The sequence below is a fragment of the Cucumis melo genome, chromosome 4, assembly GCF_025177605.1.
Source record: "Cucumis melo cultivar AY chromosome 4, USDA_Cmelo_AY_1.0, whole genome shotgun sequence".
NCBI lineage: Eukaryota > Viridiplantae > Streptophyta > Magnoliopsida > Cucurbitales > Cucurbitaceae > Cucumis > Cucumis melo.
The window spans coordinates 3,733,814-3,805,902 of NC_066860.1; the positions used below are offsets into that span (position 1 = coordinate 3,733,814).

The following is a 72,089-nucleotide window of genomic DNA, read 5'->3' on the forward strand; positions in this document are numbered from 1 at the left end:
GCAAATAAAATTCTTAACACAGCTAACAGTGAACTAAACTTGATAGGATTGATGAAGAAGAATAAGAGAAATTAATTAAACCCACCCATCACCCATGAAAATGTCATGTGGGTTGTTACCAAATAAAAACAACCATATCAATCAGCTAGCTAGGTATGGGGTTGATTGAATCTTATATGCATATCTATATATAAAAAGGGACAATCTTACCAGTTATGTGATGATCTCCAAAATCTCCACCATGGCCACTGTTGTTCAGTAAGCCACCATTTGAATTACCATGGCGCACTACATGTGGATAAGGGAAAAGCTTGACATTTTGGCAGTGCGCGTGCTCTGATCATGAAACCCACCAACTGATAATCTCTCATTGAATTTTTCCACATTCTTTCTTCACCACCAGTTTTCATCTGTAAAAACATATAAATTAGCGCTTGAAGTCGAAGGGAACTTGCTCAATTAGATCAATACAGAAGCCAATTACGCCAAGCCAATAAGCCATGCAAAGCATTTCTTTTTGTGTTTTTTTAGCTTTGGTTTGTGTCACCTTTTGTCTTGTTTCTGAAAATGTTGAAGTAGCTGATGCTGCAGAAGATGCAAAAAATGGTGTTTATATCGTTTACATGGGATCCGCTTCTGGCTCCAGGATTGACTTCCTTCGCCTTCTTAACTCTGTCAACAGACGGTAGCATTATAATATATCTCAATTTCTTACGCTAATGGGCATATTTCCTCTCAATTTAATTCATTAATTTTCATCTTTTTTTCTAAAGTAAAAGATTGAATTCTAAGTTCAATTTTCTTTAAAAAAAACTTTATTTACTTTTTTTTAGAGGTTTGCACAGAGTAGATAACAAAATAAGGAGTTTAAAGGTGAAAATGATGTTTACAGGCTTAATTTTATAAAACTAATACAATTATATTTTGTAACTATTTCGGTGTTTTTGGCTATTGAAAATTACAATTATTTTCTCATTCTTTCTTACCATAATTTGCATATTTAAAAGAGTTGTTAGTTGAATTTAAAAACAAAATAATGATAAATACTAATTTTTTAATTAAAATTTGACTTAATCTTAAAATGTAGCCTACAAAACTTAGAAACCAATAATGAATGGAGGTGAAATTTGTAGGGTTAATTTTAAAAAACATAATCATTAAAGAAAGCCCAAATAGTTACTAAACAAAATCTTAATTACAATTGCATAACAAGTGTTGAAAGAGAAGAAACTTGTTTTCTTACAAAACTTAAGAACACACGAGAGAGAATATGAATATTGTTCTCTTGAAATTCACTTTCTTAATAAACTTCAATTTGCTTTCATTGATTTGATTTTTTTCTTACTTGCTTACATATAAAAGAAATGAACTCTTTATATAGATAATGTATCTAACTTGTTAATTTCTAACAATAAGTTGTTAAATTCTCGATCGTGAGCCTACATGGTTATCAAACCTTGCCTTACTAATTCTTAAGATTTCACTTATGAGCCTATATAGTTATAAAACAGAGCCTTAAAATTATAATTAACTACATAATAAGTTATTAGATTATCAATTATCTAAGAATTTCTTAATAAAAAATTATAAATTTACTAGACACACAATAAAATCTATATAAATATTAAATAATAATAATTTCATTTCAAAATCAATTTACAATAAAAGAATATATGATCTAACCCGCATCTCTCCAGCTTAGATACTTGTAAAATTATCTGGACGTGTGAAAATGAAAACCTATGTAAGACTATAGAGATTGAAAAGGCCGAGAGAAATTAAAAACTCACATATTATTTTGTTGAACGTAGGAACGTACTGGTGCACACATATAAACATGGGTTCACAGGATTTGCAGCTCGTCTATCAGAACATGAAGCCCAAGCCATGAGACAAAGCCCTGGAGTTGTTTCGGTTTTTCCTGATCCAATATTGAAGTTACACACAACTCATTCATGGGATTTCTTGGTCAGTCAGACAAGCGTCAAAGTCGACGCCAATCCCAAATCAGATTCCCCAACCTCTTCCTCTCAACCGTACGATACCATTATAGGAATCTTGGATACTGGTAATTATATATATTAAACATTAATTATTCTTTGCTCTGCAGTCTGCACTAATAACAATATATAAGAAGTTAGTTCTAACAGTCACCGGTAAAATCAGGTATCTGGCCGGAATCGGAGAGTTTTAATGACAAGGGTATGGGTCCAATACCTTCGAGGTGGAAAGGTACCTGCATGGTAGGCGATGACTTCACTTCCTCCAACTGTAATAGGTGAGTGTGTGTGTCCACCACAACTGACACTCTCGTTTACTACAAAGCTTAAAGTTCAGTGTTTTTAAATTGTGATATTTAGTTTGGTGTTTTTAAACTATGATTATTGTTTAAATTACGAACATACTCTCTATGAAAGTGAGTTTTGTTTTATTTACTATGTCTTGTGTGTGTGTGTGTGTGTTTTTTTTTTTAATTTATGAACTTAATTTTGTGTAATTATAAACCTATGAACTTTATTTTGTTACGGTAGTTCTGAAAATTATTTGATTTATTGAATATAAATCTAAACCAATACATTTATGAATTTTTAAAAAATATATATCATAGTTTAAAGACTAATCTTGTAATTATAAAAGTTTAAGAATTAATCTCAGGCTCAAGAATGGTTTATTTTTTCAATTAATTTTTTAGTTTTTAATGCTCAAAATCTACTCTCTTCAGTTAAAAAATTGTTTTTAAACCCTTTAAAATTAACAATTGGCCCTAAATTCATAGTTTAACTCAGTTTTAACTTTTCTTTTTGAAGTGTCTTAATTATTTCATGAAATTTTTGTCAATAAGATAGCAATTGACTATTATGTAATTCAGTGACTATAGGATATAATTTAAATATAAAAAATTAAAAAATTGAATTAATATATGCTTTATTAAAAAAATTGAAGAAGTGTGCCGTAAAAAACACATGCATGGAGATTAAAATTAAAGCATCGAACCATATTGTGTGTGAGTTTGACATGTTTGTCGTGCCAGAAAAATCATTGGAGCAAGATTTTACGAAAGTTCTGAGAGTGACGGCATACGGTACCACTCACCTCGAGACGGAGCTGGACATGGCACCCACGTGGCATCAACGGCGGCCGGAAGCGCCGTGGCTAATGCATCCTACTATGGCCTCGCAGCCGGGACGGCCAAGGGCGGCTCCCCCCGCTCAAGGATCGCCATGTACAGAGTCTGCATGGCCGACGGCTGTCGTGGGTCGTCGATCCTGAAGGCGTTTGATGATTCCATCGCCGATGGGGTCGATGTATTGTCCTTATCTCTCGGTTCACCCTCCTTCTTGCGACCAGATCTGACGGCAGACCCTATTGCCATCGGAGCCTTTCATGCGGTTGAGAAGGGCATTACAGTTGTCTGCTCCGCCGGAAACGACGGTCCCAGTTCGGGAACGGTGGTGAACGACGCGCCGTGGATTCTAACAGTGGCTGCCTCCACCATTGATAGGGATTTTGAGTCTGATGTTGTGTTGGGCAACAAAAAAGTGATCAAGGTAATTCGGAATCCTTTGGCAACTGCAATGAAAACAGCTAAAACCACAATAAATTATTTCAAATAAAAAAAATTATAATGCAGGGCGAAGGTATAAATTTCTCTGATCTTCAAAAGTCCCCTGTATACCCTCTAATACAAGGCAAGTCAGCCAAGAAAGCGAGTGCCAGTGAAGACAGTGCAAGGTATATAAGAAATGACATGCTGAGTAATTTATTAAGATTTCTTGCAAAGCTTTCTGATGAGTTCTCCAGTTGTTATTGTCAGATGTATTTAATAAATACATATTAAAGTGTGCTATCTATGTGAATTAATAATTTATCGCCTTCAGAGTCTTGGTGAGGAAGACTTAGATTTAAAGTATTTACGCTAACTGTTACTTCTCAATTTAATTAAATTAGGATTTGTTCTGAAGATTCCATGGATGAAGCTCAAGTGAAGGGAAAGATAGTTATTTGCGAAAGCAGTGTCGAAGGAGGTGGTTCGGATTGGCAAAGTCAGGCGGAAACAGTGAAGAGTCTTGGAGGGGTTGGGGTAGTTTTAATTGATGACGACTCAAAATTAGTTGCAGAGAAGTTTACTACTCCCATGACAGTTATTAGCAAAAAGGACGGTCCTGAGATCCTCTCCTATGTTAACTCAAGCAGGTAAAAGTTAAAATTATCCTCTGTTTAATCAATCTAGATAGAAAGCTCGGATGTGAAGTGAGCTTCAATTCCATATCTTCTTTACTAGCTTGAACTTCACGATCTCAAATGGCTAATTGAGTTTGAAATTTTCTGAAGGAAACCAGTTGCTACAATTCTCCCCACTGAGACCATAATAAACTATAAGCCAGCACCTGCTATAACATATTTTTCATCCAGAGGGCCTAATCCCGCAGTATTAAACATAATTAAGGTAAAAGGCAGCTTCTACAGGAAGGACGAGGGGAAAGATTATTATATTTTAACTTGAAAATTTTAACCTTCATGAAGAAAAATTATTGTTCCACGCCTGAATTTGAGAGTTATTGTGATGCAGCCGGACATATCAGCACCAGGAGTGAACATTCTTGCAGCCTGGCTTGGAAATGATTCAAGTTCAACTCCACAAGCAACAAAGTCACCACTCTTCAATGTGATCTCAGGAACTTCAATGTCCTGCCCCCATGTCTCTGGCGTAGTGGCCTCTGTAAAATCTCAAAACCCCACATGGAGTCCCTCAGCAATCAAATCAGCCATCATGACAACAGGCAAGGAATATTAACCTTAGAATGGAAGAAAAAAAATTCTTCTTTCCTTTTCTTGTTGACCTGAACATGTTTACTAATGACCAATTCTTTCTCAAAAAAATTTACAGCAATCCAAACGAATAACTTGGGATCGCCTATGACTTTGGATACGGGATCAGTAGCCACACCTTATGATTATGGGGCAGGAGAAATATCAACCAATGGAGCATTACAACCAGGACTAGTCTATGAAACTAGTACAACAGACTACTTACTATACCTTTGCGGCCGAGGTTATAATCTAACCACCATTAAAAGCATCACAACTACTGTTCCTGATGGATTTGATTGCCCCAAGAATTCAACTACAGACTACATATCCAACATGAACTACCCAACAATAGCAGTATCAGAATTGAAAGGCAAGGAAAGTAAGAAAGTAATCAGAACAGTTACAAATGTTGGTGGCAATGGTGAAACAGTTTACACAGTCAGTGTAGACGCACCTGAGGAAGTAGAGGTCAAAGTGATTCCAGAGAAATTGAAATTTGCAAAGAACAATGAGAAGCAGAGTTATCAAGTGGTTTTCACCCCAACTGCATCCACACTGAAGGAAAGAGTCTTTGGTTCAATCACTTGGACCAATGGAAAACATCGAGTCCGAAGTCCATTTGTCGTCACTAGTGAGAGTAGTGAGCCATAAGATTACTTATAAAACAGTGAACACATTGCAAGGTCAAAAGTTGTAATTCTCTAGTCATCTGTTTCAGTTTGGACTATGGTACTTTCTGAATAAACGTAGTTGGTGTTTTAGATGTCTAACCTGATTGAACACCCTTCATCTTTAAAAGAAATCATCAAAACTAAATTGAGGGCTAAAGACACTGAATAGAAACATTAGGATTCAGGAGAAACGAAGAAAGTATGGTGGAAGAGCAGATGGGGCTGAGTGATAAATTGATCTTAAACAAGACTGTATCTAAGACTCCCATTTTTGGCTAATAGTGATTGTGAGTCGAAGAGATATACAAGCAAATGGACATAGTAACAACTAACAAATGAATTTCAACTTCACTGATAATGTGGCACTTACCCGGGGTATAATAACATGATAGGGATACGGGACTTGAATCTTCCATTTTAGTGAATTTTTCTCCTTGCCCAGGTTTAGTTTTCATATCAATTGACAATTATGTAGTTTAAGAGTTAAAGCATCTCTATATTAGCAGCTAAAGCATCTCAATTGTGATCAAGGAGGTTTTTCAAAGCTTATCTCCTTGCTCTGAACTAAAACCATTCTTAATATCAAAATAGTGACGGCATCCTCCGAACGTTTTCTCCATTGGCAATGAAAATTCCTCTAATAGCATAAAAATCAGCCCCTAATACTCTAATTCCGTTCATAAATAATCCTCTATATACACGAATAGATTTAAGATGATCGAGTAATCTAATGATTTTCAAGAATCTATTCCCGAGTTCTCTTATTCTATCCCCTTCCATTAAATCACTAACTTCTAGATTCATTGTCCCATTATTTGTACCGTTCTGCCCCAGCAAACGAGTGAAGAAATACTAAAGCAGTCGAAACCAGTTAGGAAAAACTGAAAGTACATTTTCTTGCAATTCCTGCCTCGAAATTCAGAGAGGCAAAATGAACAACTAACCAGAAGTTGAGAACGACCAAATTTGCGAACACGATGTGACTCTTGCGGTATTAAATGACATTACATAAGATTTACCTTTCACGTTTGGGATGAGAATCTTGACGTTCCCATTGATGATAATCCATAAGCATGATGGCGTGAAACTGCTGAGCTACCTCCTCATCCTTCCCTACCATCCTTTGAGATCCACAAAGAGAAAAACTCATCTCTTAGAAAAGGGCGGGAAAGAGAGGAAGGGAGTTTAAGTAATGAGAAAGTGGCAATAAATTAAAAGGGGTTGATTGAGAAGCACAAAATACTTGATTTGACTAGAATAATCCGAATTAAATTTATCTATATCCTAAACTTGTATTATAGTTTTTTAGAAATTAACATATTGTCGTATATTATATATTTGTATTTGGCATGTAATGTAAATGACATTTCTATCGATGAATTAAAGAATTTCAATCGCAAAGTCAATTGGATTACTTTTGACCACATCTTTCTAAATATTTTGCGAACTTAATTTGCTTCTTATCTTTACCATGATTGTTATTGTTATTGTAATAGTAATGGTAACATTTTCATAATCCTTCTATCATAATAGTAATAATTATGGAAGCAATACACTTGCATAATTTTCAATCACAATTGGATTGAGTACTGTCCACTATTCTATCATATTGCTGGTTTTGATTACAATAACAAACTTGAGAATAGGCCATGTATCTCATTATGGTTATATAGACAACATCAATCATGCTTAGGCCTAAATTATTAAAGATATCCCTAGATTTCGAAACCCTCGTTTCATTTTTAATATTTGAAATTGATTCCATATAATACTTGGGGTAGATTTTTCATGTAACAAAGTGATGACAACTATTGTTCACAAATATACACAACATTATTGACAACAATCATTCATATAAATTAGCGTTTGTATATAAAAAAATGAAGCTAGTATGTAAAAACTAATTATGCAATTATTATAAAAATTTAAGATAGAATAAAGGAAAACATCTAAATCACACCAATTACTATGTCAATTTTTATCATTAATATCATTTATATTAATAAAAAATATTTTTGGGACAAGTGCCAATCCAAAACTTTACATGAGAATGCACAAATTTATTTAGGATCAAAGTTTAATCCATAAATTTTCATTATTTGATCGACTACAAAGTCAAATGTTTCATGTTTCATTTCTACTTAAACCTGAAAGATTATATAGGTAGGTAGTCGACAATTTAATCTCTTAAAAGGAAAAGTAATTGTCATAGGATAGAGTAATTTGAGGCTTTTTACCCACGTAACCAAATCCAAGTTGAATGGGAAACAACCCCAAAAGAATAGGCTTAATAAGAGAGTGGGTAAATAGGGAAGTAGAGAATACAACTTTCTTTGTACATCAAAATAGCCGTGTGCTTTAACGAAAGACAAACTCCATTTACAAAACAATAGTATGGAACCACAACTGATACGAAGTTATTGAAGTTCAAGGCCCTTGAGAGAGAACCATGAACAAATAAAATAAGAAAAGAAAAAAGCCCAATTATTTGGAAACTTTAAAACACATAAAATATATCATCACAATGAGCAAGCCATTCTGTGAGAGCACTTTCTACTAGAAGAACTCTGGATGAGTCGGTGAGCGCTAACAAGAAATGGATGCTGGCAAACCCCACACTCGATCGTCTCAGAACCTGAGTTTGGAACCTGGACCTGCAAGTGTTTTATATATTAAATTTAATACGTCCATCAATCTATCTTCTTACAAACACATTTGTATTCATAAGCAGCCTAAAAAAGGAACGTGTATTCAACACTAAGGTCATGTTTGACTAAAAAAAATCAAATTTTTGCACTACTACGACTGAACAACTCATCGATTTCACAACTTTTCAAACTAAACAATTCATATTCGTTGCGTTAGATGTCATTTAAGATATCATGCCACTCTGTCAACCACAGTTAGATAAGGGTATTTGTGCAACAACTTTCTAGGAGCTCAAAACAATGATTTAGAGTAGAGAAGAAAAAAAATTGTAATAGGTCACATTTTAGGACTAAAAGTTAAAAGATATAGTAATATTTTAAAAGAATCGTAAACATAGCAAAATTTATGAATGATAAATTTCTATTGGTAATAGACTTCTTCGCTCATAGACTCTTATTAGCGATATAATCTATGATCAAATCACTGACAGATTATAAGTGTTGGATTTGAATTTTATCATATTTGCAAATGCTTTCGTATTGTGTTATAAATCTTAATTGCTATATCTGTAACTATCCTAATAAATTTGTATATATAACACATTTATTTTTATTTTAAGAAGTTTTTATGAGAAATGTTTAAATAAAAATAAAATTTTGAAAAAAAAATTCTTTAAATAAGGACTAAGTATATTTATTGAAATCTCTAATTTCGTTTAATAACATCTTTATTTTTCTTTTCATTGGCTCAAAAACTTGAAATTATCTTTTAAACTTCAAAATTACATTGTTGGAAAACCTTTGCAGTCAAATAACACTCAAATTTTATATTTTATCCTTTTTATTTCTCAAATATAAATTTGATGAAAAAAAGTACTTTTTTCGATCATTCGATTTACGATAAAAATACTGGTTTATTTCAATTTGAAATTAGTATATTAAAATAAAAGCCACGATATTTTTTAAATTAGTTAAATAGAAAAATTTTATGAAATTTTATTTTATAACCTGGTAAAATAAAAATATCAAATTATATCGTTATAATTATAAACCATAATAAAATAATCAGCATCAAAAACACAAATGGTCCAAATATTTTGTTAGTGGAAATAAAGAATTACGATGTTACAAACTCCACTCTTTGTTTAACCGAAAAAGTTAGTAAATTTCAGTATTAAAAAAATATAAATTTTATATCTTATCATCAAGTGTAATAACGTATTATGCACTCCAATTGTGCTCTAAATACTTCAGTTAAACGCCCCTAAGAGAATTTTTTAAAACAATAATTTAGCCTTTAAAATAAAATACATATGATTTCTCTTAAATTAAGAAAAATAACACAATTTCCCTCGAAATCTCAAGGGATTTAAAAATATATCCTCTTTCCTTCGGTCGACACCGTCGATTCATCTCTTCCCTTCCCGTCTGCCGCCACCCTAATCGTCGCCAGCGGAGTTTTCACAGGCTACGTTTACAGGTATTTCGAAGCTTTCTTTCATTAATTTCGTGTTATTTTTCTGTGGTTATATCGATTTTACCATCCATGTCGTTCTTATAATCATGGGTAGTTAGTCTCTCTTCTGCTGTTTCATTTGAATTTTCTAATTTTCTCGAGTTTGGGTCTTCAAATTTTTCTTTCTCTTGGTTCTTTTTCAAATGAAAATTTCGTTTCTTGAATTGTTGTTCTTATTACTGATATGAAATGGTTGTTGGAATATTTGGTATTTGTCTGCTGCAGCGATATGTTGTTGAGGGATGATTTAATGATGTCAAACAAATATGTTTTATCTCGATCGCTTTCGTGATTTAACTTTTGGTTTTATCACGTTGAGATCGATTCTCACACTGGCTACCCTCTTTCCAACTTCCTTTCTTTTTCCTTGAAAGCATTTGGTTCCATTTAGCAGCGCTGCATTTGCAGTAACTTCCTCTGACTCCTACCCTATACTACATGAATTGGTCCTCTGAAAGTTGACTGGCCAGTAGTCATCTTTTAAGCGTTCTGTTTACATTTATTCATCCTTTTTATTTACTGATGTGATTTCCCTTAAAATCTAGCTTGTTAATGTAAATGTTCTTGGTCACTGAAGGAGGTTGTGGGGTTATCTTTTCTTATTCATCAAGTTTTGGGGCATCACTGCTCAAATATATGAAAATACTTACTCCAAATATGTACTATGAATGGTGATCTTCAAAGAACTTTTAGGTGATCTTTTTGGGTGTTTACGGTTTAGTATTAAACTTTTGAGTCTTTTGACTGTTTATATAGATGACTATATTTATAAAAATTTATGCACTCTATAAACATATTTTACATATATCTATCTATTCATTGCGCCTTGCTTTAGTTAGGTGAAACATTTTTGTCGCCACCTGCCGAATACGTGCTTGTGCTTTGAAAACACTACGTGATGATGGTTTCCAGCAAACATCATCTCTAGAATTGTTTATCTTCATCAAGTAGGAAGAGAAGAGGCTGAAAAATAAGAATATTAGTGGCAACAAAATTTCATTCGCATGTAAAGGTTGCGGGGTTATCTTTTCTTAGTGCGCCTTGAGCCTTTAGAAACACTGATTGTAGAAAATCTTATGTAGAGAGAGTATAAATATTTAAATCTTTTTATGATCACCTTTATTTTTATCACCAACGGTAGGAGATGACCTGTGTGTTTCTTAGTTAAAAAGATCCCAAATTGATATATTTGGAAATGGTTACTCGGATTAAGTTTGACTGTTGTGTATTATGTTCATCAATTCTCGTAGTCTACATTCTCTCCCCCTTACAATTTCTGTGAAAGCTATCATCTTGGCTTGTAGTTCCTTTTCCATTTACTCTATAAGGGGTCATGTTTGCCTTGGTACGTCTAGTTTTTATTTGTATTTTAATAATTGGGCTGATTAGGTTAACTATCTTATAAATTTTAGAATACAATTTTGTTGCTTCTATTGACAAAATTTGCACCACATTGAAAGATTGAGGGTCTTACCAATTTAAATCTGCATCTTTTTTGGCATATACATGTAGTGCTCAATATTTATGGTACTCGTGAAAAACCCTAATTTGAAGTATTTTTCTTGTTGCAGAAACAATGGGTCTACGATTATTTGATGGAAGTGATTCTGACAATGACAACTCAAAGATAGAAATTAATCAGGATTATGCTAAAAGGTTTGAGTATAACAAGAAGCGAGAGGATATTCAGCGCTTAGAGGAGCTTAAGAAGAAGGGTCTAATTGAAGACTCTGAATCAGAAAGCTCGGACTCTGAATCATCTTCTTCAGAGGAAGAAGATAGCCAAAATTTTAGGAAGGACTTGAAGTTCTTCGATGCATTAATCAAGGTAAAGAAGAAGGATCCGACACTCAAACAAAAAGAAGCCAAGCTTTTTGATTCTGATGATGACAGCCATGGCAAGGAAAGTGATGATGTCAAAGGTAGTTTAACAGAAAAGAAGAAAAGTGGTATGTATTTGAAAGATGTGGTAGCGAAGCATTTGATTGAAGAGGGTCCTGAATTCAATGATGAGGATACTAAAAATGTGAAGGTTTATGATAAGGAGCAAGAAGAAATACGCAAGGCATTCTTGGAGGCTGCTGAACAAAATGAAAATGATGAGGAGGAATTGTTAAAAGTGAAGGAGAGAGGTGCAGTGGAAGAGGAAAAAAATGAAGAATTTGAGAGGAAGTTGGATGAGTATTTTGGAGATGGGGATGACCAGTTGGATGAAAATTCAAAGTTCTTGAAACATTATTTTAAGAATAAACTGTGGATTGGTGAAGATGCAAAGGTTGAGGAAGAGGAGTTGAACATGCTATCGGAGGACGAGGAAGAGATCGAAAAACAAGAGGAATATGAATACCGGTTCCAAGAAAATGCAGATGATACCATTTGGGGGCATAGTAGGACCATTGAGGGGTCAGTTAGGAAAAAGAAGAATTCGAGGAAGGAGCAGAGAAAGAATAAGGAAGAGAGGATGGAGATTGCAAGATTAGAGAGAGAGGAGGAGTTGAAGCATTTAAAAAATTTGAAGAAGGAGGAGGTAAAGCAGAAGCTTAGGAAGATTAGAGAGACAGCAGGACTTGGGGAGGACGAGAATTGCTTATTAGATATTAAAGATTTAGATGATGATTTTGATCCTGAAGAGTATGACAGCATGATGAAAGTGGCTTTTAGTGAAGAATATTATGAGAAAGAAGACATTGATCCTGGGTTTGGAAGTGATATGGATGACGAAGGCAATGGTGAGCATGAGAAGCCTGATTTTGACAAAGAGGATGAGTTGCTTGGATTGCCAAAAGGGTGGACTTCCTCTGAGTCAGTTGATGGCTTCTTTGCAGCTAGGCAAAGGAGTTTAAGCCATAAAGTTGATAATGATATGAGCAATGAAGATAATGAAGAAGATGAAGAACAAGGCAATGAGGATGAAAAAAGCACAAGAAAGAGGAAGCGTAAATTATCTATGTACCAAAAAGCTAAGGAAGCCATGATGGAGGAGTATTATAAATTAGATTACGAGGATACAGTCGGAGACTTGAAGACGAGGTTTAAGTACGCCAAAATACAACCTAATCGTTATGGATTGAGTACTGCTGAAATCCTGGCAATGGATGACAAGGAGTTGAATCAATTTGTTTCTATGAAAAAGTTGGCCCCTTATAAGGAAGAATGGAAGATGCCAAATAGTACTAGACAGCGCCTGAAAATGAGGTCTAGGGAGCTCCTTAGAGGCAAACAATCTGGTGAACAGAAAGATATTGGGAAGAGAAAGGCGAAAAATTGCTCCAACAAGAACATTTTGGAAGACAATGAGAATGACAAAGTAAATAATGTTGACAAGGGCAATTTATCTCGGAAAGCCAGGAGAAAACAACGTCAAGCTGAGCTTAAATTGTCTCACTTTAGGAATCTGGCATACGGCAAGACAGCCTTGAAATCTAAGAAGAAATCAAAACATTGATCATCAGCCAGGTAATTCTTGTCAATCATTGATGAGCTAACTTCTGTGCCCGTCGGAGCAAAGACGGTTTATGTAAATATTTAAATGCAGATTCATTTTATTACCATTTCTGAACATTAATTTGATGTTAATAAAAATTTCGAACATATTAGGGTTTCGCACATTTAGAGCTCACTTATTTTGGAAGCACCGTAAATTTCTAGTGCATCTTGGATTGATTTTCTATTGAGTTTTCCAGTAGTGGCTAGTCATCATTGGGTTTTTTTTTTTTTTTGAATTCTATTGTCAATTGCATATCATGCTCTCTAGTTTTCTCATTTTAATAATTTGCACTTCTGATTTCTTTTCCCCAATTTCTTGATGAGGTCTGGGTTCTTACTTGGCGTAATTTGTTTGAAGTTTATTTATAAATCCTTGCGCTTTGGTCTCATTTGTTATGAACAAAGTATAACTAAAGTTAAAATTTATGGCAATGGATCATTATAACATGATGACTGATTCTTAGTTTGGACTTTCTGATGTTGATCCTCAGAAAATCTATTGGTAGAGGTAGAGGCTCATTTTTTCCAAGAGGCTGGCAATGACTAACGAGCTTGTATCGAAACATATTAAGAAGTTTAGTTGCCTCCCTTTTATCTTTTTGAGTATGCAGGATCAAGAATCAAGTTCTTGTTTTTAATTTAATTTTTAATCAAGAATCACACTTTTAACTTATAATTCTACTAGGGGAAAGCATCACACCTCAATAGGATAAGTGAAATTATCTGACAATGTGCTGTAATAGTTCTTGCTAAATGCTTATCTTTTTTTTTTTTTTTTTTTTTTGCTTTGGTATTTTCATAATGATTACCGATGTTGACTGCAGGGGTCTATACTTTACTTCAGAGATTGATGGTACCATTCAAATGAAGGGCTATCTAACGTGTAACCCAGAAATTCGCCTTGCACTTGATGAGGACTTGAGCATTGGAAGAGGGGAAGGTCAATCTATGGTAACATCTTGTATTCTGTTAGGTCATTCATGTATATCCAAGAAGTGATTTAAGACTCATGAAAATGAAAACTTATGTAGAAAAAAAAGAAAAATGAAAACCAATTACAAAGGGTCTTTTGAATTTCTTCTGTCTGACTGCTAGATTTAGAATAGGAACTGTATTTTTTGAGATAGAGCAAAAATGAAGCATATTCACTTTCTTTAATGATGAGATTTATTTCATTTCTTTTGATCAACGTACTTTGGTTACTTTCCTTAGAAATTTGGATTGTTACTTTCCATACAAATTTGGATTTCTTTAGGAGAATATTTAGACGCATCTCTCTATTTATTCTCACTTCGTACATCTTTAACTAAGATTATTTTTACAACTTGGAAGATTGTAGATAGCATGAAAATCCTTTATCGCAGGTGCTATTTAATAAACGTTTGTAGTATTTATCTCATGGTGGATATATATATCTTCTATTCAATAATGGAGTTTTGGATTGTAAATATGTGATGTAGTTTAGAAAATCAGTAAATTTGAGAAATATGTCATAATCTACTGAATTTCTTTCTTTAAGAATTAATGTCCAGTACACATGGACGGAATTTGAGTCAAGGAAATTGCATATTAAATAAAGACTCAAAACTTTTTTGATATAAAAATTTAAAATATAACAAAATAAAGTAAAATATTTATAAGATATCACACAATATCATAATCGATCTACGATGTCGCAATCTGGATATATTATGTTATTGTTTCTGTCTTTTCTAAACACATAAATAAATCTATTTAATTATAATATTTTGTTGTATTTATAAATATTTTTAGAAATTGTCATTTAAAACAATTTTTTTAAAATTTAAATGTGTTTTAAAATATTCCCCCAAATTTTAGATGTTTAAACATAAGTGAAATTAAGCTTGGCAAATGATTTATTAAGAAGAAAAATATTAAATTTATCTATATATCCTAGATTTGTATTATAGTTAATCGTCATATTTTATTGTATTTGTATCTCATTTGTACTCGTGAATGTACTAAATGGGTGTGTAATGTAAATGAAATTCTCGTTAATGAATTAAAGAGTTTCAATCGCAAAGGTAATTGGATTGTTTTTTACCATGATTTTCTAAATATTTTACAAACATAGATTTTTTTCTTATCTTTACCATTATTGTTATTGTTAATAGTAATTGTAACATTTTCATAATCCTCTATTATCATAGTAACAATTATGGTAGCAATACTCATGCAATTTTCAATCACAATTGGGTTAAGTACTCTTCACTGTTCTATCATATTGCTGGTTTTAATTATAGTCACAATCTTGAGAATAGACCCTATATCTCATTACAGTTATAGAATATTGATAAACGTCAATTATGTTTACTAGCCTAAATTATTAAAGATACCCTTAGATTTCAAAACCCTTCATTTCATTTTTAATATTTGAAATTGATTCCATATAACACTTCGGAGAGATTTTTGTTGTAACAAAGTAATGAAAACTATTGTTCACAAATTTAAAGATATACACAACATCATTGACAACAACCATTCATATAAATTAGCACTAGTATATAAAAAAATGAAGCTAGAATGTAAAAATTGATTATGCAATTATTATAAAAATTTTAGATAGAATAAAAGAAAACATTGTGTCAATTTTTATCATCAATATCATTTACAAAATATTTTTGGGACCACTGCCAATCCATATAATCCACACTTTCATTATTTGATTAATTACAAAGTCAAATGTTTTATGTTTCATTCCTACTTAAACTTGAAAGATTATCTAGGTAAGTAGTCAAATAATTTCATCTCTATGCTTCTATAAGTTTATATAGATGACACTCATTGTTCAATGATTGTGCCACTGACTAATCAAATCTTACAACTCTTTATAACTAATAAAGTTAATGATAGACCTCTACTTTATAAAAGAAAATCTGAATTTTAAGTATTTAATAAGGAACTAATAAAGAATTAGGTTTAGTTTAACATATTGTGTACAAAATTTTGGCCAAATGAGTTAATAATAATTATAGAAAAGACCAATCTTAAAGAGTCTTCGCAAATAACGAGATAAAAAGTTAATTAACACAAATAACGAAGTTTGAAACGTGAATTTGTCATAGGACAGTTACTTGATGCTTTTTACCCACGTAACCCAATCCAAGTTGAGTGCAAGACAACCCCAAAAGAATAGGCTTAATAAGAGAGTGAGTAAATAGGGAAGTAGGGAATACAACTTTCTTTGTACATCAAAATAGCCGTGTGCTTTAACGAAAGACAAACTCCATTTACAAAACAATAGTATGGAACCACAACTGATATGAAGTTATTGAAGTTCAAGGCCTTTGAGAGAGAACCATGAACAAATAAAATAAGAAAAGGAAAAGAAAAGAAAAAAGCCCAATTATTTGAAAACTTTAAAACACATAAAATATATCATCACAATGAGCAAGCCATTCTGTGAGAGCACTTTCTACTAGAAGAACTCTGGATGAGTCAGTGAGCGCTAACAAGGAATGGATGCTGGCAAACCCCACACTCAATCGTCTCAGAACCTGAGCTTGGAACCTGGACCTGCAAATGTTTCATATATTAATTAATACGTCCATCAATCTCTAATTTTTACTTCACATCGATCTATCTTCTTACAAACACATTTGTATTCATAAGCAGCCTCCAAAGGGAACATGTATTCAACACTAAGGCCATGTTTGACTAAATAAATCAATTTTTTGCAGTACTACGACTAAATAATTCACTCCTTGGGTTAAATGTCATTTAAGTTATCATGCCACTCAGTACATGACAGTTAGATAAGGGTCTCTGTACAATAATTTTCTAGGTGCCCAAAACAATATTTTAGAGTAAAGAAGGAAAAAATTGTATGGGTCACATTTTAGGGATAAAAGTTAAGTATATAGTAACACTTTAAAAGAATTGCAAATATAGCAAAATCTATCCATAATAAACTTCCATTAGACTCCTATTAGCAATATGATCGATCACTGACTGACTTTAAAAGCTGGATTTGAATTTTGCCATATTTGCAAATGCTAATGCTTTTGCATTGTACTATACTTGCAAATACTTTGGATCTTGATTGCTATATTTGCAACAGCCCTAAAAAAGTGTTTTTAAGCATGCTGCAAACTCCATAAATTTGTAACTTAAACGAAAAAAGAAATGAAGATGATAATGACGCAAGGATCAAACCTGTAAATGAACAGTACAAGTAGGGCATGCAACTTCCTTCATCCGTTTCCCAGATCCATCAGACTTGGATCCTGTGGCAGTCAATGGAAGTGGCAAAAATATCAATACTTATTCACATCCAGAGTGGATGGAGGTTGCATAACCAAATGCACATATAAATTATCTTACTATCACTAGCAGCACATATAAATTATCTATTCCTGAACAAGAAATTACCTGATGACCTTCGGTTTCTCTCCATTTCGTCCTACAATGACAAAAAGATAAAATTAAAAATTAGACTGATGCAATAAGAAAGGAGAAAATATAAGACAATTAATCTATCACAGGTGTTCTTTTTTATGTGAATCTTTCTAAGTACAATAAATCTATCACAAGTCTTTTTGGAAGGGAAGAAGGTCAAACTCAAAGAAATCACAATGCTCAATAAGCAAGAAATGAGGAAAGGCGAGATACAAGAGATTACAACCTTAAGTTTTTTGGCAAGATCCTCATGGCTATGCAAGCCTGCAGGCTTACTGGCCAAATCTTTGGCATTAGCGAGCCTCTGAGTCACTTCTGCCTGAAAACAAGAACAGACATGTTAAGAACCAACACATTACATAATAGCCTGTATTTAACTAATCACCCGCTAATTATTCAGTACACAAACCCACAATATCCACACTTCCCAAAAACCCGAGGAAGAATAATAGTTAAAAATTAAAACCTAAAATTTGTTATAGTTGTCAAAGAAGGAAAAGAATAGACTCAATGTTACAACTTTTACACTCGTGAATTTTCCTTCTAGGACTTCATAGACAATCACGGTTTTCATATGCTTCATGTAACATTTATCCCTGAAGAATTTTTCTTATATAATACAATTTACAACATAATACAATAAACACAAAACAATCAACACTCGTAATAGAATATAATCATATAGAAGAAAAAAAGAATACTAACTCAAAAAAGGAAAGAGAGAAATTAAAATATTTTTTTATGAAAATGAAAAAAATGGAAGAATAGAGGACATACAAAAAAAACAAGTCCACCAAAACAACCCAACTAAAGGAAGGGATTCCAAGTAAGTAAAATGGTAATAATATCAAATAAATCGAAGTTACACATGACGTACCATGCATCTGTCACAAACTCGAACTTGAGGAGCATTCTCCTCAGCCGTCAGAGCAGTTCTACCTTGAGTGCATTTGTCACAGAAAATGTCTCCACAATTTCTGCAGTGATGCTGAGAAAAAGGTTGAAAGAAACAATGAGATTCATAAAAAAGGCAAGCTAATGAATCTTATTCCATTGTTGATAGTAAACAAATTTACCCTTCGTACAAAAGCCCCAAAGTCCGTCCCACAGGCTGTACACTTTGTGACTGCTTCATCAGGTACCTAAAACGTAAACAGAAAAGGCATTGTAAATGGATATACCCTCAGACAATCTTTAAATTAACAAGCTGATAATTTAAGAAAACTCTGTCAAGATACCCAATGATCTTTCTCCTCGTTGCCTGGCTTTATCAGATTCACCCAATCAACCAACCCTTTCTTCTTCTCTGTAGCCTGCTCAGATGCCTTAAAAGATTCCGCAGGCCTACTTCTTCCGCCCATTTCCTTAAACTGTGATTTTGAAAAGATAACAAAACAATAAAGGAATTGAATCAAGTTAACTACCAAGATTCAAAATAACTGGGGAAGAACATATAGAAAAGAGTTTAAAAAGTTAAAAAGGTGTCAATATTGTTGTGCATGGTGAATCTAAGTTGGAGACTGATCAGTATGTATCTATGATATCAGTACACTGCCCAGGCATTAAACAGAAGGTTACCTTAAGACTTTTTATAACCACAGAATGAATGGACCAAAAAGATAAAGAGCAGTCATCAACTATATCTTCATAAGCGATAACACCTTATGTATACATTTATGCATCAAAGAGGTATGGCAAAGTCCATTCCTCATTGTCCATTAATGTCTTGAGATCACAAATTGCATACATTGTAGCCAGGGTAGGAATTCTAAAGAAGAGAGTTAGAAAGTGATAACCCTAATTTTTATCTTGAAATAACAAGAGAGGTAAAAAGAAATACATAAATAAGAAGAAGAATAAAACAAGAGAAACAGGTAAGGATTACTGGATTATTACCTGTACAGTTGCAGCAGTCACTGTGTCCAGAAGCGTGTTGGTAGTGTACTTGTTTGATTGCAACCTAATACGCCGTGGCTCAATATCCACGGAGCTCTTAGACCAGAAAGCCAGGGTAGATGAATCGTAAACCTTACAAATATAAATAAAAACCATATTGTAAGTTCATGGCAGAGTATTCCGAGTAAATTAAAAAACAAAATCTAGTGCCCCAACTTACTTCACATCTAGTGATGGTCTCAAGAGGATATATCCTTAATGTCCGACTAGAATTTGGATCAAGCATACGAATACCATCTAGACCAACCTGGAAATGATAACAAAAGAGAGAAAATAACCAAGCTCAATTGTTGTCCTAAAATAACTTAATAGCAATTCAGCGATTTTGGAGTAAAGAAAATATAAAGAGAAGTACAACAATGACTAAGAAGCTCCAACGTGCAAACACAAAGCACACATTAAAAAGAACAGGAATTAGATTAGAACAACAGTAATTGAATAAATGCATAGTTGAAATAAATAGTTATCGATTTAAATTCCACACAAACATTGATTCTTAAAAAAATATATATAAAAAATGATGCAAGAGGCAAAACAGCGACCAAAAAACTCCAATGTGCAAGTATGAAGAAAATCCTAAGAGAGTGATTAGATAGGATTGAATACTTCATACTTACACATAACAGCTTCCCATATGAAATTAACAGTTCAAGATTCGTATTCAACTCACTAATTAAATCATTACTAGAGTTTTTGTCACTCAAATTCTATAGGTTTTGCCTCTAATGCATAGTCATATAGAACCACAAAAGAAAAACAGCAATGCGGGACAAGTGGATAAATGAAGAAGTTGTTCTGTGACTACATGACATACCTGACAAAGAACGTCCATGGTGCTCTGACCTCCACTTTCAGCCAAGAGCTTCACCCGGAACTTCTGCACCCAATTTTTCGCATCTTCTTGCGCTTCCACCTTAGGGATCGCCCTAACTACTTTCAGTGAACTCGCCGGCGACTCTTTCTTCGGAGGAATACTTATCGGCCTCCCATAATCATCAAAAGCAGGCGCCGCAGCAGACCATGTCGAAGACTTTGAAGCTGTACCGCGAGCTCCATAAGGCTCAGCTTTGCCGCCTTGATAAGCATAGACTCCATCGCCATAACCGTCATCATAACCAGAATCAAAGCGTGGTGCCGCGTCCTCCGGCCGCTTACCGTACAACTCGGAACCAAAATCAGACCGGCTTCGACCGTAGCCTCCATATCTATCATCACCATAGCCACCTCCTTGATCAAATTTCACAGAACTTTCATATGGGTTTTCATACGACGGGGGAGCCAAAGAGCCAAAGGGAGCGGAATACATGGAGGAGTACGGAGAATTAGGACTGGGGGTAGAATTAGAGCTCTGATTCATCGGAATTGAGGAAGGTGGAGGAGGAGGAGGAGTAGGGGCATAATTAGGAGCCGTCTGATGCTGATCGTAGGTCGAATAATACGATTGCGACTGAGAAGGAGATTGATAAGGCACATGAGACTCAAACGGAGGGAAAGCAGGTGGTTGAGGAGTGGGATTAAATGTCTGAAGATTAGGATTCGATGACGGAGGATTGTAAAGAGGAGCAGTGGGAGAAGCAGGGACGGGATCGGGATTCTGGGAGTAAGGAGGATAATTAGGGGAATAAGCAGGGTAATCGGAGGCACCATAATTGGTGGAGAAGGGGGGAGCGGAGGCGTAGTTGCGATCGGAGGGAGTGGGAACTGGATTAGGGCTTGGATTTAAGGAAAGGTTTTGAAGATTTGGGTATTGGAAATAGGGAGCAGTACCGTAATCGCCGTTCTGCATGGTCGTCGACGGTGAGGAATTCAAGGTTCCGATGAAGCTTCAATGGAAGGAATTGTTGGAATGAATTGATCAGGATCCCGAAGTTTCTTTTTCAACGTCACCGTAAATGACGACTCCCGGAACTAAATAAAGAGATTGTTTAAGGAATATGGTTAGTAATAGGATTAGGAATTTTTCTCTCTTTTCAATTTTATTATTATTATTATTATTATTATTATTATTATTATTATTTTAAAATTCAATTTAAATGAATTTATATTTTAAAACCAAAATTAGTTGTATTGTTAACAAATTATATTAATTTAAAATTATAAATTTTATTAATTTTAATTTTTTTCTGTTATTTATATATTTTATTTTAATAGGTATTATTATTATTATTATTAATATTTTTGTCATTTTGGAGAAAGATTTGCATGTAAACAAAGCACGGGAAGTTCAGTACACACACCCTTTCCCCCTTTACCACGTAATCTCTACATTAGATATTCCTAAACATTTCTTTTTTCCTTCAAAAGGTTGGTCTCTATTTATTTTGGTTTATCTTTATTTTTATACTTTTAAATAAATTATTTTATATTTTTATAACATTCTTAAAATATATTCTAAATAAACACGAAAATATTTTTAAAATGATTAACATTTTATTGAATATTTTCACCCAAATTTTGAATATATATTACATATTATTTAGGGTGTTCAAAAAACAATTAAAAATCAAACTGAGTTGCAAACCGAACCATGATTGAATTAAAATCGAACAGAAATCGAATACGGGATCCAGTTCGGTTTCATTTAAATTGAAACCACTTCTTATGCGGTTCGATTTGGTTTAAGAAATTAAACTGATTCTAAAACCGAACCGAACCACTTTATTTAAAAAAATATTATATATACAAATAATTAAATAATTATATATATATAACATAAGTAAAAGTATAAGTTTTCATCCTAGTGGTACTAAGCCCGAGATCCAATAACTAAAAGAGGATCAATATTTATGCACTTTGATTTTGATTCTAATATTTATGCATAAGCGGTTCGATTTCAATTCGGTTTAAAGAGAATGTTAATGTAGATCTCTATTAAATTTAAAAAAAAAAAATCTCAACAATAAATTATATGGACTAAAATGATAGGTTAACTTGTGTGTATTTTCGTAGACTAAGATTTCAAAAAATTCACTTTCAATAATATTTTAAAATCTATTTATAACAAACTCTATGTTATCGTCATTTTTGAACCTGTGAGAAAGTATTGAAGAGGAAATCAAATTTAGGGTAAGATTGGGAAAGTTGACACATCCAAAATGGAACGGAGAGACGTTTCAATAAAAAGTGAGTAACACAATTCAATTCTAAATTCGACGAATTTATTAGAGGTTGAAATTTAAGAGGAGATTCGAATCCCTCTTAATTTTATGCTCTCTTGCACATAGATAAAATAATACAACAATAGCATCTAGCTTGTTGGTAAAATTATCATCTAGCACTCTTTAGGGTAAGATTCAACTACATTACATCCAATAGATTTATGTAATTAATATTAATAATGTAGTTGTACTACAAATATAAAATTACAATCTAACCATCGATAAAATTTGTCAAAGTCTAGCAATGATAAGAATTCACTAATAAACATGTTACAAATATTGGTCTATTACTAATAAATCATAAGTCTATCGACCGATAAACTTTGCTATATTTGCATTTTTTTTTAAAATGTTAATATATACTTAATTATTTTTCATAAAATCGCTACCATTATAATTATCCAAAAACAAATGTAGAAGTACATGAACTAAACTTCTAACCTTGTGAAATTATGCTTCCCTGCTACAAAATTCTAGATGGCCACTACATCTTCACTACTTTCAATGATAGATGATTGTAGTCTATAAACATTTACATTTTATTGTTGACTTTTTTTTTTTTTTTTAAATCTTTGATCTCAATTTAGTTAAGTTCAATTAATTAGTTAATCGATATTTTGATGATAACAAACTCGAATTAACTTATTAATAGTTTGAGTGTTTTGATGACTTTATAGTGTAGAGCTCGAAATAACAATGCAATTGATTTATAAGAACCTTACTCACCTCTTTAGTATTGCCATACCGATCTACCTTTAACTATATTTGAAAATGGGGTAAAACTAATAATAAGGGATCGAAGAATTTAGGCTTAGGTTCTAAAATATAATATTATAAGACGTTAGAGTAAATACCAATCCCACTTGAAATCCTTCGATGGTCAATATATAGAATGAATGAAATAAATTTATTAGGCAATGCCTAAGGACGACAATCATATTTCAAGAGACTCTATGAAAAGTTGTCACTTTGATTTGTTGTCATTGAAAACTTACCTTTCAAACAAGTTGTTGGGAAAAAAAATGCTCTAACATTGCTGTCGTTAGAATCACTTTTATACGTTTCTATTATTCAAAGTAAATTTAAAATTTTATACTTTTAAATACAATTTTCAAACCAACAAACCATTAAATTATTTTTAAATCATTAAAATGGTTATTTTCAAATACAGTAGACTGAACAAAACTATTTACAAAATACGATAGATACGATAGACAAGAAAAAATAGACTACTATCTATATCGTTTTTATCATAATAGACATAGATATTGGTTGAACATTATCTATCATAAATAGATTTTGATAATTTACGATATTTGGAAATATTTTTCAGAAATTTATCATTTAAAAATAATTTTTGTAATTTCAAGGTTTTCATTCTTTTGTTATGCTTGTTTCCCGTTATTTTTTTATAGCATGGTAAACACTTATATTCCCAATCAAAATAGAAAAGAAAAAAAGTTTGAAATCTTTTTTATTTTATTTTTAGTTTTTAAAAATTGACTTAGATACTTGGAAACATGGAGACATAATATATATGTATATATATATAACATATGAGAGCTTTCAAATGTGATTGAATACAAGGTCGGAAATATTAGTTATAAATTTTATTTTGATATTTGTTCCTTTTAACCCTTCGATCACTACCATATTTTTAAGATAATCATTTTGGTCTTTCTCTAGTTTCAAAACATTCATAACTAAAGGGACTTTTTAATTGAGTGATTGAAAAATATCGATAAAAAAAATATACACCAAATTTAGAGAAATTATTGTAGAAAACTTCTTTAAACTATTAACAAAATAAAGTGACAAAAATATTTAATAAACATTGTTTACTTTTAAAAATACAAAAGATTAACATTTTGAGAAGGGATATTTTTAAATATAATAAAATAAACTAAAATATTTACAAGCAAAATTTTGAATTCTATTATTAATGGATTTTCTATTACCATCTATCAATATGACTTGATAGAAACATATAATATCTATTATTGATAAAATCTGAAGTTTTGCTATATCTTGTAAATATTTTATCAAACATATCATTTTTTACGATTCCCGTATTGAAAATACAAAGCAAAAGGAAGGAAGAGTGACCCAAATGAACTAAAATTCAGAATCCATGGACTAAAAATAGTATTTAAACCCCCCAAAAAATAATAACAATAAATAATGAAGAGTCCCAAACGAGCCCTTTGCAATTGTTTTTGCAAGTAAACAGGCATGTTTGGGGTAAAAAGGAGAATCTAAAATTTCCCATAGTCAGTCAGACAAATGATACAAGCTCCCCATTCCCTTCCTTCCAACCACATCAGAAACAAAGATTAAATACAAGGAGCAAATATATAGAATGACAAACATAGAATTTCCTTCAAAACTAAAGGAGGCTATATTTAGCAGAAGAAAATCAAAACAAACAGCTTTATGACAGAAATTGAATAGATCACATTTTTATGAACAAATCAAACCTTGATAGAATCATATCTTTCACCCATCACACCACCTTTCTGTTTCTGGAACTGAATGTATCGAAGTGTGCTAGTAAAGAATGCATCTGGGGCTGGGGCAGGATTCGCACTTGGGGAGTCGGTCTGCAATTCAGTTGTTATTAATTCAATCAAGCCTTGAATTGCAGCATTTGTTATCTGCTGGTTTCCTTTCTCGAAATAGTAGAGGTACCTGGAACCCCCAATAACATATATATTCATTCATTCATATACAAGTATTTGTCCATTATAGAGTAAGGATGAGAAAAACAAGCCTTCTTTCTGCGAGAAATGCAAGTAGGATTTCATATGGTTAGCGCATTTTTAGAACAAAAAACATATCTCGTAATTTGGTTATAACATAATGTGTCACTAGAACCAAATACATAGTTACTGGTGTTCTATAAGACAAAAAGAATACCAAAAACATTATTCTTAAATTCACTCGCAGGTATTTCCAATGTAGCGCATTTTTAAATTCACATATGGTTTGTTCTAAGGAACAGACGGCCCCCGAGGCATGTTTACCCTTCAATGAGAACTTAAAAGTTAAAACCACCGAGTACACTAATGAATTATCATTAAAATAGTCATCAAAGCTTTTTAGACAAGGAAAGAAAAGAACAGAAAAGAAGAATAAGGAACTACTGATCAAGGATATTATAAATAAGTTTATGATTAGTTTGAACTAGAAAAACATGGGAGTTAGAGAACTCTTTGTATAAACAAAAAAGCTCTCGAGTTTTCATTTAAATTTATAATTCTGTTTATTTGTATACAACAAGAGTTTACAACCTTGGTCATCAAATTTAAATTTAATATGCTCATTTGATTTCGACCTCCCGTTTTCAGGCACTATACACTTTACTGGTGGTGTGGTATTGTCGAAAGAGTTGTTTTAAAAGGAAAGATTATATAAGAGATGAATATGATCGGCCGTTAGCATCCAGTTGAGGGAAAGAATTGTTTTCGACATTTTATATTTTGTCATCATTGAACATAAAAAGGAGGTAAAATTTTCAGATACTCACTTGTTCAGTATTTCAACAAAAAGTGTGACGGGTCCACTACTACCCCGTGTAACATTAGCCATCTGTTGAGCAGCATTTGCAATTCGTAGGGCACGCTTCAGGCAAAGAAGAACTCTGCTTACGAGGTAAAATAACTGTTATTTCTTCTAATACAACCAAGATACCTAAGAGGCAAAAATGCCAAAAGTTAAACGATCAAGAATGAGGGAAGAACCTCTCTCCATCCTTAATGCCCTCTGGATCATCAACCCAAAAGAGATGTGAGCATGCATAAACAGCCCTACACTGATCAGGTTTCTTTAGGAGCTTCGCAGAATACTAGCAAAAAGGCAGGAAAACAACTCAGGATCAGACAGGAAAACAACTCACGATCTAGACAAAAACGCTAGAGATTAAGAAATGTTTATACCCCAGTAGCTTTGTGTGTCAAAGTATCTCTGTTCTCGACACCAAACACATTCATCCTCTGTAGAGTCCCAATAATAAGGTGTATTGCAGTCACTTGAGCCTTAGAATCCTAGAATAAAAATAAATTATGCAACAAATGGAAAGAAAAGAAAGGAAACTGCATCAAGTCTTTGTTATCGGAGGGAGGGAGCTTGTTTTTTTTTTGGAATAGAGAGAGAGAGCTTGTTTATGAAGCCAGATAAAATTAAAAGCAGTGTTGCAAAGTCTAAAACTAAAAAGACATAGATATTGATATTTACCGCAATATCCTCTTCATAGATTATAAATGCTTGGGTAAAGAATTCATACGCAACAGGTTCGAGGTCACAGTCATTAGCTGCCTGAACAATAGAGGAGAATGAATAGAAGTTAGAAGGGAACTCCTAGACCTACAAAGATACGATCCTTGGATATAGTGATCAGATCATCAGAATGGTAGGATTCAGTATATCACCAGAATGATGTGATTTGGAGTTGTATATCTATGAAAACAGTATACAAACTAGAATGGTGTAAATTCATTTTTCCTATTTCAGCAATAAAGCATAATGTCTCCTGCCAAAATAACAGTTTCTGAGGCGCTATTTCCTAATTAGCAATGGAAACGCAAAAAACAAAGCACCATTCTCATTCCTATTGTAGATGTTTTCTTCCGGAGATTAGTAATTTAACAACCTCAAGCTATGGCGGATCCAGAAATTTTGTTGACAGGGGGCTTTATGATTTAATACAAATAATCTAGAAAAAATATAAAAAATGAGGGCTTGAACCTAGATCTAGAGAGGGCTAGGAGATAGCTTTACCATTAGGCTATCTTTTGACATTGATATTATATCCGTTTTTAATATATATATATATATATATATATATTATAAAGAGCATAACATTGAGGGAGGGCTCGAGGCCCCGGGTCTATACTTCAAGTTAATCAAAAGAACGTGACATTCCTTCTTATTCCCTAGTCCTTGGGCCTCTACCACTTCAAATGTTTAACAGTTTTTTTCTCTCTTTTACTTCTGTTGCATTATCTAACTTAACATTAAATTGATTATCATGCTAAAATGATCAAACAATACAAATGGAAAACTGTATCGTAATCACCTTTAGTTCTTATTATCTCAAAATACACTAAGCATTCATTTAAGCATTTTAGTCTTCTTATCTTATTCCAATTGGAAAACTCTATTGTAATCACCTTTAGGTGCTTTGGATTTACCCTTATTTCATTTATCCAATGAAATGTTTCTTATCCAAAAAAAATTATTATTTCAAGATACTACATTGAGAGAAACCTATATTTCAAATCATTGATTTTCGTACCTCAGCACATTCCAGGTATAACCTTAATGCCAATTCAGGAGCTGGAACAGAGGAAAGAGCCTCAATAAGCTGGAGCCAAAAAAGGAAGCACCAAAATTTATTTCTGAAGCAGCTGAGCTTACAAATACCAGGCAAGAGATTGAGAAAATAATAAAATATAACTTTGTTGAATTTTGACGGTTAAATTGACTTATCCAATGATAGACGATAGGATTCAGATGAAGACTACACAACCATGAACTCTTTTGTGATAAATGCAAACCTCTTTCATTTTATCGTAACAGTTTCTACTACATAGCTTAGTAGACTGAACTTCTCTGGCTATATATGGACCCAGCTTTGCCAATCACAGATTCAGCAAAGTTATTCCATAATGAAAACATATATTACCTGATTTAAAATCTGAAATATTTTCTTCGGTGTAGCATGCATCTCTTCTGCCTCATCCCCAACTTCGTGTTGCTCTTCTCCCACCACGTCCCCATCTTGATTTTGTAACTGTCTGATTAACTGTAAACAAGGGAGAAAGTTATGTACAGGTATCTATCTTATAATCAGGCTGGTTAACATAATAACTTCAAATGAAATTCAAGCATAAGCAAAAAGATCATTAGTTAAGAATCCAAGCCAAAAAGTCATAGAAAGATATATTCAACAAAACCCCAAGACTTGAAACATGAGCAAATTATAGGTTATAATTGACCAAGATTTGAAAGTCAATTCCCTACATTGGAATTCTCCAACCACTTGGAAAAAAAAAACATGAAACAAAGCTTTCTTGCATATCAAACAGAAGAAACATACATTGAGCGCAGAAAATATCAGGGGAGGAACAGTGAAAGGCAGGCGATTTGGTCCTCCACACAAAATATGCTTCTTCACGGCGCAGATAATCTGGGATCCAAGAGATGAACAGATTAACAAGGCTAGCATGCACAAAGTTACAATTCTGAGATATCTCAAACATAAAGAAATATTGAGTAGAACAAAAAACATTTATGATTTCTGAGACTGAAATAAAAAATGTGTTAGTAAATTAAACAAAAGATTGCCGGTGGCCATCACAATTACATAAATGCAAGATTGATTTGCATACGACAGTTCATTTTAAATTCTTGAAGGTACACAAAAAATAAATGAAAACATACTCGGATGATGTATGCTATTGCAATTCACTTTTTGTCAAGAAGCCTTAGTATTAGCAGAAGCAAAAACGTAGATGACAATTTTACCTTCAACATTTCACCCGGGTCATCGTTATGTAGCATGTGTAGAAGACGAGCAACAGAATTTTGCTCTTCCTTGAAATCCTCTTCGTCAAGCTATTGTCAAAAGAAAGGCAAGAAAAACAATTAGCTGGAGACACTTTATTTCCTTTTTGGATCCATCAGTGTACTCTTTGCTAGGATAAAGCAAGAAAACAACAGGCAATATAGACAGATAGCACATGCAGATATCAAGTGCCAAGAGCTCATCGGTACATGAGTGGGGAGCATATGTAACAAAAGTATTAAATAAGAGAAGTACAATGATAGTCTAGAGTGAATTCATATACAGAAAGAAGTAAAACAGAGATAAGAGTAATAAAAAGTAGCACGATGGAAAAAAATTGTATTTACCTCATCGACACTCACTTCTTCCAAGTCCTTGATAAGCCCTTTTATTAGTTCAAACAATACATCAACCTATCATAGAATACGGTAACTAGGTAAGCATAATCCACAAGTGGAAAGGTTGATACAGAATACAAAGAAGTAAACAAACCTTGTCAGCAGTAGAAATGCAAGAGTTATTTTTCATAATACTTTGAATAATGACCATGGCCATAACTTTGTTTGTGGCATTGTCCAGGTGGTCCATGACACGAGGATAATTTGAGAGTGTAAGAGCTGTCACAATACCATTATATTTCTCTAGTGGAGCACTGAGAAGCATAACTATTTGTTTTGTTGCTCTAGCGTCTTCAAGCTTTGGTTGGCTGGAGAGTTTCTTAACGCATGCTCCCTTTAAAAAAAATTCAAAAGAAAAAAACAATTGATGTGAATATAGGGATGTGTCTTATAAATGCCAGAATTGAGATTTCAACACGAAAAGCACTATAGCCAGTAAACACCTATATTTTTAGACAAGGTTGGATTGCCAGCAACGATGGCAATGCACACACATAGCAACCATGACAACTTCTTGGTTTTTCAATCTTTTTGTATAAATATTCCCACTTAGTACTTCAATGGCAGGATGGCACCTGTGTTACCACCTCACTTGCTACAGACTTAATTTTTTGTTATTTAAATAGGTAGCAAGCAATTATTTTTTCTTCATTTATTAGAATATGAAATATAGATATCTATAGAGGAAGAGCTCATCCAATTGTGTGTCCAAATTTGAACAAAAAATACCATCCTTTTAATAAAGTTATCTAAAATATCTTCTGTTTCTAAATTTCTTCAAACTTCCAGACACAACATAAGATTTGAAATTACGGTCATTTGAAATTTCTCTGCACAAACCCCATGATTATGCTTCAATTGCCATATGCTTACCGATGTTTTGATACTAAACTTTTTTACATTTTTTTTGTCAAGAATGTATATTCAAGTCTACCGTGTGCTAAGTATTCCCTTCTCAAGTGACCTTGTTTCCCGATTCTTTCAGTACCTCATGCCATGGGGCACAAAAGAGGTAACAGTGTGCCTACCATCTAAATAGTACTTTTGGGGTCAATATGGCATTGAAGAAAGGCAAGGAGATTACCAATATTTGGTCCACATAATCAAGCCGATCTGGATGAACACGAAGGGTAAATGTCAGAAGGGAGACGTACAATGTTATAGCTCCAACAATAGGCATGTCAACCTGTGCTTCTATTACCTGTCAAAAATTATGTGTGGTCAATTCCTGCCAAGAAATTTTGCAGTTTCAACATAAAGAACATATGCATGAGACATGCAGAAGGAAGCAAGTAAACAGAAGCTTGCATTAAACACTTGAGATGATAACTGTAATAAAATATTGTATCTCATGTTTGGATAGAGGAAGGAAAACTGAAGCCCACTCATAGTAGCAAGTTTGTCGAGTTGGACAAAAATGATGACAGTTCGACTATTTTGATCTGTTTTTACATTTTTGGTATTTAGATCATCAATGAGATTTATAGAATATGCTTAAAACTGATGTTTTACTGCACTTGTGTCCACTTCATATTATCTCCGAGTAAAATGTTGTGCATATGGTTGAAGTTAATTCAGAGGAAAAGCAAGCTTTACCTTCCCAATAGCATTGCTCAACTTAGCAAAAGCTTCAACATGCAGAAATTCAGGTATTACCTGGCATATGTCAAAATTCAGAAAAATATAGAGGAAGAACAAGGAAAGAGAGAGCACAGTTAATAACTTACATCTGCATTTGAAACAGCATAGTTTGATAATCTATCCATTAATTGAGATAGAACCATCCTGATGTCAACGGTTGCCTATAAATGAAGCTTTTTCTTTGTAAGAAATTATACTTACATAAATTAAGAATAAAAGGAATACAACGCAAGCAAGCATTAAAACCTTGCCCTTTCTCAGACTTCTCTAAAAATCTTGTAGTTCCTCTCAGTCCAAAACCCAATAAATAACTTCTAGGAGTCCCCATTACTCAAATGGGATTACTTATTTTTAAAAAATTCTTAAAGAGATGATGGAAAACTATATTTACATGAGACATGCCCAGCTATATCAAGCAACCATTTTTTTTCTTTTTTATATCACAAATAAAATATTATTGCCTATCAAGGACAAGTTGTAAAAACCATTAGAAGTACGTTGATGATAGTAAAAATAAGATTAAAAATAAATCTTACAGAAACTGAGTAAGTTATCCACCTGAAGCTGCGGGCAAACACCCAACAATGTCTCAAGCGTCTGTAAATGGTATTCATCTGGGAACACCTGAATAATGCACTCCATCAAATAGTACTGAGCTAACTCATCTTTGCAGTTGACCACCTGTTCATACAACAAGAAGAATGCAGGCAATCAGAAAGTATTGTAATATAAACATTCCTAAAATTTGTTATGTAAAAACATATTGGGGGAAAGATAATAAAAGCAATTTAGGCAGAACAATGTTGAGTAAAAAATTAGAGACCTGCTCCAAGACTCTAGGAAGAACAGTCTGCTTGTACATTTCAAGGTCCACACCCTCTATCTGACTGAGAACATGGAGATTCTTTCCAACCTGGAACAGACATATGAGAGGAAGGATAATCTTTTGAAGTAATGTATGCAGAGTTCTCACAACATTCAGAATTCTTACAAGATCTCGAAGTTCATTTCTCTCTTTCTCCTGCTTCTCTCTCAACCGTGCAGGTCCCTGCAGATGAAAAAGTGCAATTGAAGGCCTCAACTCAGGATCGCCAAAGTGTAGGAATGATTTGCACACACCATAACACCTGCATGGCCAAAAATCATGCCCTCATGGTTCATTTTACCTCCATGGCATGCAAGCACTTTGGTGTCATGCACATACAACGATACAAACACAAACAAGGTGAACAAAAGTTCAAATGTTCCACAAACCTGAAGCTGAATTCGCACCCAAAGTTTATTCATTTCAGTAAAATTTTGAAGCACAAATTCTACGGCCTCCATGACAGTGTCAGCATCTCTGCAGGAGCCAAAGTTATATTGTATTGTCATTATTTTTTGTTTAAAAGAAACCATTTCATTGATGAATGAAATTACAAAAAAAGATAAAAAAATCCATGATGATTACAAAAAGCATTCCTAATTGATCAGAAGGGACGTAGATGTATATGAAGCAAAAGAGATTAGAACTTTTTCACCAAGAAATAACAAATAAATAACGAGATCAAAGAATACATAGAAAGGCTTTTCTTAGTCCATAAAAAGTATTTGAATCCTCTCCTAGAAAAGAGGAATTAGGAAAAGGCATTCCCAACTGATCATTGTTTTCAGCTTTCATATTTGCAAAACAAACTAACATCACACACTAAAAAATTGAAATGTTTTGTTCCAACCTCCAATGAAATAAACAAGCCATTGTATCTTCCGAAATAAGCTTACTTACTTTCAATACAAAGTAATTCTGGTTGTCCATTTTTTCATAAGAATGAAATGCAGAGTAATAGCTAAAAGGTTTTTTTTTTTTTTTTGGATAAGAAACAAACATTTCATTGATGAAATGAAATAAGGGAAACCCCAAGCACCTAAAGGTGATTACAAAAAGAGCACCAAGATGCTAGACCACCAATTTTATTCACCTATAACAGAAGGAAGAAAGACAAGGGGACACGTGGAAACGGTGAGGAAAGCAAGGAGCTGGGACCAGCCAAAGGGGGAGGGGGGACCACAAGTTAGTTAGTAGTGGAATGGAAAAAAGGGAGCAGGCAGGACAAAGGACAAATGTCGGGCAAAAGGTGGGCTGCTCCCTCCTGAAGAAAGAAGTAAGGCAGACTGAAGAAAGGGCAGAAGACCGTTGCTGCGCAGAAGGGCTGGACTTATAAATAAGCCATTTCGCGGGTTGTAGGAGTAAGTTTTTGTGTGGTGTAGTGGTGAAGTAACAGAGAGTGTGTTTTTGTGATTTTGTGTTGTGTTCTTGAGTATTTTCCTGAGAGGAGAATTACTATTAGTAATCTTGCTGTATTTTGTTTGACATTTTGGCAAGTTAAATCAAAGAGTATCCTAAGAAGTTCTGGTATCCTAACATTTGGTATCAGAGCACTATTACCTGGGAAAACCCACGACGATGACGAGAAGCACCGAAGAGAGACTGGACATGGTGGAGCAAGGAATCCTGAAACTACCCTTGATGGAGGAAAATGTTTCCCTTCTGTCAAAAACGATTACGGAGATGAATGCTCAGATTGACAAGCAATACCAATAGCAGCAAGTGATATTGAAATACTTGGAAGGCATCCTACGGGACGACTCACCCGGTAAGCAGGTGGTTGAAGGCTCATCGAGCAAAACCCAGATTGAAGAAACGACCATAACCGCCATCTCCCATGACCCGAAGGTTGAAGGAAAGACCGAGGAAGGACCGGCGACGGATCGGAGCAAGTTTAAAAAAAGTAGAAATGCCGATTTTCACGGGGACCGACCCGGACTCGTGGCTATTCCGAGCCGACAGGTACTTCAAAATACATAACCTATCTGATTCAGAGAAACTAACCGTGGCTGTCATCAGTTTCGACGGGCCGGCGTTGGACTGGTATAGGTCTCAAGAAGAGAGAGAAGCGTTTAAAGGATGGCAAGACTTGAAACAGAAGATGTTGGTGAGATTCCGATCTATCTGCGACGGCACACTGGTGGGGCGTTTCCTTACCATTAAGCAAGAGACGACAGTGGAAGAGTATAGGAATCGGTTTGATAAATATTTGGCGCCAGTAGCATTTCTACAGCCGGTGGTATTAGAAGAGACATTCATGAATGGCTTGAGCCCATGGTTGAAGTCAGAAGTGGAGACGTGGGAGCCCGTTGGGCTGGCCCAAATGATGAAGATGGCCCTAAAGATAGAAAACAGAGAGATGGTCCGGAAGGAATGCGGGCTGAGCAGTGCATACGATAGCAAGGCGGCCCAGCGGACAACCAATACGCGTAATGTAAACCCCTCCACGACGAATGAAAACGCGACAGCAGGCGGCTGGCCAATGAGGACCATTACGCTGAGAGAAGTAGCAACTGGGGAAAACCGACGTGAAGGGCCAACGAAGAGGCTGACGGATGCCGAATTTCAAGCCCGCAGGGAGAAGGGGCTATGTTTCCGATGTGGGGAGAAGTACCACGCAGGGCAACGGTGCAAAGCTAAAGACAGCAAGGAATTGCGCATGTTACTAGTGAAGGAGAGTGGGGAAGAGTTAGAGATCATAGAGGAAGAATATTTCGATGCCGAGACAGAGATAAAACCACCGGACGTACAGGGCGTGGAAAACTTGAACATAGAATTGTCTATCAACTCGGTGGTGGGCCTGACAAATCCGAGAACAATGAAGGTAAAAGGGAAGTTGGGAAAAGAAGAGGTAGTCGTCCTGATAGATTGTGGGGCTACCCACAACTTCATTGCTGAGAAATTGGTGGAAAAGTTACAGCTGCCAATGAAAGAAACACCCAACTATGGAGTGATACTAGGGTCGGGTACATCCATAAAAGGGAAGGGTGTGTGTGATAAGGTGGAACTGTGGCTAGGGGATTGTAAAGTCACGGATAGCTTCTTGCCCTTGGAGCTGGGAGGAGTCGACGCCATCTTGGGAATGCAATGGCTACATTCGATAGGAACCACCGAGGTTGATTGGAAAAATCTGATACTAACTTTCTTTGAACAGGGCAACAAGGTAATCATCAAAGGGGACCCGAGCCTCACGAAAACACAAGTCAGCCTCAAGGGGATGATAAATGTTAGAATTAGTACTTTTGGAAAAAATAAAATATAAGATTTTATTTCCTAAATATTTCCTAAATCTTTTCCTTTCTTATTCCTATTGTACTCTATTTATACTCCCTTTGTACCTATTGTTTTTGTTCATAAGAAAAATAATAAAAACTAAAGTATCGTGGTTTTTCTCCCGGTTCTCGGGTTTCCACGTAAGTCTCGGGTTGTTGTTAATTGCTTTCAATATGGTATCAGAGCAAAGCAATAACGAAACCCTAGAAAATAACCTAGGAGAAACCCAGATCGAAACTGAACCCGTCGCCGCCGCCGCCGCCGCCGCCGCCGGAATCGCCGCCGCCGTGGACGCCGCCGTCGCCGCCGCCATGGAGAAACTGCTCCAGAACCTACAGAAACCGCCGATCTACCCAACGGGAGTGGTTCCGCAGCCGTACGCGCCGCCGTCTGACCAGAAGTTGATTCACGCGCCGCTCGTGTCCGGCGCGTGGGCCCACGCGCCGCCGCCGTTTCACGTCACCGCCCATCCCGTTCCCTTCTACGCACCGTCGGATGTCCAGCCGTCAAACCCTTCCGGCCATCCGCATCCTCATGCGCCGTCTACGAGCTCCGGACAGCATCCCTCAACCGTAAATTTGTCAAATCAGTACAGTAAGCAGCAGCTGTACGTTGACCCTTTACAGCAACCGCTGTTTTCTGGTAACGGAATTGATCAACCCCAAAACAGATCGGACATTGAAGCGAGCGAATCTTCAACGCATTCCAAACCAACCGAGTTGCCGATGTATTCCAAGAACCCGGTAACTTCGTTCCCTAATTCACAGTCAAATTATATAACTGGCTCTTTGGGTTCGTCTACAGGGAATTTTTCAGGCGAAAAATTAAATGGTCAAAATTATTTTTCTTGGTCCCAATCAATAAAGATGTTCCTCGAAGGTCGATACCAGTTCGGATTCTTAACTGGAGAGACTGTACGTCCTCCACCGGGAGACGCCTTGGAACGACTCTGGAAAGGAGAGGACTCATTTATTCGGTCCATGCTGATTAATAGTATGGAACCACAGATCGGCAAGCCTTTACTATATGCAGCCACAGCAAAAGATTTGTGGGATACAACTCAGACCCTTTACTCGAAACGACAGAATGCCTCTCGGTTATATACACTGCGAAAACAGGTCCATAATTGCAAACAAGGGACCTTGGACGTAACTACCTATTTTAACAAGCTCTCTCTCCTCTGGCAAGAGATGGATTTGTGCAGAGAGACAGTTTGGGACACACCAAATGACAGTACACAATATGCTAAACTTGAAGAGGCTGACCGTGTTTATGACTTCCTTGCAGGACTTAATCCCAAATTTGATAATGTTTGTGGTCGTATACTCGGACAAAGACCTCTTCCCTCCCTAATGGAAGTTTGTTTTGAAGTCCGCCTGGAAGAGGATCGCACTAATGCCATGGGTGTATTGACTACCCCTACCATTGACTCCGCAGCCTTTAGCGCTCGGTCCTCAAATCATGACAGTGACAAGAATAATGGGAAGTCAATTCCTGTGTGTGAGCACTGCAAGAAACAATGGCACACCAAGGATCAGTGTTGGAAACTCCACGGTCGTCCCCCAGGAGGTAAGAAACGGTCCTCCAACGAGAAACAGAACTCAGGACGTGCCTACATTAGTGAGACTACACCTGCTAGCACTTCTCAATCAACTGATCCTACTGTGAGCCAGACCAAGACTCCTACTCTGGGTGCCATTGCTCAGTCAGGTATGCCTCAGTCCCTTGGGCTTATTAGCGTTGATGGGAAGAATCCCTGGATCTTAGACTCGGGGGCTACAGATCACTTGACAGGTTCTTCAGAACACTTTATCTCATATGCCCCGTGTGCCGGTAATGAAAAAATCCGAATAGCCGATGGCTCTCTAGCTCCGATCGCTGGCAAAGGACAAATAGTTCCCTTTGACGGTTTTGCTCTCCAGAATGTTTTGCATGTCCCTAAACTGTCTTACAATTTGTTATCTATAAGCAAGATCACTCGTGAGTTGCATTGTAAAGCTATCTTCTTACCTGAATCGGTTTATTTTCAGGACATGAGCTCGGGGAGGACGATTGGCACTGCCCGGCATAGCAGGGGACTTTACATCCTTGATGATGATACCTCATGTAGTAGTTTGTCTAGGGTTAGTTTACTGTCATCCTACTTTAGCACTTCTGAACAAGACTGTATGTTGTGGCATTTTCGACTGGGCCACCCAAACTTTACATATATGCAACATTTATTTCCCCACCTTTTTTCTAAAGTTGATGTCTCTTCTCTATCTTGTGATGTGTGTATCCGGGCAAAACAACATCGAGTCTCTTTTCCCTCACAACCATATAAACCTACACAACCATTTAACCTCATCCATAGTGACGTTTGGGGTCCTTCCAAGGTCACCACCTCCTCGGGAAAGCGGTGGTTTGTAACTTTCATTGATGACCATACCCGTCTCACCTGGGTCTACCTTATCTCAGATAAATCCGAGGTTCCATCCATTTTCCAAAACTTCTATCATACTATCAAAACACAATTTCATACAAAAATTGCAATTCTTCGAAGTGATAATGGTCGGGAATTCCAAAACCATAACCTTAGTGAATTTCTAGCCTCCAAGGGGATTGTTCACCAAACCTCATGTGCCTACACTCCTCAACAAAATGGAGTGGCCGAACGAAAAAACCGACACCTTGTGGAAGTAGCCCGCTCACTTATGCTTTCCACTTCCCTTCCATCATATCTGTGGGGAGATGCTATTCTTACAGCTGCTCACTTAATCAATAGAATGCCTTCTCGTATCCTCCACCTTCAGACTCCCTTAGATTGTCTTAAGGAGTCTTACCCCTCTACTCGTCTTGTTTCTGAGGTTCCTCTTCGTGTGTTTGGGTGCACCGCCTATGTCCATAATTTCGGCCCTAATCAGACCAAATTTACCCCTCGGGCTCAGGCCTGTGTGTTTGTTGGGTATCCCCTTCACCAACACGGTTATAAATGTTTTCACCCGCCGTCTAGGAAATATTTTGTCACTATGGACGTTACTTTCTGTGAAAACCGACCATACTTTCCTGTTAGCCATCTTCAGGGGGAGAATGTGAGTGAAGAGTCTAACAACACCTTTGAATTTATTGAACCTACTCTTATTACCGTGTCTGACATTGATCCTCATCCCATAATCTTACCCACAAACCAAGTTCCCTGGAAAACATATTACAGGAGGAATCTCAGAAAGGAAGTTGGGTCCCCTACTAGTCAACCGCCGGCTCCAGTCCAAAATTTCGAACCTCCTCGAGACCAAGGTATGGAAAACCCTACAAAACCTTGTACTAATAATACAATGAGTGAGAATGACAAGTCTGATGTTGCTGTTCTTGAAAATATGGAAGAAAAGAACCGTGATGATGAGACTGAGGTGAGAATAGAAACCAGTAACGATGAAGCTGAACAGGGTCATACAAGAAAACTTGATGAGTATGATCCCTCTCTTGACATTCCAATTGCATTGAGAAAAGGTACCAGATCATGCACTAAACATCCCATTTGCAACTATGTTTCCTATGATAATCTCTCTCCACAGTTTAGAGCATTTACAGCAAACCTTGACTCTACCATAATACCGAAAAATATCTACACTGCTCTAGAGTGTCCTGAATGGAAGAATGCTGTTATGGAAGAGATGAAGGCTCTCGAAAAGAATAGAACTTGGGAGATCTGTGCTCTACCCAAGGGACATAAAACTGTAGGATGCAAATGGGTATTCTCTCTCAAATACAAAGCAGATGGTACGCTTGATAGACACAAGGCAAGGTTAGTTGCAAAGGGGTTCACTCAAACCTATGGTATTGACTATTCGGAAACTTTTTCTCCAGTTGCTAAATTGAATACTGTTAGAGTCCTGCTATCTGTTGCTGTGAACAAAGATTGGCCTCTATACCAGCTGGATGTTAAGAATGCTTTTTTGAATGGAGACCTTGTGGAGGAAGTCTACATGAGCCCCCCACCAGGATTTGAAGCCCAATTTGGTCAGGAGGTGTGTAAACTCCAAAAATCTCTATATGGTCTGAAACAGTCTCCGAGAGCATGGTTTGACAGATTCACTACCTTTGTCAAGTCCCAAGGGTACAGTCAAGGGCACTCTGACCATACTTTATTTACAAAGGCTTCCAAAACAGGAAAGATAGCTATTCTAATTGTTTATGTGGATGACATTGTTTTGACTGGAGATGATCAAACAGAAATCAGTCAACTAAAGCAGAGAATGGGTGATGAATTTGAAATCAAAGACTTGGGAAATCTGAAATATTTCCTTGGAATGGAGGTGGCTAGATCAAAAGAAGGTATTTCCGTGTCTCAGAGAAAATACACCCTTGATTTGCTAACCGAGACAGGTATGTTGGGATGTCGTCCTGCTGATACTCCTATTGAATTCAACTGTAAACTAGGAAACTCTGATGATCAAGTTCCAGTTGATAAAGAACAATATCAGCGCCTTGTAGGTAAATTAATTTACTTATCCCATACTCGTCCGGATATTTCCTTTGCTGTGAGTGTTGTCAGCCAGTTTATGCAGGCTCCCTATGAGAAACATATGGAAGCTGTTAACAGAATCCTGAGATACTTGAAAAATACACCTGGTAAAGGGTTGATGTTTAGAAAAACAAATAGAAAGACCATTGAGGCATATACTGACTCAGATTGGGCAGGATCTGTTATTGATAGAAAGTCTACATCCGGTTATTGTACCTTTGTTTGGGGCAATCTTGTAACTTGGAGGAGTAAGAAGCAAAGTGTTGTGGCCAGGAGCAGTGCTGAGGCTGAATACAGAGCTATGAGTCTGGGAATATGTGAGGAAATTTGGCTCCAGAAAGTCTTGTCAGATCTTCATCAGGAATGTGAGACACCATTGAAGCTTTTTTGTGATAATAAAGCCGCTATTAGTATTGCTAACAACCCAGTGCAACATGATAGAACTAAACATGTTGAGATTGATCGGCATTTCATCAAAGAAAGACTTGACAGTGGAAGCATATGCATTCCGTACATTCCTTCAAGCCAACAGATTGCTGATGTTCTTACCAAGGGGCTTCTCCGACCACACTTCGACCTTTGCGTTAGCAAGTTGGGACTCATTGATATTTACCTCCCAACTTGAGGGGGAGTGTTAGAATTAGTACTTTTGGAAAAAATAAAATATAAGATTTTATTTCCTAAATATTTCCTAAATCTTTTCCTTTCTTATTCCTATTGTACTCTATTTATACTCCCTTTGTACCTATTGTTTTTGTTCATAAGAAAAATAATAAAAACTAAAGTATCGTGGTTTTTCTCCCGGTTCTCGGGTTTCCACGTAAGTCTCGGGTTGTTGTTAATTGCTTTCAATAATAAAGAACTGGGATACGGATGATCAGGGGTACCTGGTGGAGTGTCGAGCCTTGGAAAAAGAAGACATGGAAGATCGGGAGGCAGACACCCAATTCACTGAAACAGAGGAAGGAAGAATGGCTGCAATTATCAGTAAGTTCAGTGATGTGTTCGAACGACCAAACAGACTACCACCCCAACGAGGAATAGAGCATCATATCTACCTAAAACAAGGAGCCGATCCAGTCAATGTTAGACCATACCGATACGCACACCACCAAAAAGAGGAGATGAAGAGATTGGTGGATGAGATGCTCACTTCGGGTATTATCAGACCAAGCACAAGCCCTTACTCCAGCCCAGTATTGTTAGTAAGAAAGAAGGATGGAAGTTGGAGATTTTGTGTGGACTACAGGGCGCTGAACAATGTAACGGTTCCGGACAAATTCCCAATTCCAGTCGTGGAGGAACTCTTTGATGAACTGAATGGGGCAGATGTCTTTTCCAAGATTGATCTTAAAGCCGGATACCACCAAATTCGGATGCACCCCGAAGATATCGAAAAGACAGCATTCCGAACCCACGAGGGGCATTATAAGTTCATGGTAATGCCATTCGGCCTCACCAACGCCCCTTCAACTTTCCAAGCTTTGATGAACCAGGTATTCAAGCCCTTCTTAAGACGATTTGTACTTGTTTTCTTCGACGATATACTGGTTTACAGTAAGGGAATGGAGGAGCACAGACAACACCTTGAAGTGGTGTTGGAAATTTTGAGAGAAAGCGAATTATATGCCAACTTCGACAAGTGCCATTTTGCGAAGACAAGGATCAGCTATCTGGGGCATTACATTTCGATGAAGGGCATTGAGGTGGATCCCGAAAAGATTCGCGCAGTGAAGGAATGGCCAGCACCTTCGAATGTAAGGGAAATGAGAGGATTCCTGGGGCTTACAGGCTACTACCGCCGTTTCGTGCAAAACTATGGAAGTATATCGGCGCCTCTCATACAGCTGTTGAAGGCAGGGGCATATAAGTGGACGGAAGAAACAGAGGCAGCCTTTGAAAAACTCAAGAAAGCCATGATGACTCTACCGGTATTGGCAATGCCTGACTTCAACTTGCCCTTTGAAATCGAATCTGATGCATCAGGATTTGGGGTAGGGGCAGTGCTGGTTCAGGCCAAGAGACCGGTAGCCTATTTCAGCAAAGTCTTAAGTATGCGGGATCGGGCTAGACCAGTGTATGAGCGTGAACTGATAGCAGTGGTGTGGGCTGTCCAGCGATGGCGACCCTATCTGTTGGGGAGAAAATTCACAGTGAAAACGGACCAGAGATCACTTAAGTTTTTGTTAGAACAAAGAGTAATACAACCACAATACCAGCAATGGATCGCTAAGTTACTCGGCTATTCGTTTGAAGTACTATACAAGCCTGGATTGGAGAATAAAGCCGCAGATGCCTTGTCCAGAATAGGACCCACGGCGCACTTGAACCAACTAACAGCCCCAGCCTTGTTGGATGTGGAAGTAATTCAGAGAGAAGTCAGGAAGGATCCGGCCCTGCGAGAGATCATCTCATTGATAGAAGAACAGGGCATAGAAATCCCACGTTACACTTGCCATCAAGGAATACTAAAGTTCAAGGGAAGACTGGTTCTATCCAAAACTTCTATACTAATTCCCACCATTATGCACACCTATCACGACTCGGTGTTTGGAGGGCATTCGGGGTTCCTTAGAACATATAAAAGAATGGCCGGAGAATTGTATTGGAAGGGAATGAAGAAGGATGTTCAAAAATACTGTGACGAATGTATGATTTGCCAGAAGAATAAATCGTCTGCCCTCTCTCCAGCAGGGTTGCTGCTGCCTCTTGAAATCCCAGACGCCATCTGGAGTGATATCTCCATGGATTTCATCAAAGGGTTGCCCAAATCACACGGGTGGGAAGTGATTCTGGTAGTTGTAGACCGGCTGAGTAAGTATGCGCATTTCCTCACTCTGAAACATCCATACACTGCTAAGACCGTGGCCGAAGTGTTTGTCAAAGAAGTTGTAAGATTGCACGGATTTCCCAAGTCCATAGTTTCAGACCGAGATAAAATCTTTCTCAGCCACTTTTGGTCCGAAATGTTCAGGCTGGCTGGCACTAAATTAAACCGAAGTTCCTCCTATCATCCTCAAACGGATGGACAAACCGAAGTAGTTAACAAAAGCGTAGAAGCCTACCTCAGATGTTTTTGCAGAGAAAAGCCAAGAGAATGGAGCCAATGGCTGCACTGGGCCGAATACTGGTACAACACAACATACCATGAATCAATTGGTATCAGCCCCTTCCAAGCAGTCTACGGGAGACTCCCACCACCATTGATCCAATACGGAGAGATGAAAACACCTAACTCCACGCTGGACCAGCAACTAAGAGACAGAGATGTCATATTGGGAGCATTGAAAGAACACTTACGGGTGGCCCAGGAAAGGATGAAGAAATTCGCAGACTTAAAAAGGAGAGATGTGGAGTTTCAAACCGGGGATTTTGTGTTCCTCAAACTGAGACCATACCGACAGACGTCCCTTCGAAAGAAACGCAATGAAAAACTATCTCCCAAGTACTTCGGACCATACAGAATCTTAGAAAGAATTGGGACCGTGGCATACAAGCTGGAACTACCTAGCAATGCAGCCATTCATCCGGTGTTCCATGTCTCTCAGCTTAAGAAAGCAATAGGTAACATCAAGGAAGTCCAACCCCTTGATCCATATGTCAACGAATGTCATGAGTGGATCACTCAACCGGAGGAAATCTATGCTTATCGAAAGAATCAGGCTACAAAGGAATGGGAAGCGCTAGTACACTGGAAGGGACTGCCCCCGCACGAAGCCACCTGGGAAAATTATGCTGATTTGAAGGTACAATTCCCTGAGTTCCACCTTGAGGACAAGGTGGATTTAGAGGAGGAGAGTGATGCTAGACCTCCAATTTTATTCACCTATAACAGAAGGAAGAAAGACAAGGGGACACGTGGAAACGGTGAGGAAAGCAAGGAGCTGGGACCAGCCAAAGGGGGAGGGGGGACCACAAGTTAGTTAGTAGTGGAATGGAAAAAAGGGAGCAGGCAGGACAAAGGACAAATGTCGGGCAAAAGGTGGGCTGCTCCCTCCTGAAGAAAGAAGTAAGGCAGACTGAAGAAAGGGCAGAAGACCGTTGCTGCGCAGAAGGGCTGGACTTATAAATAAGCCATTTCGCGGGTTGTAGGAGTAAGTTTTTGTGTGGTGTAGTGGTGAAGTAACAGAGAGTGTGTTTTTGTGATTTTGTGTTGTGTTCTTGAGTATTTTCCTGAGAGGAGAATTACTATTAGTAATCTTGCTGTATTTTGTTTGACATTTTGGCAAGTTAAATCAAAGAGTATCCTAAGAAGTTCTGGTATCCTAACACACCAATGGGCAACTAAGACCAAAAAAAAGTTCTTAAAAGGGTTCTCAATTTTGCACCAATAAAAGGTTGAGGACAATACCATGTCAAAAAAAGAACTAAAAGATGAAAAAGAGTCTTGAAAAAGACGCCTATTACGCTCGCCCCATAAAGTCCAAAAGCAAGCCCAAAGAACAATACTTCTTGCAACCAATAAAAGGGTGAACCCCAAAGAACAATAACCTTCTTGCAACCAATAAAAGGGTGAACCACCATAAGAGAGTTGAGGATGTCCGAAATGTCAGTGGACAAAGCAGTAGACCAACCAAAAACCTCCGAAATGAGATCCCAAAATTGTCGAGCAAAAGGCCAATAAATAAAAAGATGAGCAGGGAATTCAACATTAGCACAACATATAATACACCAAGAAGGAGAAGAGACATATAAGGCATATAACGCTGAATATGATCAGCAGTGTTTATAGCTTTATGACTAAGCTCTCAAAGAGAAATTTTAATTTTTTTCGGAAAGTGATCCATCTAATTGATCGAATAAAAATCCCTTTCAGAAGGCTCAAGAATACTTGTCAAGTCATCAATCAAAGATTTCACAGTAAACATAGATGAGGAGTCTATAGTCCATTTCCAAAAATCAGGCACCATATGAAATCTGGTAGAAGACAAAATAGTAACAAAGGTACCCATTCCTGAATTTCATGATAAGTAAAACTATGTCTAAAGTGCAAGTCCCAAGTCTCGAAATCAGCAAGCCACGCTTCAGCAACAAAAATATCAGGAGTACAAGAGAGACGAAACAACCAAAGAAAAATCACAAAGAGAATACCACAATCATGTCATCGATCTTGCCAAAAAGAGATAGTGTCACCCGTACCAAGGCAATGTTGAGTCCTAGAAAATACAAGGTCAATAGTATGGCAGATGGAGCTCCACAGGGACTTTGATGACCTTCTAACAATAGTCAGCCAAACACAATAGGAATAGGGATAATAGTACTTAGCAACAATGAGCTGACGCTACAAAGCATCCTGCTCATGTAAAAACCTCCGTATCCATTTCGCCAAAAGGGCAGAAGTTCAATGATGAAAATTGCCTATGCCAAGACCACCAAGAAGCTTAGGGCACTAAGTAGTAATCCAATTAACGTTATACATACCATTTTCATCACATAAACCATTCCAAAAAAATCATGAATCAGTTTCTCCAAACAATTAATCACATCATTGGGGGCATGAAAAAGAGAAAAGTAATGAGTAGGCAAGCTTGAAAGGGTGACTTGAATAAGTGTATGACGACCACCCATGGAGATTTAGGCATATTTCCAGTTATGGATGGAACTTCTCAATAATTGGTTGCTAGAAAATTATTGATTTAGAGTTGCCATCAAGGGGAAGGCCAAGATAAGAAGTTGGCCATAGTCCCTTCTTACACCCAAAAACAGTCACCATCCAATATAGATCATCATTAGAGATATGAATGCCAAGGAGCTCACTTGTAGAGAGATTAATAGATAAACCAGAAGCTTGTTCAAAGACATGAATAACCTCAAACAAGCATGTAACGGCAGCGTGGTCAGTGGTGGAAAAGAGCGAAGTGTCATCGGCAAATTGCAAGTGATTCGGGATAAAACTCGAAGCACCAATGAGGTGAGTGGCTACCAGATTTTTTGATAGACTATGGTCCAACAAACGACTTGAGCAATTTGGTCCAACAGACGACTTGAGCAATCGGCAACCAATATAGAAAGAAAAGGAGAAAGGGGATCACCTTGTCTAATGCCGCGAGTAGGGACTATTTCACCACGAGGTTTACTATTAATAATAATGGAAAATTTTGCATTAGAGACACATCAATGAATCCACTTATGTCAAACCCTTCCAAAGCCTTTAGCATGGAGAATTGTATCTAAAAAGTCCAATCAACCGTATCAAAAGCTTTTTCAAGATCAAGTTTAACAATCACACCTTACTTGGTATCATGAAACCAATCATCCACCAATTCGCTAGCCATAAGGGATGCATCCAGAATCTGTCTATTTTCAACAAAAGCAAGCGGATTTAAAGCAATGGTAGATGGAAGAACCTGTTTCAATCGATTCGTTAAGACCCAAGCAATCATCTTGTAAGCACACGCTGATCGGCCGATAATCAGAGACCCATTCTAGCATCCAATTTCTTTGGAATGAGACAAATATAGGTTTCATTTAGGGAGGCATTGATAATTCTAGAGTCAAAAAAATCACTGACCATATTCATAATGTCATCTTTTAAAGTAGTCCAGAAAAATTCTGTGAATTCTGCTGTAAATCCATCAAGACCGGGAGACTTATTAGCACCAAGAGAAGAGATAGCCAAGAAAACCTCCTCTTCAGAAAACGGGCATTCAAGATCAGCAGCATTACTATTCAAATCGGATTCCAATTCACATTTATGGGTAGAAACTGAGAACCAACCTTCTTAGTAAAGAGATTTTTGTAGAAATTGCAAAATTCAGATTCAATATTGTCCATAGTCAATAGGCTCCGACCGATTCTGGGGAGAATTTCAGAATTTGAACTTTTCCTTTTACGGGCAACACAATACGGTGAAAAAACGAGTGTTTTCATCCCCCTCCGCAAACCATTTAAGTTCACACCATTGCCGCCATTGAATGTGCTCCTGAGTAGTTAATCGTATTGAAAGCAATAAAATATGAAATACCAGCTTATGTGGAAATCTGAGTACCGGGAGAAAAACCACAATATTTTTGTTCTTATTATTTTCTGATGATTTTACAATAGTTACAATGAGGGAGAATAAATAGAATACACAATGAGATAAAAAAAGGAAAAGAATTAGGGTTTAAGGTATTTCCATAAAACCCTATGGGCCAAAACCACTCATTCTAACACTCCCCTAAGTTGAGACGTAAATATCAACGAGGCCCAACTTGCTAACACAAAAATTGAAGTTTGGTCTGAGAAGCCTCTTGGTGAGAACATCAGCAACCTAATGGCTTGAAGGGATGTACAGAATGCATATGCTCCCACTATCAAGTTTTTCTTTGATGAAATGTCGATCAATCTCAACATGTTTAGTTCTATCTCATTAAATTGGGTTGTTAGCAACGCTAATGGTGGCTTTATTATCACAAAATAGATTGATTGGCGTCTCACACTCCTGATGAAAATCAAGCAGGACTTTCTGAAGCCAAATTTTCTCACATATCCCCAAACTCATAGCTCGGTATTCAGCCTCAGTGCTGCTCCTGGCCACAACATTTTTGCTTCTTACTTCTCCAAGTTACAAGATTGCCCCATACAAAGGTATAGTAACCGAAGATAGATTTTTTATCAACAACAGATCCTACCCAGTCTTAGTCAATATAGGCTTCAATGGTCTTTCTGTTTGTCTTTCTGAACATCAACCCTTTACCAGGTGTCGTTTTCAAGTATCTCAGGATTCTGTTGACAGCTTCCATATGTTCCTCATAGGGAGCCTGCATAAACTGGATAACAACACTCATAGCAAAAGAAATATCAAGAAGAGTATAGGATAAGTAAATCAATTTACCCACAAGGCGCTGATATTGTTCTTTATCAACTGGAACTCGATCATCAGAGTTTCCTAGTTTACAATTGAATTCAATAGGGGTATCAGCAGAACGACATCCCAACATACTTGTCTCGATCAAGAAATCAAGGGTGTATTTTCTCTGAGATACGGAGACGCTTTTTTAAGATCTAACCACCTCCATTCGAAGGAAACATTTCAAATTTCCTAAATCCTTGACTTCAAATTCATCATTCATTCTCTTCTTTAGTTGACTGATTTCTGTCTAATCATCGCCAAACAAGACGATATCATTAACATACACTTTCAGAACAACAATCTTTCCTATCTTGGAAACCTTTGTAAATAAAGTATGATCAGAATGTCCCAGACTATACCCTTGGGTCTTGACAATAGTAGTGAACCTGTCAAACTATGCTCCAGGTGACTGTTTTAGACCTTATAGGGATTTTGGGAGTTTACATACCTGCTGACCAAACTGGGCTTCAAATCCAGGTAGGGGGATCATGTAGACTTCCTCCACTAGGTCTCCATTCAGAAAAACATTCTTAATATCCAGCTGGTCTAGAGGTCAATCTTTGTTTACAGCAACAGATAGCAAGACTCTAACATTCATTTTAACAAATTATTCAATTTGTTCCCTCAATGAACGACTTGTGGATAATTGTTCTATAGAAAGTTGAGTCTTGTTGCTTATATTATCCAACCCTGGGAGATGAGAGATAAGGGATGGTAATTTAGTAGGCTCTCTATGTTGATTGTTATTCCATGAATGAAGAACATTTTTAATGCTTTGAGCTTCATCAATCCATGTCCAGGCCAACCAGCAACCCTATTGTTTGTCCACCAAGTTTCCACAAGGTCAATTTACGAATGGAGTAAAGAGCCATGGGTTCTCAAATCTGAAAGGGCATGGACCCTAATCAATATCACCTGCAGTCATAGCAAGAGAAAATGATCCCTTAACCAGGGCATGTTTTTATTAGACCACCGATTATTCATCAATACCAAAGAAGGAAGAACGTAAATAATAAGTGATAAGTTAGTGTGAGTCGGTTATAAGGGGGGACCACTTAGAAGAGTATAAATAGCAATAAGAAAGCGAAAGTTAGTTAGTGAATATTTTCATTGTGGTAGTTTCTACCGTGAGCTCATGAGAGATAGGGTTACGGTTAGAGAACTTGATTGTGAATGAATTACATATCGTAATTCATTTCTTGATTCCGATATTGTAAGTCTTTTACATTGAGATTCAATAAAATTGTTCATTCTCTTCTTGAGAATTCTGTGTTGGATTTGAGATCCAACGGTTTCTTCCAGGAATTCAAGCCACGAACAAGCCATAAGATGATCTTCATTTAGCAACCTCAGAACCCTCTCTATTGGCTAAAGCTGATGATTTATCGTAGCAAATTGATGATTACAGATTTTGAAGTTCCCTTTATAGTTTATTACGTTTACTGTTGGCGGTGTAAGGCTTCTTCACCTTTGGCGGGGGAAGAGAGGGGATGGCCATGACACACAAGCCATGTTGCAAAAGTATAGAAGCCATATCTCGAAGACTGATAGGGGTGGCTGTTGATCTTGATGGGATGTAGCTAGTTGAAGGTCGTGTCGACGGGATAGGATGTTGTATCGGGCTGTGCAAATCAATAGGGACAGGGGGTAAGATAGTAATTGGGAGGTTGGATTCGGCTGGGTTTTTTTTCCAAAAACGGCATCTTCCAACAAGTAAGTGGCAAAATCATCTTTTAGAGAGAGAGGGCTGGTCAAGTAGGCTTCCAAATCAGAGAATGGTTGCAGCTGGTTTTTAGTGTTGCCACGTGTTTTGATCCTTCACACAAATTGGATGAATCAGCTTGGAAAGTAACCATTACCAATGATAGCTGATTAAAGGAAGGTGATGGTGATTTTGTGATGCCTAGGAGGGTATTTTGATAAGTCAATGCAGGAAAACGGGAGGGAATTTGTTCACGTGGAATATTAATTGCCACTAGATTGGGAAAGTCTACAAAAAATTCAAACTGCTGAGAATCATGCGATTTTGGGTGAGCCAGCTATGCTGCTGTTAAGGAAACAATAGGATTTTGTACTTTTTATCACGTGAGTGCCCTAGATTTGCCACCATATTAGGAAGGTCTGCAGAGAAGTCAAATTCCTGAAAATCATGGGAATTTGGGTAAGCTGGCTATGTTTTTAAGGAAACAATACGCTTTTCCCCTTTATTTATCGTGTGAATGCCCATTTGTAACTGCTGATTTTCCCATAGATGCTGCCACCAGCAAGGTGACTCCCTCACCACCACATGTGTTTCCGCCACCACTGCCGCCAATCTATTTGGGGTGGTCATAACATTGACCCCACAAATACTCACTGTTATTTCCAATCCAGCAAGCTCCACAGGTAGTAACAAATGAGCGAGTATGAGGCCATAAGAGTTTGATTGAATCTTCAACCCAGCAGCTTGGAATTTAACCCTCTATCAGTTTGATTAGCGCATCCAACATATCCCCCACAGTGGTTGCCTATAAACTCAAAAATCTGCACATTCCATAAGAATGGTGGTAGGTCAAATACATCAATCCAACCTCCATAAGATGTCGTTTGATGGCAAAGATATGAAGAAGCGAGAGTTGCATCCAAGAATCGAAGATTGAAATTTCCAAACAATGTCCAGTCTTCAAGGTTGTATAAGGATTTGGCATCAGTGGCGTCATAAACATGGAAAGGGCCTTGTCATCAAGGAAGGGATTGATTGTGCACTTTGATGAAATTGTAGACTGTATAGCTTCACTAATTTCCAGCCAGGAGTCTTGGAGTTGTTGTATCACAACCATTGATTTCCAATCAGAGTGTGGCGGAGAGCTTTGATCAGATATTTTGGGGATTGGCTTAACCACTTCATGTTTAGGTGGCTTGTTGGGGAAGATTGTACCGCAGCCTTGTATGTATGTTAATGGGAGGTGGGGAAGGGCCAGTCATACAGTCAGCAAGAAGGGAGTAAAAGGAGAACCATCCTTGCTTATTTTCCTCTAATGGAATAAACAGTTTTGTCCGACGTCCTGTGTGGTAGAGGATAGTGAATTCAACATAGTAACCATTTTTATTGTGTAATTTTCCAGCCAGAGGATTGCTCCATTATCCAATAACTTTTTGAAGAACTTGTAGTTTGCAGGGTTCATAGTGTAATGTAATGTATGGGAGGAGGACAGCTTTCCAAGAGATGCAAAATGAATTGTGATGAAGTTTTCCCTTTCTCCATTATTTCACACGTTGACTGTCACTAGTTCCATCAGGTTGTAAGGTGAAAGTCTTTCAATCTATATGGATAGATCGAATAGGGTAGAGGGGAGGAGGTGGCGGACCGGTGGTGGTGGGCATGGTGGAGGAGGGGCTATGGTTTGATGGGTGGAGAAGGGCAGGAGAGAGGAGAGAGCATTTTTATTTCATGCAATCCATCTGAAAATAATGTTTTAATTTCTAACAGCTTAAAATAGCTAAAAGTTTTTAAAATACACATTCACATTTTAAAACTAGTTTCTATCAATTAAATTTTCATATGTTGCTGTTCTCTATCAAAACCGTTTATGTCAAAAATTAGAAGTAAAAATGTGAAATAAATTAATCAGATTCGAGAATGCACGTCTGCCTTCAAAATGAAAAGGTAAACAGCTCGGACTAAGCAATCATATTACCCTTCGCCCTCAGAATTAATATCTAGCAATATGTCCCTACTGACTTGAGCTAGATAGTGTCTGAGAAAGAGACCACGTATTGGATGTTGAACTCCACGGCACATTTCCACGAGATCCTTGAGGACCTCCTTTGCAGGGACCTCCCTAGATTTCATATACACTGACCCAACCGTACAAAGGAGATACCTAGATGCAGAAAGGAAAAACAATAATGAAAAATCCACTGATGCAGATAGGACATAGCAGAAAAAAACATTGCTATCCAGAACAAGGAAGCCATCAACAGGTCAAGGAAGATGATAACGCATTACTAATTAGCTTAAATGTGACGCCCTAAGGACGCTAGTCAATGTTCACTCACAGTCTGGGCAATATATTCCCGGCGTGTTGCACAAGTTCATACAGATCGACGACCGTTACACCATGCCTGCTTTCGTCCTTAAAAAATATCTCCAGCATCCTCAATTCGTCAAAGGCTCGCATATCTAAGACGACGTAAAATTCAAAAAATATATATATCAAATCTCATTTCAAGGAACCGATCCAGTCGTTACACAAAGGATTGATTTATTGGTAAATAGAAATTTACAGAGTTCGTAATATCTGTGTGGTGAAAGCTTCGAAGTTCGAAGTTCTGAAAGCATCTGAGCCGAGTATTTAAGTCCTTCTCTGAGACTATTCGCATCCTGAGATGACAAACGTCAATAAGAATGGAGAGATTAGGGTTTTTCTTTTTTTTCAATAGATTGAAGGTCTGAATTTGAAAAAAAAAAAAAAAAAAAAAAAGGAGTTGGAGATACCATGGCTTGATGCATGTAGAAGGCATTGTGTTGAATTCCGGCGATTCCTTCGGCCAGCCATTTCTCTTCGTCTTCAATTCCGACCGATAACATATCCTCTTTCTCTCTATCGGAGAAGATCAAAAGGTGAAAGAAAGACAGCAGAGACTCGCCGGCGACTGAGCCCTTCCTCTTTCTGTTGCAAGCGAAAACGATTTTGACAGCTAATTCAATAATTACAATTTGGCCCCAAATTTTTGCTCTAATTACCGAAAGGGAAGTCGTTAAGATGGATGGGTAATGAGTAATTTGTACGGCTGCCTATTCTGGCGCCAAATCGTGGCTGATGACCGATTAAGCTTTCATTTTTTATTCCCACATCCAAATGCTATCATTATTCGTTGTAATATTGTTTTATAATAAACTTTTCTTAAAGGAAGAAAAAATGGAAGATTTTTGTTCGGGTGACCCTTCTTAAATCTCACAATCATTAATGACTCGCCTATTTCTAAATCAAAGAAAATTAATTTCACCCAGTAGCTTAATTGTGATTCTCATTTTTTTTTCATGTATTTGCGTATGCATTACTACGTATTAATTCTTTTTAAATAGTTTTGTAGCAATTCCAAAGGACGTCACAATTTTATAATTAAATACTTTAATAATACATAGTAATTTTGAAATTAAGACCGAGTTACCAAAAGGGATTAGCAATACTTAGAAGGTCGAGTGAGAAAAATGAGATTTATGATAGTCTAACTCATGGGTCATGAATTCAACAAATGTGGATTAAGAGGGACATTCGAACAAATACTTCTACTTAAAACATAGTAAATGTGTTATAGTGTAAGTAGAAATATTAATCGTTATGAGTTTTGAAAATGAGTTATTCTTAAAAAGAATATATTAAATAAATACATAATTTTTTTCTATAATTCCACTTTGAAAATGTGAGCTCAAATAATGATTTTCAAATTTATGATTTAAAATAAATGTAAGTAAAAGTTTTAGGAAAAACCCCTTTTTGGCCGATTTTAGGTTTGATTTATGTTTGATTTTCAAACTGTTATCAATTTGCTTCTTTTATGTTTGGTTTAAAATTAGTTTATCTTCCAAAATATTACCATTTTATTCTTAAACTTTGAGTTTTGTTTTTAATTTGTTTTAAAGGTTAAAATATTTTTCAACCTAAGCTTTTTTTGCACGTTTTCTCTCATTAATGTTTTCTAATTAATTTAAAATTTAAAAATTGATTTTAATATGAAAAATAGTGAAACCCAATTACTTATAATTTTTTTAAAATTAATCGACATACACAGTATAACTTAAGTATTCAGTAAGAAAATTTATACTACATATAAAAGTTTCTATATGGAGAAACTTTTTCTTCCTATTTTACTGTTTGTAATCATTTTTATAATTAATTTGATGGTTAATTTTGTCATTTGTTGCAATTCTTTTTAAGTTTTTCTTTCTTTTATCATTTATCTTTTATTTGAGTTTTATTAATAAAAATAATTTCTATTTATTAATTATCATTAAATGTAATCAAATGTGAAGAATGTTGAATATGAAATGTTTTTTATTTATTTATTTCTAAAAAAATCACTATAGAATTTATAAGACCTTTAATTATAATTGCATTGATTTCAAAACTTTTGAAATTTTAATAGTTTTACAATATCATGTTTGTTACCGTAAAATGAGTCTTTTTCACTACATTTTCTTTTTGGTTTTTATTTAAATAATGATATATATATATATAAAAAAAAAAAAGTTTGTTTCTTCGTCTACACAATTTCTTTTAACAAATTATATTTTGTATGATTGACAGAAAAAGATAAAAAATTATTAAGGATTTTCGTTGCACTCCAAGAGTTTTTAATAATTAGACAGCGCTCTTCCCACTCATGTTAACAAATGTTTGTTGCGTTGACCATAGTTGGGATCAATTTGAACATTACCAAATTGACCCGAGTCGGTTTGGTTAGAAAACCGACTCCAATCGAGTGATGCTTACCTCTAAGACTCATCGATAGACTTTGTTGCATTGAAAAATTTTAAAATGTTTGGTGCCTAAAATTTCTACCTATTTTAATTATTAAAACATAACTCCTAGATTGTACTTGGATTCTACCTCCAAGGTTTGGCAGCATCACCAAGCCACTATATGCTAAAGGATGAAACCCGTTTGTACAAACAAGCCCTTGCAACCATTACCCGACACTAACTAAGGGACAGAGGTGGTGGCACATCTTGAGTCTAGGGTAAATTTTCTTATCCTAGAATATACTCCTAATTTGATGCACAAACAAATTATTATTCATTTATTTTGTCAACTCTATGTAACTCTTAAATTATACTTTTTGTGACAAGCCCACGAAGTTAGTATAATTTTTTTTTCCAAATTAACATACATAGTAGCTTTCTATTGTCTATTGACAAGACTCACTAGAAAAGTTAGAAGAAGACAGGTAGAGAAGAGGTAAAGAGAAGGAAAGTGAACTAACTAACTCATCCTTTTGAAGATCACATCATCTGATCATTAGTAAGCTATGAATTCACATAAGCCTTAAAAATTGCCTTCAATTTCAACCCTCATCAACTTCAAATTTGAGGGGGGAAACTTACGTTTTGCTCTATAATTTTTAAAACCCCCATCTTTTAAAAAAATAAAAGTAAATTTTGCTCAAAAAATCCTGTCTAAGTTTTTGAAAAAACAATAACAGGAAGAGTCAACTGCTCCTATTTCTCACAAATTGGAAAAAAAAAAAAAACAGACAAATTAAGATTTTGGTAAAAAACTGGAAAGATGTTCGCTTAAAAAAAATACTTATACAATCAACTATGTAATGTTGTAGTTCATGTATTCACTTCCAGTTATAGAATTTACACAAAGTGAGTGAAACTTGAGAGAAGAAGATTACAGCAAGAAATTTACTTGACACTTGCTAAGCAATCTCTCTCTCTCTCTCTCTCTCTCTCTCTCTCTCTCTCTCTCAAACTGTTTTGCAATCTCGACCTCCTGATAGATGATTTCATCATCTACAATACCTAAACTAACTACTCAAGCGATTGCACAGTCGTTTCATGTTGCAAATTTACTAACTGTTTATAGATACTGTCGGGGTTCTTCAGTAAGCTGCCATGGCTGCCAATCTCAACCACTCTACCACTCTTGAGCACGGCTATTCTGTTGGCATCGCGGATGGTCGTAAGCTGATGCGCCACGAGAATTGTTGTTCGGCCTTCCATTAACCTGTCAAGAGCCTCTTGCACTTGCCTCTCAGAGGCTGCATCCAATGCACTTGTTGCTTCATCCAACAGAAGAATGGAAGGATCTTTTAGTATTGCTCTAGCAATTGCCACCCTCTGCTTCTGCCCTCCGGAGAGCTGCAAGCCGACTTGCGTTTGATAGCCATTTGGCATTCGGCTAATGAAGCCATGAGCATTTGCTGCCTTGGCTGCTTTCATTACTTCAATTTCTGATGCCTCCTGATTCCCATACTTGATGTTTTCATATATTGTTGTGGAAAACAATCCTGGTTCTTGTTGAACCAACCCAATTTTCATCCTCAGTGATCTCAAGTTTAAGCTTTTAATGTCATGCCCGTCAATCAAGATCGTTCCTGAAATGGGGTCGTAGAATCTCATCACCAATGCAATCACAGTGCCCTTTCCCGACCCACTTTGTCCAACAACAGCGACACTCTTGCCTGCAGAAATTCTTAGATTCAAGTCCTCAAAAATTGTGATATCTGGTCTTGCAGGGTACTTAAAACTCACGTTCTTGAATTCAATGTCGCCTATGATGTTAGTTACCATCTCGGCTGATGAATTGTTGGAATCTATGATCGTTTTCCGATGGAGGATATTAAAGACTGATCCTAATGCTTGTGAGCCTTTTACAATATCGGGTGTAAGAGCCAGGGTTTCTGCTATTGCCAATGATGTGATTATCAAAACCATGAAAGATTTTATGATGTCCCCAAAGTTTGAGTGTTTGTGTTTGATAAGAGTTGATGCATACCAAAGGCCAAGTGCATAGGAACAAAATGCAAAGAATTGGGATGTCCCATAGCCAAAGCCAGCAACATGACCTCTCATAAGGGCCTGCTTGTTGGGTTTGTTCAATTCAAAAGCAAATTGATTTGAGATCTTTTCTTCAGCACCAAATGATGCAATGGTGCGTATATTGGCGATGGCTTCATGTGCTACAGCTGTTGCACGGTTATGTGCTTGACTGTAGTCTCCACCAAATCCCTTGAGGAACAGTTGCTGCATATTCAATGAGAGAAGTCATCAATCTGAGCCAAGAATATGATATGAAATGACTGGAGAAATGATTGTGGAGTAGTTGAAGAGATAGAGTCACGAGGAGTTGAAAAGAGTTTAAGAAGAAGGAAAGAGAAAGAAGAGTGTTTATGATAATTCTAAAACAATGGTTATGATAATCCTTCCTCCGAACAACAACCATAACCCAATCCAACCGTGATAACCCTTTGGACCAAACGACTCTTAAGTGATTGGGTTTAGTTTTTATTTTGGGTTGGTTTAGTTTTAGTTTTTAAGTTGAATTCAAGTTTGGGCTCGCATTTTTTAAAATTTGAGTTGATCCAACTCAAGCCGAATTTCTAATATTATTAAAAGTTATAAGTTATAAATATTATAATTCATACATGCCATTATGAAGTTTGTAATATATGTGTTTGTATTTTGATATTTAACATTTTGAGTTTTATGAAAGTTTTAATAGTCAAACCTCACGTCAATAACAATTCAAAGTGTCGGAATAAGTTTGACTTAATGTTATTAACATCATCTCTATTTCAAATGGTAGAGTCTCGATCTATCCTTCATAAATTACTTTGTAATTATGTTGTACTTCAAAAATTAAAATATTTATGGCTTGTAACGATTTTGTTTTAGATTAAAAGGTGTTAATCATATTTGGTAGTGTATTTATTGGTTTTATTTAACGCATTAAAAAATTCTTTTTTGATTTAAGAATGTAATTTAAAAATGTTTCGTGCAAAAATTTGAAACTCTAAGCCTCATTTAAAAATGTTTCGTGCAAAAATTTGAAACTCTAAGCTCTAATTTATATCTAACTATTAAACTATTTTCATGTGGATAAAATTTTCTTTTATTATGATTTAATTTAATTGAAACAAACATGTCTATAAATACTCTTTTAGGATGTCGTTACTTCGAAGATTTCTATGTCACATAATTTAATAGTCGATGTTCACTTACTTGTTTTAATAACATAAGTTAAAACTTCTAACTCACCCGTAATATGGTTTAAGTTAGAGATCAAATGAAATAAAAAGTCAAATTTTAGGGTCACGTTCTCAAATTACATTATATGTTATTCTCGTTAATTAAACTTCGTTTTTTTAACTATTTCAAATTTTGTTTTTGTTTTAAAAATAAAATGTATTTTTTTAAAAGAGCTTCTTTTTTTTCGATTTTTATTTCCAATCTTGAAAACAAGTTCCTTATTTAAAAACAAAAAATTGAATTAGTTAACAAAGAAAAAAACATTTTATTTTTAAAAAACAAAGAGGCAAAAAATAAATGAATTTTCAAGATGAAACTTTCATAAATGTAACTAAACACTAAACTATTTATGGCGTGTGTAACAAAACACGTAAAGTTAAGCTATTTTTTAAATATTACAGGTTTGTCCTTCCATCTTTCTTCTCTTGCTCGCGATCTTTTTCATTATCTTACTCCCGTCATTTCTTTCATCGTTTTTCTTCTTTTCTGATTCTTTTTTTACCTCGTTTAATCTTTTGATCGTATTTTTTCTTTTCTTATAACCAAACTTAAACGACCGTATTAAAAAATAACAAAATCTAAAAGATTGTATATAAAGAATCTTAAAAAAATCATTTAGATCGTGTAAAAAAATTATCGTTTAGATTAGTACAAAAGAATTTAAAAATCGTGTACCAAATTTTGAAAAAAAAAAAATCATTTAGATTTGTTTAACCAAATCTAAACGACGTAAATATATTACGCCCGCGTTGTTGACAGCTTGGTTGACGGGACATTTTTAGTATTTTATACGGTGGACCTCTGGGTTTTTCCGTTTTCTGAATTGTTGAGTGTAAATATCTTGTCACTTTGTTATATTTTTTAAAAGACCTCTTATCAAAAACACCTTTAATTTTTTCTCAAATTTTTAATTGCATCTCCCTATTTGAGCGATCGGAACATAGAGATACAAGGCAATTTAACCTTATATTTTTGCCAATACAGTGTGTGTTTAATAAACAAATTTTACTGAGAATCATTTTAAAATTGATTCATTTTTAATTTGACCTAAGGATATGTTATATAACAAGTTATCTAAATAGGTTAAAAAAAAACTTCTGATTTCTGTACTTTTATAGAAGTAACAATTTGGGTTACTAAACTTTTGTTTGTATTATTTTTGTAACAATTTAGTTCTTAAATTTTAGTATATAACAATTTAGTCATTGTACTTTTAAATCTCTGACAATTTAATCTCTAACATTGAAAAAAATCATTAAAATTAAATACCAATTTTGATTATTTGGTTATGTAATTCCGTAAAAATATTGAATCGATAATTATAGTTTATCGATTTATTTATGAAAAAGAAATAATCTTATTAAATTACAAGATTGATATCTAAAATAAGAGAGAAATCGTTCAAACTTAAAAGTATAAGAACTAACTTGAACTAACTTATTTCATATAGTCCATGTTTCAAAATTGAAAATACAAGATTAAATAATTATATATATAAACCATAGTTAATGGACTAAATTGTTATGTTTTTATAAAAAGTTTAAAATTGGGTTTTAATATCATCCACAACAAAGGAAAGGTTACAAGAGGGGTAAATATATGTTTTGTCCTTAAGAATAAGCACAAATTTAAAACAAAAATCCCCCAACAAATGATAATAGTTCACAATGATGAGTGTTTAATATTTTCTTTACTCCCACAAATATTTACATTGGGAAGAAAAAGACAATTAGAAAATCTGTAAATTATAACTATGCCTAACTAATTTCACTTATTGTGTTATATTATATGTTCACTAGTTTTGGTAGTGAACGATATCCTACTCGTTATAGTATCTTATATACCCAAAAATATCAATGAATCTGATTATTGAAATATCTTAATATAAGTACTATATAGTTTTTTAAATTAGAATCTAGCTAAAGTAAATAGAATATATGTTTTCTGGTAGTAAATACTTTTGGATATCGCTACTAAATTGATGAGATGCATAAAGATAAGTGTTGTCCATATAATACATGAGAGTACTTTTTTACTTTATTTTCTTAGATGAAAAAAAATAAATTTTCAAAGTTGGAAGATGAAGAAAATAACAACGGAAAGAAAAAGACCCCTAATATCAAATAATTATAATAATTCTAGTAGTTCACAAAATTCAATTTTCCATATTCTTCCAAATATATATAAATGAAAAGAAAAAAAAAAGGAAAATTTACTGACATTTTATTTTTAAGTATAGTAAACGAACTAAAATATTTACAAGATACAATACAATTTGGAATCTTTTTGAAATCGAATCAATTAAATCAACAATCCAAGTGACCAAATAGACCCTTAAATCGGATTGAGACGTCGGGCTATCTATCTTTTTCTTTCTTTTTTTAAACATATTTTTTATTAACTGAAATTTCATAAAATTCAAAATATTAAATATCAAAATACAAACATATATATTACAAATTCTGTGTGTTGACATGTAAAAATTATAATATTTATAACTTATAACTTTTAATAATATTAGAAATTCGAGTTGAGTCAGTTAAACTCAAATTTTAAAAACTGTAAGTCCAAACTCGAATTCAACCTAAAAACTAAAACTAAACTAACACAAAATAAAAACTAAACCAACGTAACACCTAGAGGTCGTTTGGTCCAGGGTTATTACTTTTTAATCCTTAAATAACCTTAAAAAATTGTATAAGAATCAAATCAATATTTGCACCTAACTGAAACTTGTGTATTAGATTTAGAATAGGAATTTTAAAAAAAGTATAAAAAAATAAATTTCATAACATTATTTACATAACTCTTCCCCCAAACACATCTTATCATAAAACTAAACACATGTTAAGATAAAATTAGGTTTATCTTAATACTAATCCTCCATAACCCAACCTTTCCCCCAAACGATCCCTTACAATTTGACTTCATTAGTCTAAGTTTTCGAATGGTCGAATTATTTAAACATTATCTATTATAATTAATAGACGTGGATAGATTTATATTAGTGAGTGACTATTAATATACATGAATAAAATAGTATTATATTTTGCAAATGTTTTTAAAATTTTTGTTATCCTAAGATGTAAAATCATACCAGAAAATTCACAAAAAAACATTAATATAATTATTTTAGATTAAAGTTTAATATATAGTATAATATTCCTCATGTCAGAGTAAAAAAACCAATGCATGAAGAAAAAGCCATTCCCATTACACACAACAAACTTACACCCAATTCCTTAATGACAAAAGAAACACACAAGTCTTCAATGAAGCCGAAGAAGTCGCCGGAGATCATCTGCAGCGGCAGCTCCGTCGTCGGCTCCGGCAGCCTCCACATTACATTTAAGCGCCTTCGCCGGCCTCATAGAAAACTTGGGCAACGGCAAACTACTAGGTGGTGGAGAAATAATCGCAAAAAAACACCCCGACAATTTCTCCAATTCCTCTACTCTAACCACCCTCTTCGCCGCCCCCGCCGACGAGATAGTTCTAGAAGGAATCCTCCGATCAACCACCGCCGCCGAGTCTTTCTCTTTTCTTGTGGATTTGGATTTCTTAAGCGAGTGAGATCGGGGTTGTGAATGAAGAGAGCGGTGGGGCCGTAAATTCGACGGCGTCGTCGGCGGCGGGGGGAGGAGAGGTGGTGATTTGTTTTGTTGGAAGAAAGGGTAGGATTGGTGTGTGTGGAACGAGGGAGCAGAGAGGAATCGCGGCGGCGTTTGTAGAAGTCCGCCGTGGGAGTAGCCGGAGACGGCGGCGAGATTTTCAAGATGGAAATTATTTGTAATTCTGGTGAGGTTGTGGCCGGTGGAGGGCGATCGATCTAGAAAATATGGATCGGCCATGAAATTTAATTTAATATCAAATTCAAATTATGGGATTGGGAATTGAAAAATAGAGATTAATAATCAAGGAATAAAGAAAAAGGGAAATTTTGAAGAAGGATGGGATTGAGAATTCTTTACAAACTTTTGGGGTGGAAAACTTGTAGTTATTATTGTTTTTGGTGTAAGAATTAAGAACCTTATAATAAAAACATGGGGAAGACCTAAAAGAGGTAAGACCCCAGAAAGTTAAAAACCCGATGGGAGGGGTTTGGATTTGCTTCTTTCTTGTATCCTTTTATATATAAGATTCCCCCTTCTTTTATATATAAATCAACTATATTATAGTTTAATCATTTCGATGCATTTGTGAGTTCGTCATTAAAAATGGACTCTTTTCTTTGTAAAGGTGGAATGAAATTTTTCTTAGATTTTTAATATCGATAATTGTTGCACCTAATTTCATATTCTATATTTGTTTTATTGAAGAAAGTGATGGACTCCGAATACTATAAAAATAGTTTATGTCTAATCATCATCCCAATTGAAGTAATTGTAAGCTTGAGATTGATATAATGTTTTGAAAGAGTGCTCTTATAATTTAGGTTTAGGTTTAAAAATAATTTCTTATTTTTTTATCGTTTGTTTTTTAAGTTTTTTCAAAAACTGAAAAAAAAAGACAAACTATTTATCTTTCATAAAATAAAATAACATAAAAAAAAAATTCGTTATACTTGATTGATTTTTCTATTAAATGTAAATATTTTGTCAAATGTTTACTTTTTTACGATTTTTTTTTTCTAATGTGATTTTGAGTTTTTTCATCTTCTGGTTCATTCTTTCTATTTATTTTTTATTTTAGTATTTACTAGTGGGTTTCTTTTCCAACCATTTTCTTATATCCAATGTTAATTTCTCCACCATGTTTCTTAATTAATATTGAAAATTTGATTAAAAAGAGTTGATGAATATTTTGTATTAAGAGGAAGACTTCTTCATACTTTAACCAAACATATTATTTTATTGTGTGTTCATCTTTTACAACATTTACGATGTAATATTTAAAATGAAAAAAAAAACTTTACAACTATTTTATTTCTCTGCCAAAGCTTTTGCTATATTGAAAAGTGTCCAAAATATATTTATACCAAAAAACAATTATTGCATGAGAAATACAAAAATTAGAATGATAAATTAATATTAATAATGTATGGAGGTGGAAATAAAAAAATAATAATAAAAAAAAGTATAAGAAGGAAAGTGTTGTATAGTATATTTAATTGGATAAATTTAATAATATGAAAACGTCGCAATTATATACGAAAACTCACCGACCAAATCCTGCCCCGGTCTTGGCGTAAACAAGATGTGGGGATTTTGAAGGGCGGCTGCCGTCTCTTTATTTCACACCGTTCGATTCCCTTTTTCCTTATAATTGACGTTTCACCTCATTATCACCCTTCGATACAATCTTCTTCTCCCATTTCTAGCCATACACGTCCTCTCCCTTCCCTTAATTTCTAATTTACTCTTTTCTTCTTCTTTTGTTGCCATCCAGACTGTAAAAATAATAACCCAACAACCCATACTATCCGATCTATATCATTTGAGTCAGGTTGAATTATAATAAAATATGGATTTGATTGAGTTAAGTTGTATCTCAAGTTAGAAAAATTCAAGTCAATCCAATCCAACTTATATACATTATATATATATAATAACTTGATGCGAAACGTATTTGATTTATGTTCGATGATTTTCATTTATAAACATTAAAATTTAAAAACAAAATAATAATAATACAACCCGACAACCCAACTCATATTTTACGTGTTTTGGGTTGGAAACTTAATTCAACTAAACCAACTTGAAAATATGGATTGAGAATGTCTTCCAACCAAACTCATTTACACTTCTATTGCGTACCATGGTAATTGATGTTTGATATGGTCTTCTATCTTTGATACGTATTCATGATTATTTTATTCAAGAAACCAAACTTTCATTTCTTTTTTTTTTTTTTTTTTTTTTTCTCTTTGGCAAATTGCTCTTCAAACAATTTTCATAAAAGAAATGGTTGGTGAGGAAGAAATAGATATATGGGTTATAAATGCTCATAGACGTTTTGTGAAACTTTTCAACACATCTCGTGAAAACAATATTTTGGGTAAGAAATTATCGATTAAATATAATGGGAGGGACACTGATTGGTACATTGCTATTGTTTATAATTTTATTGGAAAATTAAAGATGTTGTAATATTTAAGTCTAAAAGTTTCTCAACTTTAAGACCACATGATAGTTGAAATATTTAAAATTTAACTTTAATTTTGGAAATAAAAGTATGATCATCATTGCTATTCTTATAATTACTAAAACCATATGCTAAATTGCTTGAAAAATATTAAATTATAAATGGATTAAAATTGGATTATTAATTAAAAATGTCGGGTACCAAAATAAAAAGAATTAATATGTCCTAAGATATTATTAAAAAAATATATATATAACCATCAATCTTTATGATACTTTGTTTATTATTTTTTTAAAAAGAAAACTTCATGGTTGGATAAACCGATATAATTTTTGTGATTGATATTTATTGGGTGAAAACTGAAAAGATCATAATAGTTTTTTTGTGCATATTTGATGAATATTTTTTGTTTGTATAGTTAATTACAGAGACATGGTCGGTCGGTTGGACAACTTTGTTTTTATAGTAAAAGTCAACGTTGTTTTGAAATAAAAGAAAGAAAAGGAGAGAGAGAGGGGGGGGGGGGGGGGGGGGGGAATTAGGGGAAAGAAAGAAAAGAGGGAGTTGGGATATGTTTGAAAGGGAAAAAACACTGATCACAAACTTTTGAATGAAAGGTTTGGATGATTCCTGACATAGGATAGAAGGTCATGAATTGCAGCTTCCATTTAAACAAATATTTCATAAATTCTTGGTCGGCTTTATTTTAACATTTAATTCTTTTGTTGTTGTTGTTGTTTTTTTTAATCCACAGACAATTCACGTGACCAAACATCATTAAAAAAGACCCCAATTGTCTAGATCTATCAACTAATTAAGTATGGAGGGAAGAATGATAATCCATGAAAGAGAGCATTCTGGATGATCTGGAGCTCAATCTATGTGGAAGATAAAGTTATCATATCCCTAAATCAAAAGCTTGATGACCTTAAAGGCATCATATTCCACTTCAATACAGGATATAAGCCTTCTGATAATCATGTTTCTGCCCATATGAACTTTGCAATACTCAAACTCATTTTGCCACACTTACCAACCACCAAACTGTATTTGCATTATTCCATTTTCTATTGCCAATACCTAGAGTGACCCACTTGGAATAAGGGTTGTTGATCAGTTATAGACGGAGTGCTTTTGTAGACACGACTCAGAACCTTTCACAGGGTCTTTAAACTGAAGTTAAGTCCAAAAATCTTGACAGAAACTAGCTAGTTTGATCAGACACCTCTTTAGTACTAAAATAGGTTTGATCATTTATAAGGTTCTACGCCTCTCTCGAAACATAAGACTTATAGGCAATTCAATTACTTATTGGAAGACCACCTACCTCTAAAACAACCAACAAGCCAATATAAGAAAAGGTGGTGAGAAATGAACGATTCTCAGTTTTGTACAGTAGTTTTAAACACAGTTGCTCACACTCAATTCAACTAAAGTAACAAAAAGGAGAATAAATAACACATCAAAATTTGTTTGTGCACACTCAATTCAACCAAGGTAACAAAAAGGAGAATAAATAACACATCAAAATTTGTTAACCTAGTTCAACAATTTCACATCTACATCTAGGGACTGTTTGCCCACGATAGAAGATTGTATATATTGTGCATGCAATAACTGTTGAATACATGCTTATAATTGGATATACAACACTCACACAATGTGCTGTCCTAGAGTCAACTCATCAGAACTTAATATGTGACAACGTAATAATCATAACTCATAAGAAAGACAGAGTATTTCCCCCTTAATCTTAGAACTAATAAGAAAGACAGAGTATCTCCCCCTTAATCTTAGAACTATGGATGTTGTATTCAACTCAAGTCCAATCTGATTTGTTGTTTCTTCTATCTGTTTTTCAACGGAGAACGTCAAAAGAAAAACTTACCGCCAATGCTTTATATGCTTTCTCTTCCTTCCTTCGACAGCATCTCACACATAATTTGACCAATATATAAGGAGCAAATCATAACAACACATTGGACAATCTTTGAAAGAGAATCCTAACTGATTCCTTAACAACTTCATAACCGATCTATCAATAAATATTTAATTTACACCATGAAATAAAAGAGATGAGACCATTTACTAACAAACAGAAATAATATCTTTGTTTTTCTTTTACTTCAAAACTTACACTTCCCAACCATATGACAGGCCTATAGACTCTAGGTGGGATATGCAAATAAAACACAAAAATGAGTAAAAATCTTTTTGCAATGGAAGTTATTGGCAGTGTGGAGATTAGATTATTAAAGATTCTCTGGCAAGAGATTATGAGTACTTTTGACTTAATCCATGCACCCCAAGCATGTGCGTTTTATGTCTCTTCCTCACTCGAGGAAGACAACCGTCCGTGATGCATATACATATAAGTCGATTTTCTACGATTTTATGTTTTTTTCATCCTTTACTATCGACAACATTTTATAATTCTTCAACAACTTAGGAAAGAACAAGTAATCTTTTTTTTTTTTTTCGAATTAAAGAATAATATCGCAATATTGGTCTAAATTTGTCTCCTTTTGACTACACGTATAGTAAAATTGCACTCATAATAAAAAAGTATTATGTTAAAAGTAAAAATAAAACAAACTAGGTAATAACACCAAATAAAAGTTAAACAGAGTTTGAATGGTAGAACAATTTCTAACTACGAAAAAGTTACATATTAATTTATTGTTATTATTAATTATCTTAGTATAATATAATAAATATTAAGTGATTCAAACTAGATACCTTGAGATATTAATACACTTGAATCATTAATATTTTATTTAATTTATGCATCAAGTATAGTGTTTTTTTTCTTTTTTTTTAAAAAAAAATTGGTGAGGTATTAATTTACCCAACAAAAATAATCAAACGTACATAATGCAAAGATTATTGATAATTGGCAGTGGTTTAAAACTAGCTCAATTGAAGTCATGTTAATTAGACAAGGTTTGCAAATGACCTAAAAGTCTTCTATTCATGCTTATTATTAACTATTGGTTTATGGATTAGTGAAAATAATCATTCAATCATTTCTTTAAATTTAATTGAGAGAAATTAGAAACTAGTCAATCGGGAGCAATAACATAACTAGTTTGGTTCAATTTAATTGAGTTCGAGAGCTAAATTGTAACCGAATCAAAATTAACACAACGACTTGGTCGAAATAGAAAGTAGAATACGAGAAAAACAAACAATAAACAAATCATTCTTTATAAACCAATCAAAATCATCCCAAGTAATTAGTTTAAAAAGAGTCTTTTATTGTTTACTATATTTTCCTTGCACTCTTAACGATTAATTCTAATTAGAATGTGTCTGGATTAACTTTTGAAGTGTTTAATTTTTAAATTAAATTATTTAATTAAGAGGAACTAATGTGTTTGGTAATTATTTAAAATATATTTTCAAAAAATAAAATTTTAAAATAAAGAGAACACTTAAAACCAAATTTTAGGAAAATATATTATTTGGTATTTAACAGATATCCTCTCGTTAACCCACCTCTCCCATCACGCAACTATTGTAGTTGTTGAATTTATTTATTATCGATTTAATGAATTTTTACCCAACAATAAAAAATGGATAATTTCCAACAAATTTCAAAACTTCAATCTTAAAATTTAATGAAATGACTAAAATTTATGTATTATGGTTGGAGATGAAATTGCTTTACTGTGATTATGCATTTAAATTTTTAGACAGTGGTGCTTCTATAATTCTATATAGTCTGAAAATATTTTATTTTCAATACAAGAAAATTATAAAATTAATTTTGAATTTTTAGTTCATAATATTTCATAGATCTTCGTAGTAATTTGACATTAATACAGTGTTGAACAAACTAAACAAAAATGTGTAAAACATAGCCAAACATGAAAGAGTTTCAACTATATTCAAAAGAAAATGTATTTTTCGAAAACATTTTTTTTTATAGACAATTCATACATACCCTTAATCAAAGTATTTACTTATCTTCAAAATTTATAGTTAAAATATTAGATTTCATCAATATTAAAGAAAAAAAATTAACAAATTTTGAGACTAAAATTAAGATTTATTGAAAATATAAATACTAAAATCATAGTATTAATTGGGATTATAAAAATGAGAGAATTTTCAAACTTATATAATGGATGGTTTTTGCTATATAAGCGGTGAGGCAGTAGGGGGAGAGTAATGGGAAAGAGAAAGTGAATTGAAATAACAAAATGGGCTTGGAGAGGACCGGGGCAGGGGGTGAAGTTCAGCCCATTTGAGAAAGGAAATGGGCTTGAGGGGGCCCATATAGAGTTAGTGGTGGTGATTTGATTGGGTGGGAAGTACAGTTTGTGGAGGAGAGAAAGCGTGGGTGGTCGTGGTGGGTTGGCATTGAGAAACGAGAAACGAGTGAGGGGCTACTTGAAGTCGTCATGTCGTAATCATAAATCAATCCGTCAAATCTTTCTACTCACCAAAGTTTTAATTACAATTACTAATTACAACAAAAACAAACAAAAATTTTACATGTTTTTTCTTTCTTTCTTTCTTCACTCTCTGATCTCTCAGGGCCATCATTGTGATTTATAAGACAACAAAGAACACAGAATCCACTCATTATTTTATATGCACGTGAAGAAGCTCAACACCCCATCCTTCCATTCACAACCTACCTTTGGTTCAAAATTAAATTTACTCTTTTCTAAAATAAATCTTTAAAACATATTCCTTTTTCTCTATACTTTCTTTGTCCTCACTTTGTAGAACCAAAGAATGGAAAACACAAGTTCATTTTAGATGTATCGAATTGATATTCAAATTATTTTGATATCGTTAAAATGATCGTAAATTATTGACATATGAACATGTTAATAACCAAGATATTTGTAGTTTTAATTTAATATTTACTAAATTTTAAAGGAATAGTAAATTGCAAAAACAACCTTTAAAATATGGCGGTAGTTGTAGTTATACCATTATATTTTTAAAATTAAAAATTGAGTTATCAAACTTTTCCAAAATTTTAAAATTGGACAACCGAACTTATATCATTCTATACATTATATTGATTATATAAGTTTGAGAATTCAATTTTTGTTACTTGTAGGTTCAATTTAAACATTATTGTAAGCTTTAAGATCCAATTTTAACACTTTTATAGGTTTAGAAGTTCAATTGTTACTATTAAAAGTTTAAGAGTGTAATTGCAGACTATAACTAAACTTTATAAGTGGTTTTTACGATTTGTCCTAACCAAACATTATGAACGTTATTTTTTAGAAATTTGGAGTAAAAATAATAAAACTTTATATATAAGAGAATATAGTTGGTTTATCAAAATAAAACTCTAAAAGTTAATAGGTGAGAGTTGGACCTGCAACCTAACAAATATCGGTATGTCCCTGAACCTTGTGTAGATCCATCGATGTTTGTCTAATTAAATTTTTATTTTTGATTAATTTTAAATTACTCCATCGATATTTTTTTTACCTAAGTTAGGTTAAGTAATGTTAATAGATTTCATGAAAAATGAAGAAATGCAAATAGATAGCAATTTTTTTTTTAAATACTAAAGTAATGCACGTGTAGAAACATAATACTATGAAGTCTAAAAATAAATGGATAATTACAAATATAACAAGTATATTATCGATAGACAATGCTATTTTTACATGTTTTAAAAAAAATGTTATACATTTTATTATTGTTTTAAAAATTTCTACATGTTACAATTATCCTAAAATAAATTGTGTAAATTACACAGAGCATAATTGTATTTAGCATAACATGGAGGATTAAATTAGTTGTTAACTCAATTGTTTGTTTAGCTAAAATAGTTATTGTTAACTTCTAAGTAACGGTTTGGTGATCCATAATGGAATTATTGGTTTATTATGTAATATAATAAAAAATTCATAATTAGATTTAAAGTTGTGGATCCAATTTTTTGTTTTGACAAATTTCAATGCAACTCTCATTGTATTTCACGTTTCATAGTCTCATTTTTATTTCATCTTCAATTACTCATATATACTTTTTTACACTCTTTTGATTTTCAATAATTTTGATTAAATCTCAACTTTGTGAAACAATTCCTTACCTGCCTAAACAAAATTAATAAATTCAACAACTTTGTTGTAAAAAACAACTTGAACCGCAAGAATAGAAAATAAGATAACAGAGTGTATGCTTTTTCATATTGTTCAACCAAGTTTCAATTAGAATTGAAACAAGGTATAACTATACATATTAATCTACGAATAGATTCAATAGTTCAATACAACCCAACTATACTAGAACAATACCTAAATTCATCAAAGTTAATTGAAATACTTATTACATCAAATAATTTAGCTAATTAAATTTGAATATTATTTTAAAAGACAATCATAGTAAAACAAAATTTAATTGTAAAGTATATAAAAAAAGGATAAATTGTTTTGGAATAAGATACCAAATATGTCCTTAAAATTTGTGTGTTGAAGACCTTAGGGTCACATCCTTTGACTCTGCTCCCTCTCCCTCTTTCATTTGCTATCTCTACCCATTCCCATATGTACTTTGGATGGTCTTTTCCCAAACTATTTTTTTTTAAAAATTATTTATTATTTATTTTTTTATGGAAGAACATGAAAATTTAAAACTCTTTTTTTGGACAATTTGGAATAAATTGTTCCACATGCAATGTCTTGTCTTTTCAAACATTTTTCAATCTTTATATTTTCCTATAAATGAGTTGTGTGTGTATGAACAGTGGTGTTTCTATAAATACAAATGCACCCATTAATGATTTCTCATTCATTTTCCTCTTAACATTTGAATTGTTTGTAATTGTGTGAAATTTTTTAATGAGTTTTATGAAAGGATTATAAAGTAATAATATGTCTACTTTAAAATCATTTCAAAAACATTAATAACATGAAAGACTAAGGGTGTGTTTGGTTAGATTATAAAATGTTTAATTTTGTAAAAAAACTATTTAAAAAAGATTTATAGTGTTTGGTAAATTAAAATAATGCATTTTTTACAAATTGACTTATAAAATAAATCGTTCGAGAGAAATCTTTAAAATTCATTTTCTTATGAAATGAACTGATCAGGAAATTGAAATGTTTTTCATATGAAAATTACAAAAATATCATTATTGGTTTTTAATAAATTATTATTATTACTATTATTATTATTATTATTATTATGTTTTATCTTTTTTTATTGGTTGTTAATAATAATGCCCCTAAAAAATGCCTTAAATTACAAAAAATAATATATTACATAAGAAAATTTATTATTATTATGTTTTGTTGCCGGGGATAGAATTATAGTTTTTATGATTATGAATTTAAGTATCAAGATACTTCTACTTCTAAAATACAATTATCTAAGATATTTGATACGAAAAAAAATGCTTGGTTTTAACTTCACTAATTTTAAAATTTTAAAACAATTAATTCCAAGATATCATACCATTAATTTCAAAATATATTTCTTCTTTAAAAAATCAAAATATACGTATTTCTTTGTAAAATCAGGTAATAGTGTTTAGAAATCTTTTATGATAATTTGAGTTAAGTTTAAACATTTTTTTTGTATACGGCAAACCAAACGAAATTTCCATATAAACACTTTTTGAAAAAATCTAACCAAACATGTAAGAGCTTAGATTTTAAATTCATTTTCAAGAAAATGTTTAAAAGAAAATGTATTCTTGAAAAACAATTTTTTTTATAGACAAACCAAACGCACCCTAAGTGAAGATTTTGGACTCAATGGACAACTGTTTGTAGGAAAAATCAAATAGATAAACAATCTATTGTTTTATATTTTAAAATTTAGGTTCATTTTCTCCCAATTTTTCTATTTTTTTTTGTTTATCTTAAAGAAAATATTGAAATTTTTAATTAAATTATAGAAGTGGGAAAATGTTTGATTTTTTTTTTTTTTTAAATTGTGTTTGTTTCCTTCTGCTTTCTTACTTATGATTTTTAGATTTGTTATTCCCATTTGAATTTCCTTACCCAATCAAGAAAACAAAAACAAATGCATGAAATCACAATATCCATATTGTAACATTTCCATTTAAGATTTTAGTTATTGAAATTAAGTTTATAAACAAAATTTCTACCTCTAAATTTATTTCTATATATTTTCAACTTTTTATTTTAATTCCTAGATTTTGAATTTAATTTCAAAATTACTTCTAAAGGGACATAAATATCCATAGATAGAAGTGATGTTTATATGCTTAATTTAAAATTAAAAAATGTTTACAAAATTAAAATTTTAAATTTTCAAAGTAGAATAGACAACGAATAACAAAAAACATATAAACTTTTGAGTTGAAACGATGTTTATACCATAATTTTAATTTTTTAAAACAAAACTTTAAACCAATCTAAAAAGTGTGCTTAACAATAAATTGAATAAGATTATATTTTAGACATACAAATATTCTTTTTATCTCAAAAGTTAATAAATAAAATCATAGCATTTTAAAAAGGGCAAAAACAGTGGAAATTCCTAACCTTAAAAAAAAAAAGAGATATATAA

General features: G+C 34.3%; 4 protein-coding genes across 4 annotated transcripts; 2 read left to right on the forward strand and 2 right to left on the reverse strand.

Annotated features, from left to right (window-relative positions):
• The first annotated feature begins 233 nt into the window (after positions 1-233).
• On the forward strand, positions 234-5,582 carry LOC103504227 (CO(2)-response secreted protease). Its single transcript, XM_051083681.1, has 9 exons — positions 234-685; positions 1,812-2,068; positions 2,167-2,278; positions 3,032-3,548; positions 3,632-3,732; positions 3,949-4,194; positions 4,333-4,447; positions 4,571-4,781; positions 4,889-5,582. The coding sequence occupies exons 1-9, from the start codon at positions 501-503 to the stop codon at positions 5,461-5,463; spliced, it is 2,319 nt and encodes a 772-aa protein (XP_050939638.1). The 5' UTR covers positions 234-500; the 3' UTR covers positions 5,464-5,582.
• A 3,784-nt stretch (positions 5,583-9,366) lies between these two features.
• On the forward strand, positions 9,367-14,322 carry LOC127149024 (uncharacterized). Its single transcript, XM_051083682.1, has 3 exons — positions 9,367-9,611; positions 11,219-13,103; positions 13,958-14,322. The coding sequence occupies exon 2, from the start codon at positions 11,224-11,226 to the stop codon at positions 13,090-13,092; it is 1,869 nt and encodes a 622-aa protein (XP_050939639.1). The 5' UTR covers positions 9,367-9,611; positions 11,219-11,223; the 3' UTR covers positions 13,093-13,103; positions 13,958-14,322.
• A 1,965-nt stretch (positions 14,323-16,287) lies between these two features.
• LOC103503863 (protein FREE1) lies at positions 16,288-21,448 on the reverse strand. Its single transcript, XM_051083683.1, has 10 exons — positions 20,323-21,448; positions 19,669-19,755; positions 19,449-19,580; positions 18,791-18,922; positions 18,629-18,694; positions 18,430-18,540; positions 17,779-17,871; positions 17,526-17,556; positions 17,310-17,380; positions 16,288-16,670 (listed from the first exon to the last, which is right to left on the reverse strand). Exons 1-10 carry the CDS (start codon positions 21,292-21,294, stop codon positions 16,593-16,595), a joined length of 1,773 nt encoding a protein of 590 aa, XP_050939640.1. The 5' UTR covers positions 21,295-21,448; the 3' UTR covers positions 16,288-16,592.
• A 3,334-nt stretch (positions 21,449-24,782) lies between these two features.
• Positions 24,783-52,533, reverse strand: LOC103503864 (vacuolar protein sorting-associated protein 35B). The gene is made up of 22 exons (XM_008468248.3): positions 52,224-52,533; positions 52,013-52,109; positions 51,785-51,908; positions 51,424-51,609; positions 32,525-32,612; positions 32,262-32,318; positions 32,094-32,183; positions 31,829-31,951; positions 31,357-31,431; positions 31,226-31,285; positions 30,714-30,830; positions 29,724-29,963; positions 29,579-29,644; positions 29,192-29,281; positions 28,764-28,853; positions 28,350-28,469; positions 27,960-28,028; positions 26,900-26,980; positions 26,602-26,709; positions 26,407-26,510; positions 26,193-26,306; positions 24,783-25,354 (listed from the first exon to the last, which is right to left on the reverse strand). The coding sequence occupies exons 1-22, from the start codon at positions 52,314-52,316 to the stop codon at positions 25,138-25,140; spliced, it is 2,409 nt and encodes an 802-aa protein (XP_008466470.2). The 5' UTR covers positions 52,317-52,533; the 3' UTR covers positions 24,783-25,137.
• Positions 52,534-72,089: the final 19,556 nt, after the last annotated feature.

Coding starts and splice junctions, on each gene's coding strand:
- LOC103503864 (XM_008468248.3), bottom strand. CDS start 52,316: ATGTTATCGGTCGGAATTGAAGACGAAGAGAAATGGCTGGCCGAAGGA. Junction 30,831..31,225: donor TGAGCAATGCTATTGGGAAG/GTAAAGCTTGCT, acceptor AATTTTTGACAG/GTAATAGAAGCACAGGTTGA. Junction 26,710..26,899: donor TCTATGAAGAGGATATTGCG/GTAAATATCAAT, acceptor TTTTTATTCTAG/GATTCTAAGGCTCAAGTGAC.
- LOC103503863 (XM_051083683.1), bottom strand. CDS start 21,294: ATGCAGAACGGCGATTACGGTACTGCTCCCTATTTCCAATACCCAAAT. Junction 18,923..19,448: donor TGACTGCTGCAACTGTACAG/GTAATAATCCAG, acceptor TCAAAATCACAG/TTTAAGGAAATGGGCGGAAG. Junction 18,695..18,790: donor ACGAGGAGAAAGATCATTGG/GTATCTTGACAG, acceptor TTTACGTTTTAG/GTACCTGATGAAGCAGTCAC.
- LOC103504227 (XM_051083681.1), top strand. CDS start 501: ATGCAAAGCATTTCTTTTTGTGTTTTTTTAGCTTTGGTTTGTGTCACC. Junction 3,733..3,948: donor GCCAGTGAAGACAGTGCAAG/GTATATAAGAAA, acceptor TAATTAAATTAG/GATTTGTTCTGAAGATTCCA. Junction 4,782..4,888: donor ATCAGCCATCATGACAACAG/GCAAGGAATATT, acceptor AAAAATTTACAG/CAATCCAAACGAATAACTTG.
- LOC127149024 (XM_051083682.1), top strand. CDS start 11,224: ATGGGTCTACGATTATTTGATGGAAGTGATTCTGACAATGACAACTCA.